At 39.4% G+C, this 72,089-nt stretch overlaps 1 protein-coding gene across 1 annotated transcript; it reads right to left on the bottom strand.

Annotated features, from left to right (window-relative positions):
- Nucleotides 1-17,577: 17,577 nt before the first annotated feature.
- TRHR (thyrotropin releasing hormone receptor) lies at nucleotides 17,578-59,571 on the bottom strand. Its single transcript, XM_030863101.2, has 3 exons — nucleotides 59,513-59,571; nucleotides 58,089-58,962; nucleotides 17,578-17,985 (listed from the first exon to the last, which is right to left on the bottom strand). Exons 2-3 carry the CDS (start codon nucleotides 58,875-58,877, stop codon nucleotides 17,578-17,580), a joined length of 1,197 nt encoding a protein of 398 aa, XP_030718961.1. The 5' UTR covers nucleotides 58,878-58,962; nucleotides 59,513-59,571.
- Nucleotides 59,572-72,089: the final 12,518 nt, after the last annotated feature.

Below are 72,089 nucleotides of genomic sequence, written 5' to 3'. Positions count from 1 at the left end.
TAGCTTGAGCCCATGAATCAAATCACCCTGCAGTTTACTGCCATACTTCGTGTTATGCGAAATAATACAGTTCCTTATTGTTTAAGCCTAGACGAGCATGGCTTCTGTTACTGCAGTTGAAACCATACCAACAGATATATTATGAAAATAGCTAATTATGAAACTGCGAACACAAAATTTTGTGTTGTACTCAAACAAAACTTAAAGTTAACCTGACTCATTTAGTGGTTTACGTAATTGTTATCACACTGCATAATAATTAGATATAAATTATAAACAATGCACACAAATGACTAATTTCCCAGGGAGACGGTGGGAGAAGGTGACATGGAGCAATGAAGAGCTTACCTTATTCAGAACTATGGATGGAAATGTTCTACCCCACTTACTTCTAAGAAAAGGAGCTCCACATACATTTGTGATCAATAATCAGCTCCCAATTGGAAAGGGACTATTGCTTATTGAGTACTTACTGGAAGACGAGCAGTCTCCTGGGTGCTTTTTATATAGTTGGAGTCATGCAGTCATTGCGAGCAGTAGATGTGGAAGAGTGGCTTAGAACTTGTTCCATTGGGGCACGTGCTAGATGCAGCCAATTTTGAATTGAAAGAGCAGATGGGGTATACATCTTCTCTACTCTGCTTCACCCAAATTCCACACTTGGATTCCCAAGATGACTGTTCTCTTGGCGAAATCAATCTTTCCCAGAGCACAGCCACTTTGCCCCAAGGGGCTGGTTCCAGAGGAACTTCCGATATCAGCCACATACAGTGTCAGAATCAGCCCTCCCACATAAAACTCTTAGGCCCTGGTGTTAAGGCTGGATCAACAGCTGAAATAGCTACCCTTTTTTGTCAAGGTAAATTTATTTCAGGTGCTGCATTGCTTGTCGATGAAACCTGACTGGCGCAATCCCAGAAAGCCCCATCGGGTCTCACCAAGTTCTGTTCTCAGGAACAGTGTTGGATCTGTGGTCCCTTATTCCCCAGAAGTCCTCTGGGCTCCTAGGTAACGCTTTTGAGATCCTGACTTGATCAAGTTTAAAAAGCACTAATCTAAGAGTGCCTGCTTTCCTACACTTGAACAACCAAGGGGGCTGCACAAGTGATTCAGCACTTTATAAAGGATTGTTAACATTTATATAAAACAACACATATTCAAATTATACACATGTATATGTATGCAAAATCAGATCATTACACAAATGTTCCATATCTTTTTAAAGGTCTCATGGAATTCCATCTATAAGAATACCATAATTTACTAAATCAATCTTCTAACGATGAACTTTTAGATTGTTTCTTTTTTTTCTCTTCTATAAATATTTCCTCACAACACCAAATGCATAAGTTTAAACGTTCCTGGTAACATTTTAAAAAAACTGTTCAAACTGACCTTGGGGAAATCCAGAATCACTGTAAATGAATATGGGGACTATTGTGGAACGTGTCACTAAGTCTACCAGAGAGATTACGAGCCAGAACCACATAGCTGCTCCTTTTCAGGGCAAACGCTACCCGCGTAATGGACCCTCATTCCTCTTCTTTGACCGTTTCCTTGCTGTGTCCTGTTGGGCCCTATTGGCCTCCCACATCTACTTCCTCAGCTTTTCGTGTTTCCTCTGCTCTCCCCCCAGGTGACTCCTGACCAAGGCCTCGCTCCGATTCCGCCAGCCAGGCACTGGGGTGCTTCAGGGAGCCCAGTCCACGGCTCTCTGCTTTCTTCCTCAGCCTTTTTTGGAACTGACAGCTTGCCCCAGCCCAGCTCTCTGTGACCACACGAGGGTTTTAAATTGTTCTGAGTAAGGCAGGAGTTATGGGAAGGCTGAAGAGCAGTGCTGAGGCCGGGAAGTTGAAAACTTAGGGAAAACCCGCCATTGGGCTGCACCCACCGGCCCTGCAAGGCCTGTACTTGCCCAGCTTTAAGACCCAAGAAGGGGCCTGGAACCAGCAACAGAGACATCAGTGGTTTAATGCGTGGGGGAAACTTACGTGTCTGAACCAAGGTCCTGGAGCGACACCCCACCGTGTGCAGCTGACCGCGGACAGGACATGGCGGCGTTCTTGGCGTTCTTCGCCGAAGATTGCTAGTTATAGGGGGAATTGACAGCAGGTGGGCTCATTAGTTACCAGGGAAACCAGCAGAGGGGTACGCCCCTTCCGGCCCCTTTGATGAGAACAATCACCAGCTGGGGCCTGGGGCAAGTACTAGGCAAGTCAGTCAAGTGCCTAGGGCTTAGGTGAAGCAGGCACTGGTCGAGAAGGGGATTACAGAGAGCGAGAGAACAGCCATGTTGAGTGGCCTGACCATACACCCACCTTCAGAGCACAGATCCCACTCTTTCCCTAGGTGCCTTTCAGCGATGATATTTGATATTCTACTTTATTTCCTTTTTGCCCCAGGCTAATGTTTCAACGACTGCACCTGAGCTGCAAGTTTCATTTATTTTTATCTTCTGTTGGTAAGCATCTGGACCCTACATTTTGAGAGGCACTGGCTTCTGACTCTATTAGTCCTTCTAGCCCTCCTTAGAGCTCCTGGAGACCCAGGTGCTTCCCCTGCCTCTGCTCTCGCGGTAATGAAGAGGCTGTGCTGCTCATTTAGTCATTCATTCATATTCATAGAAAAGCATAAAGACAGTTTGCTTAATTACACGGCTTGATGCTGCCATGTGTCTCCCAATTCTCCGTGTGTGGTTTCATCAGTGTAACAGTCACTCTCCATGAATTTAAGACCTTTAATTGCTGGGGAAATTTCTCCAGGAGAAGTAAGATGCAAAGAGGGAAATTGACTTCCAGGATTCCATGTAAAGGATGCTTATTTGACTCTGGTCTTATTGAGGCTGAGATTTGCATGTACAAACCAAAATTAAACTTCTGGTTTGCATTCTTCATTTGCTAATGAAAGTTTGTATTTACCTGCAGGTGAAGATTTAGACCTCACTCTCTCCTGAGATCACTGTGAAAGAAGGGAATGGATAATTGGATGGTCTCTAAAACATGGAGAGAAAAATGCAGGTTTTCACCATAAAATTGAATTACGGGAATCTATCAGTTAATGTTTACAGCTTGTGAGGAAGTAGAGTGTAGCTTCTGTGACTTTCCTCTGAATGCACTGAACAAATCCAGCCGTTCTAGGTTTGTTGGGTAGAATGCTTTGCGATCTCAGTGCAGAGTCTATAGGATTTCAAAACAACAGCTGGGGGGACTTCCCTGGTGGTCCAGTGACTAAGACTCCGTGCTCCCAATGCAGGGGGCCTGGGTTTGATCCCTGGTCAGGGAACTAGATCCCACATGCTACAACTAAGAGTTTGCACAGTGCAACCAAGAGTTTGCGTGCCACAACTAAAGATCTGGCAAGCCGCAACCGAAGATCCCTCTTGTGGCAATGAAGATCCCGCATGCCACAATTAAGACCCAGTGCAGCCAAATAAATAAATATTTAAAAACAAACAAACAAAACAACCGCTGGGAAGTAGAATAAATATCATCAAATACATTTGCTTTGAGCATCTTAAGAGCTAGATCTCCCTGTTTGATTTCAAAATTCCACTTTTATCAGTTGGTCAAACTAAGCAGTATTTTTTTCTTTCCAGTCATTTAGGGTCTGATGAAAGAAATATATGTTTCACTCTGGCTCTGCCCCTCACTCAAGCTGTCTGAATGCTTGAGGCTACTGCTGGCTGAGATATGATCTGAAGCCAGGACTGATCATGTCTGAAGCTGGCATTAGTATTACTTGTTTGGGTAGGATTGAACTAAGATTTGAAGTAAGCTAAGGATCCCTTGAGTTTTGGGGTTTTTTTCCCATTTGTTCTTACAAGTTACAGAAAGAAGAAATAAACCAGCACATCTACTTTGTTCCTCAAATTTAATCTGTTTTCAATACAGCCGTAATTTTTACGGACCCGAAACTGGGATTTAGTCACCACTCTGGTGGGCCAGTGCCCTTCATTATTTACATTCATGAGCTGAGTTGTATTAAAGGAGAAAAAGATGCCAGAGTTGGAAAGTTTTGTGATGAGTGTCTGAGAGGAGAGGTGGGGGAGAAGAAAAGGATATTATTATGGTGCTTTTCCCCAGCCTTTCAAGAGCTTATTTTTATAGGAATCATTGCTACACACAGAACATAAGCAGTGGTATGCAGAGCCAAGCTTATCTCAAAACATGGTATAAAATAGGGGAAAGAAGGGGATTATACATGGAGTAAGGGAAAAAATGCAGTTGGGTTTTGTGTGTGTGTGTTCTTTTGTGGGGGGTGGGGGTTTGGGCAACTCTAACACTTTACATCTTTCAAAGTCAGAAGAGATGTTTCCTTGGGCAAATCTACATTGTCGTGATGAGAACGTCAGCTAGGAGATACTATCTTGTTGTTTTGCCTCAATAAAGAGGCTGAAGTTGAAGACAAATAAGACAGGTGCTGAGCAAAGCGATATACCCCCAGGTCTGCAAGAAATAACTGAAAGGGAGACTGAGGCCTTGTTGTTAGGCAGGCGGGTTGACCAGCCAGTGAAATTATGTATAATACTAATGTTACTGTGACTTCATTTATATCCAGAGACCGGTGAATCCCAGGAAGATCCAGAATATATTTGCTTCTGTTTTAGACACAACTATCTGTTTGGGACACCGGATTTCAATTTGCTTGGAAACAGAGACACTGCACTCTTGCCTTAGGGCACTTTGAGTTAATGTCACATTATTGGCAGACAAGATCATCCTCTTTTGCTTCATTTCCATTGTTTCAGCATATTTGCATTCAACGTCTTTTTCTAAAATCTGATGAGAAAACTTTTCTGTTTGTTTTGTGCTGTATCAAAATAGGAGATTGTAGAAAGTGGTATCCTCCTAGGGGTGATAAGAACAAATGTGAAAGCTGCCTCTTGGCAAAGGGTAGTGTATGGAATGAGTCAGCTGCCTTCTTAAACAGAGGGCTGAGAATGGAGGGGGTGGGATGTAGGAAGGGCAACACATAGGAGTTTTGGTGAGTCTTCTAGATTGTGGACTTGCAATGAGAACAGTAAGAGGATGAAGGGTACCAAGAGTAACTCTTAAAAATTTTAAAGAAAGAATTTGTCACCCATTAATAGCTTAAATATTCAAATAGCTGCCTATCTGGTTGGCTCAGCTATCTCTCTATCATCTGTCATCTATCAGTCATCTATCTATCCATCCACCCATCTATCTTCCTTAAATATATGATGTCAATCCTCAGTACAATAAGAATATTTTCTTCAATTTATAGTACCAGAAAAATTATAACTTTATGTTTATGTGGTTTTGATTTTAAAAATTGTATATTTAACTTATGACTTATATTGCTTTTTTGGTGGGTAAAACAGTGGTAAATTGAATACACACTTAGGATCTTTTCTGGGAAATAGTCCCTGATCAGAGTAAAAAGAGTCTCTATCAATGAACTCTTGCACCATGCTGATGTTTTAGCATCCTGACCTTAATAATGCGCCGTGAGGGACCAGGAGGAGAATGAACGGGAAGAAAATGAGAACGGTTACGAGATATAGATGGTGGAGAAGGAGGTAGCATACTAGCTCATTTAGCACAACTAGTCACATGGTACCACTTGCCTGCAGAGGGGCTGGGATATGTAGTCTTCCTTGTGTCCATGATGGGGAATAGAGCCAGTAATCTTTATGCTTTATACGGTGCTCACAAAGATAACTTTATTGGACGTGGAAGCTCCAATTCCTCTGAAATTCTAAAAAAAATTCTCACAATGTCTATTGTTATCTATCCTTATTTCGTGACTCATGTGTGTGTCACTGTGCCAGATACATTGCACACAGTTCTTATTTAAATTTACCTAAATGTTGTTTTGGTCACTTTATAGATGCTCAGGGAAATTACACAGTCACCCTGAGATTACATAGTTAACACTTGTACTAGTGGGATTTCAACCAACATCTACTTTAAAGTCTCAAAAGTAAGCTCCCACATTGTGATTTGATATTCACCAAAGCTGGACTGATCAGTCTTTGTAGCAGCTGGTGAATGTTGAGATCATCTTCCCTTTGAGTTGACTCCTTTCTTCCACTGGCTGGAATTCTAAAAGTCTGGAGAGTCTAATTCCTGACACACTCTTCTTTTGGAGAACCATACTAGAGGCCTGGATTATTCTCCATTACCATAATGATCAAAACATTTTTTTTTCTTTTAAAAACTCTATATAAGCCTCAGCATATAAAATGTCCTAAAACAAAATAATCCTTTCAGTTATTCTGTTATAAACTCTATGGGTCACTACTTGTGATCCCAAATTAAAGTCTGTCATGTTACTTGGGATAGATTTTTTTATAATACACACACACACACACACACACACACACACACACACACAAACACATACACAAGATTTTAATAATTTTTATTGGTTTCTGGGACATTTTTCATTCCTACTTTGGTGGTTAATCAGAATTTTAAAACTCGTAACTAAGAGGTTCTTTCTCTTCCCAATAAACACTTGTATTTAAAATATTTAAAACATTGATGATCAAATTCTTCAAACATGCGCCTGCTTTGCTCTGGGAAATACACCATCGATAGTTGGGGCAGCATGTGTTTCTGCTCATCCCATTCCTGAAAAGACACTGAAATTCCCCTTCATGTGAATAGTAATCACAATGTTCAAGTGAGAACATAGGAGCTTAATGTTGGTCAGGTCTGCCTGGTCTTTGAGTCTCTTCAGTCTCCTTTGTAGGGCTGGGGTCACTTGACATCACTTTGAAAGCTCAGTCTCATTCCAGGCTCTCAAAGAAGTTGTGACTTCAGCTGGGTCTATGTAAACACTTACAGCTCGTGACTGTACTGCTCCACACAGCACCAAGTCACCCACACTTCAGCATGGCTCTGATTATTTACATTGATATTTGTCCAGTTAGATCTCTGAATATCATTAATTTCTTTCAAGTGCTCTCCTTGTCTAAGTCAATAAACAATTATGATGAACTTCCCAGTATCAAGTATATGTAGTGTAAGATGTATGCTACCAGTCATGGTGTTGGCACGTTGTAGATGCTCACTACCCATTTGTTGCCTTAAATTGAATTATGTAGATGCCATTTTTCCTAATAGACTGGACTCCCTCTCTGTTTCCACAGATGGATGGACCCTCACCTCAACTTCCTTCTCACAGTGCCTGCTAAATGCAGGAAGCAGTTTTAGTGCTGGGTTCCAATCTCTTTGGGTCTCCTAAGTGCCACTCTATTGATTATGTCATACCAGTAATAAGACATGGTCATATTAATTTTTATAAAATCCCAAACACATGTAACTGATATAAGAAATTAAAGGACAGCAATTCGTACTCATCGTATCCATTGCCATTTCCGATCAGTGAGCAGAAGTACAGTGTGAGGTATGACCTAGGAGAACAATATGAAATGTGGGTAAACTTAGCAAATGCTCAATTTGAAAGAAGCTGTAGTTCACCATTTGGCTTGAGCGGGTTACCAATATGGAAACTGGGGGCTGGTCAGGCTGAAGACCTTCTAAAGAACCTTTTGAAGATGCTCAGAAAGATGAGCATCTTCCACCAGAAGATGAGAGGCTGGCGCTTTTGTCCACTGGTTTTCATCCCTCACTGTCTTAATGTATTAAGATAGTTTTTTAAATTAGTCAAATGGCAAAATTAGGCAAACCTTCTTAACAAAACCACTAGCAAAGCTCATAACTGTCAAACCATAATTCAAGTGCAGGGATTATTTTTGCAAGGAGCTCTTTGAATGTCTCTCACTTGAATCAGTTAGCTTCGTATTTTGTTATATAGTAGTATAAACCAGAAAAGCCCCATCCTAACCCCAAATACACACAAACACACTGCCAGATTACAGAATATAGAGAAGCATAAAATAATTAAAAAACCAAACTGACCATAGACAGCCTTCTTCGTTTCATCCATATAACCATACGTTGACTAAAATATATCATGCATCTACTACATGACTTCACAGGTATTATAAAATGGACACTAGTTGACTTCAAGGAGTTTCTAATGACTCTGCCATTGCCAAGGTACCCTCAGAGAAACTCCATCATTGTTGATTAAAACAGTGTTTCAACTTTTACCTCACATTCCAGACCTTGAAAATCACGTCTTATGTCTTCAGCTATTATGGCAGGTGACATGGTTGTGGCAATTTCCAAGGTCTAAGAAAGACTAACTCTTAAACTGAAAAAAAAAAACCTGAAAAAGAGGTGACAATAGCAACAATTAAAATACTTGTTTGTTTGTTTAGCTTCTTAGTACTATTAGCTATGACTGGACAGATGTGTACAGAAACATCTTTAGACAGTATCCCAACAGTCGAAGGGAAGAAATATAATAACAACAACTAAAAGGAAATAAAACAAGGATTAATGAAAATAACTTTTCCAAGTATCATATTGTGTTGGATTTATTGAAAGAAGTTCTTTCAGAATTTAATAACTTCTAATATAGCACAAAATTTATGAATCACAGAAAAAAAAAGTTGTTTCTCTATACTACTCTATACTACCATAAAGGATCCTGTCATTTCAATGCATCTTTTTTCTTCTCAATCTCTCTTATGTAATTTATAAGTATTTAACTCAGCATATAATCATTGCATTTGTCAAATGGAGATAGAAACATCTAAGTATGACCTAGAATGTTTCCCTATGAGATCCAGAATTACCCAAGGACATTAACTCCCTTGAAGTCTATGCTCAAGCTGAGTGGCTTCCCACAGCTTTGAAGAAAGTTGTGAGGCAGAAAAGCAGTCACCTCGGTTTGCTGGAGCTGCGAGGGAAGAAATGTGCATGGAACTGTCCACCACAGCTGTGCTGAAATCACGGAAGCCAAAGAGGAGACGTGATGCAAGTCTCCACAGGTGGCTGCTACCACTGGTTGATTTGCATAGATTCACCTAATATTATCTCACCTTTTATAACAAATCTATCAGCAGAGGTCACAGTTTTGTGGAGTGGATGGAGTGATCACATTTGGTGGATTTTTATCTTATTTTATTTATTTATTTTTATTTCTTAATTTTTTGACAGCACCGCACAACTTGCAGGATCCTAGTTCCCCGACCAGGGATCGAACCAGGGTCCATGGCATTGGAGGCTCAGAGTCCTAACCACTGGACCTCCAGGGAATTCCCTGGTGGATTTTTATGTCAGAGGAAACAATATTAAATCATGAAGCTGAACATAGTTTAAGGTTAGTATAAATAAGTGGATGGTATTTGAGACTGAGGAGATCTAAGACTTTCAGTGTCCACATGCAACTTATACTCTTAGTAGTTATCTGTGGCATAAAATGCTTTCTGTCCATTAAATTTAACCATTTGCTAAACATATTCATTCACATCCATTAACAGATACTTTTGGTGGGTCCATTATGTGCCAGGTAGTGTGCTAGTTGTTGCACTTTACTGACCATGGTGCATGAAAACGTGTCTTCATTGATTTTTATAGCATTTTTAGGAGATTTGGGAAAGAGGAATATGCTATTTGGTAAAACCCCACTAAACTAATGACCTGGGATGGGGGCTGAGGAAAAGTGACATTGCTGAAGGTGCTACCCATCATGATATAAGAACAAATGTTTTGGAAGATAAATAGGCTTAGTGGTGGCAAGGTTGTTTTATTCTTGAATAAAGAGGATTCAAAGAATCCACTGTTGTTCACTCAATGCTGCAGTGCTTCAAATGTTATTTTTTATTTTTCTCATGTTCTCCAAGTATGAAAGAATAAGGTCATTCCAGCAAAGTTTGAGATTTACTTAAGCAAGCATTTTCTTTTACATGGCAAGATGAACTTTATCAAATAGAGTCTGTATACTAGAGCAGTGGCCCCAGGAATAAGCCAAATCCACTTCTACAAGAGCTGAACTTTACAGTCCACGTATTTTTGCCTTGCTTATTCCAGGTAAGTTGGAGATTACTTGGAACTACAAAGGTAATGGAGCAATCTGCTTTTCAATGATACACACAAGTATCTGGGTTTACTTTGCTATTGTTCAAAAAGGGACAGACACCTGAAACAATTACTTCAGTGCTGTCCATCCACACTTCGGCCACTTGTTTAAACCTCATGATTTTTCGTCTTACCTAATATCAACATCAAGCGAACTCATTAACATCATTGACATCGTGAATTTGATGAGCTAGTCATATTTGCTCCAATACACATTAAAATGACGATTGAAATGGAAAACGTCTATCTCTGTGTTACTTATAATCATCTCAAAAAATCACACTGGTACATGTTGGGTGCCACTGGATTAAAATGATGTTCTTCTGACCAAGTGGTTAAGAGTCAAGTTGCACCAAAATGAAATAATTTGGAAGACAAAGGAAACTAAAGAGCCAGTTCTTTCAGTTTGATGCTTTATTGCTCACAATACACATATTGGTACAGACAGTTTCCCACAGCAGAGCACATGATACTGTACTTTCTTAAAGAAGAGTCCTTGTCCCACAAGGACACAGTGATTAATTCCCAAGTGATGAAATGAGTCAGCATACAACTTTCTAAAACTGATAGAAGGAAGCCAACGCATTCAGGAGCACATCAAAAGCAACATGCAAGTCCACGGTGTCGCAAGTAATCTGAAACTAATCACTACTCGCTTTTCAATACAAAGTTAATCTTAAAGCTTAAGTTCATGAAAGGCCTAGGTCCCTGAGCTAGCTCTGATTTCTATGGTTAACATAATTGGATAAATCCAGGGTTGTTAAGGACCCCTGGATAATATACACAGGTATAAATACTTTAAAATATATGGTGATGATACGATATAGAAACAAAGATATACATGTATATGTATATATACACATATTTTCCACTTCGAAAATTAAGACTATAAGAGTACTTTTGGAATTATAATGCTTATAAGACAAATAGTGTAGTATATTTTCTATACATAATAAATGAAATATTTAGAAAGTAAATATAGCTGACCTATATGCTTTTTAACTCTATATTCCAGTGTATGGGTGAATATTTCCTCACCAAATATAAGCACAGGTAGGGTCTTGACTTCCTTTACTTTTTCTTTACTTGGAGTTTTATTGGTGGTGGCAAATATGAAAGGACTAGCTGCCTTCCTTAATCTCTCATGAAATGGACGTACTTTGGACCCGTATCCATAATGTCCAAAGCCTTGCTATAATGTTTATTTGTACCTCCCTGACCTCACTCGTCTTATTTCTCCCACGTGTATTGTCTTTTCTTTATCTAAATCAAACGTATCCTTGAAAGAAGTCCTGTGTTCTCTACAACGTTATCCTTAATGACTCCAGGCACCAAAGATGTCCCTTTTCCTCTGAAGAGTTCAATTGTTTGTAGTCTGAAATCACACAATTTGGCTTCCAATTATGCATTCTGTATTTCTTATGTTTCTGTGTTAATATGTTATCATGAGATTGTAATCTCCTTGAGGGCAGAGGCAATGCATTAGTCTTGAATTATTAAATTAGGATGTGGAAGTGCTACTGAAATTGTCAAGCACTACACATATGTAAGGAATTGTTCTGACCCTCATCTAGTACACTTAATGTAGTGCCTTTCACTGAGCTGGGAGAACTGTTTAGAAAAATAAAAACCAGATAGAACTAGTTATCTTATTGTGTAGAAAGACTTAGAGGCAAATTGGACATTAGCAGAAAATTAAAAAATATATTAGCTTGCAATTCATTGATTTATTCATACATTTACCAGATACTTAGGGACATCATCCAAGTTTAGATAATTTGTGGAATACAAAGATGAAATAGACTTACTGTCAAGGAGTTTTTCATGTAGTTTGTTTATTAAGAATTATGATATTAAAAAAAAAAAGAATTATGATATTAAAGAGCCTTGAAGGTCTACATTGGGGGCTATGACTCAGTGGTTTTCAAGGTATGGTCAGAGGACTCCAGGGATCAAAATTACCTAATAAGAATCTTGGGGCAACGTCAAATAAAGTGCATTTTAAGATAAGCTTCCAGGGCTTCCCTGGTGGCGCAGTGGTTGAGAGTTCACCTGCCGATGCAGGGGATGGGTTCGTGCCCCGGTCCGGGAGAGGCCACAACAGTGAGAGGCCCATGTACCGCAAAAAAAAAAAAAAAAAAGATAAGCTTCCAGATAATTCTTATGTATATTAAAGTGGGAGTGATTTATTATTCTTGGCTAAGGTGTAAACATTTAGCCTCCTTACTGGGGCATTTTGTGCCATTTCAGGAATACAGAAAATGTTCTTAATTGTCTTCTAAATTCAGACCTGTGGTTAAGTTCAATCTTATTCTACCGCCATGTTGTGTTTATTTTTCTGTTCTGGAAAGTCTCCATCTTTATCAATATCAGTTCATAACATTCTTGAGAAAGTTCATTCTCTCTTTCTTACAAGTCAGAGAACGACCATATGCACAAAAATTAAGTCCATTATTCTGTGAGGAATGAAATATTCACTTATGGGTGTTGCTTAGAGGCTCAATAAGTTGCAGGAACTCTAGCCAACTCCGTTGTTTTTAATCCCATCCTTTTAACTTGTATAACATTCAAAATGCTTTTATTTCCATTATTTCAGTTGAGAGCCTGTAGTACGGACTTGACCCAGATGCTCCTCCACGAGGATATACAGGTGATCATTGTGTGGATTTGCTGTTTATTGGCCATAAAACTGTCTTTTGTTCCCTTGCAGGATCCAGATTTGACAGTTCGGACAATGTGCTGTCCCAGCTGAACTATTTCATCCAGCTTAATTTTTCCAGACGTAATCTCTAAAATATAAACCAATCACCTCATGTGGGATTTGCCATAAATGTACTCGGTGTAGAATAATGTAAACAAGCCTGACAACACTGTCTACAAACATTCTTGGCAATTCTTTTCACAGAGATTACTTGAATATTAAAATCAGAACCATATAGATTTAGTTTATATCAGCATAGTCCATTTGGTTCTAACCGTCTCAGAAACAAAACTATTCCCCAGTGGGCACTCTTGTAAATGAGCTTTTCTGCTGAGTGACTTGAGATTACAGACTAAACATAAAAACAAATATTACAGAGCTGTATCTGACCTTTCTCCCCCGTGTGATCAATGAAGTTAAAAATTAATCAATATTTCTAATTATAGTTCATAAAATAGAATCATAATACATGAACGATCTTAATTGCTTCTTTAAAACATTTCTGTTTCTAATTCATGTTCTAAATATTGCCAAAATGTTATATCTTGAGATGATATTATATTGATTTAGTTTTTCCTCATTGCATTGTGAAATCCTTAAGAATGGGGAGAGCCTTTTATTTTCTTAAATTTCTGCAATAGTTCTTCACATATGGAGTATTCTTTTATTGGTTTCTCAGTGCAGCTCTGAAATGCCAGACTTCCACTTATCTGTGAGGGAAAAAACATTGAGCAGCTCAACTCTACACATGACTCCCCACCATGAAAATTGGGAGATAAACAGAAACTTTAGAAGCATCAGTTCTTCCACAATTTGAACATGATTTTATGAAACACACAAGTGTTCAGAGCAACTATATATATACATATATATATATACACACACACACATACATATCACATATATTTGAGAGTACACTTAAGATAGTTCATGTCCAGGTCTAGTCTTGAATAAAGTCACATAAAACTGGCTGCTCTAAGGAAAACCATGTTTGCGGAGGGAGAAGAGTTTGATAGGGGAGGTGGGGAAGGAGAGAAAAATATATTTATTACTACAGAGTGCTGTAAGACTTCTTCATGTGCATCACTCTAAAAACTTATATTCGTTCAGCCAAATCTTGGTTTTGATGGTTATTTGCTGTGGACAACTACAGATAAACAGAAAACACATTGCTAGAGATGTCCATACTCTGCTTTTTCCAAGGAGAACAAGTGACTCCAAATATTTTAAATAAATGTCCTTTTAGCCTGGATGGACTGGTTGTCTGTGGCTGTTCCACCATTCACATCCAGTTCCCTTACTCCATGATCAAATCGTCCAACCCCTTTGTGAGCTGCACTTGGGAGACATAAATAATGTTGCATATATTATTTATAGAATTCATAGAGCCATGGGTAAGCTATTTAAAACCTCCTTTTCCTCCCCAAAGTTAATCTTTTCTCTCTTCTCTCATGTTTATAGATTTAACGTAGTTTGGAATGATGTAACTCTTATTCTTTAAGAGTAAGTCCATAACCATGTGGACTCAGCTTTACTATGACATACTGTCATTATTACTCCAACACATTCTTCTGAAAATGAAACAATTCAAGTATCTATTTAAGACTTAGTTACACTAACCTAAGTTTTATGGCTATAGTTTTCTTTGACTTAACTAGCTGTTTAGCACAAATCAGCCATGTGTTTGGGTATATTGTCAAGGTGTACTGTTCCGTGCATTTGGCCTGTTTAAGAGTGATTACAGAGTTTTCACTTTTCTCATTTCTCTTTAGCGTTTAGAATATTTGTGTTGGAGTGAAGCTCTAGAACTAAACTCATAATACTGATGGAGAAGTCTTAAGAGGAAATTTATGTCTGCTTGTTTTATTCATGATCTGTGCCCTTTACCTAATTACCTCAGGTCCAAGATCTAACCAAAGACACTCAGCAATTAATGAAACTGGAAGTAATAAAATAGCTCAAGGAATTTTATTAAGGGAGGCCTTAATAACATCACTCTGTCAGCAATTTTTAATCTATTTTTCATTTGATGGTTTGTTAACTTTTGATTATTTATGGCAATATTTTATGATTTAGTACAGTGTGATAAAGAATACCTTAAAAAGTTATATTTCTGCTGTGTAAACCCAAATATCTATTGGATATTGCATGGGAACATTTAATTTCATAATGGCATTTGCTTTAGAGTTGAAACGCTATGAACTGTGTTCTTTTGAATTTCCCACGTGGTCTAAAACTAACAGATTATTAGCAAATAACTTTTTAAACATTAAAACAAAAACTGAGCCCATATATTAAATTTCCAAAGGTGGGAAGAGTATATTGTGTTCTGTGTATAACATATAAAACTAATCATAATTTTTTTCAACATCTGATATTACCACTCTGCAAAGAATATTTTTTAAATTATTTAAGCCATCAGGTCACAAGAATTTTAATCAGCATGCTGGCTTATAAAAAGAAAAAAGAAAGACATTTCTTCATTTTCTTTCCCTAATATCTATACAGTTTAGGGAATTAATTCCTGATCCCTGGTCTTATCATAAGAAAATCACAGCTGTAGTGAGACTGTGATGAAGATAATGTTGATTAAGTACCTACCAGCATGCCTGAGACAGAGTAGATGCTCAATGATATCAGTTCTTTTCCATAATGAAAAATATCTAATATATTCCAATCCCCATGGATAAGCAATTTACACATCCATGTGTATGTACCTGTATGCACCTGCATACGTGCATGTGTGATTTGGGGTTGGGTCACTCTAGTGCTCTATCTATATGATCCCAAAATTAATATTTAATCCAGGATGAAAAGTCAGTTAAAATAGTTTTCTTAGTGTCGTGCATATAGACCTTTAGTGTATTTCCTGTAAGTGTTTGCTTGCATTTGTTTATGGAAACAGTGACAGGATAAGAATGTTTTCATGGAGTAGATGAGGGCAATTTTCACCAAAGCATGAGGACTGAGGTTCTGGGTGGCAGAGTCTCCATGAAGCAGCATTTAAAAACTGAAGTTTGAAAAATAGAGTGATATATTCTTCGTAAAGAAGGTGTTTATGTGGGTAATTATCATTAGCAATTAGGTTTCAGGGAAAAATCCACAAGATAAGTATATACCCTGGAAAGGGAAAATGCCAGTCTATGGGGCACTTAGAAGTACACAGTCCTTTTTGACCCAGTCATTAAAAGTCAGACACAGACCTACTAGAGAACGGACTTGAAGATATGGGGAGGGGGAAGGGTGAGCTGTGACAAAGCGAGAGAGATATGGACATATATACACTACCAAACGTAAGGTAGATAGCTAGTGGGAAGCAGCCGCATAGCACAGGGAGATCAGCTCGGTGCTTTGTGACCGCCTGGAGGGGTGGGATAGGGAGGGTAGGAGGGAGATGCAAGAGGGAGGAGATATGGGAACATATGTATATGTATAACTGATTCACTTTGTTATAAAGCAGAAACTAACACACCATTGTAAAGCAATTATACCCCCAATAAAGATGTTAAAAAAAAAAAAGTCAGTTATTACTGAACCGACACCAAGGACGATTTTTACACTTGGCCAAATCTTAGTAGGTGAGTCGATTGAAAGGGATTAAAGTAGGACCTGACAGATTCACATTCACAACTCTCTAATAATCACTGGAATAGAAGAGCAGGCCTTAGTCATAACTATAAAGAGATATTAATAATGAGATGAAATTAGTTTTAGCTCTATTGGAAATAAAGCCAACAAAATTTTGCATTGCTTTGATTTAGAATCTGTAAACAAAATGTCACAAGCATTTGGAAAAAAAAAAAAAAGAGAGAGAACCTACAAATGACAAGCAGGCAGGAAGGAAAGACACTTGCAGACATGTTGAAATCCATAGGCTACCATGCTCAGTGGGGAGTCTTCAGCTGGAAGTGTAATAGTCAGCCTTTGGCTGACTTAGAATAGCAAGTAAGCTTTTGAGAATGTTTCAGACTTTTAGCTAGATTCAGCTAGAAGGATTTGCTTGGCATGGCTCAGTAGTTTATAGGATTTTCTTCTCAAATGCTCAAATAGGATTTTCTTCCTTAAAAGTCTCAGAGGAAGAAGTAAAACCTTATTTTGAATACTTGGTCTTGTCTTGGCTACTTTTCAATATTAATTATATGTTAGTATGTATCTTCACAGTTATTCAATCTTGATATTTCTCCTGTCTCACCCATCGTTTAGACGCCTTGCAGAGTACAGAGCTGGATTTATCTAAATATCAAATCTACATGTCTTCTCAGTGAGTAATTTTGGCTATTTTGGGGTTTGGCTATTTACATTAAAGTTGAATGGTGACTCACCGTCTACACTTTGTAAGATATAAAAATCAACTCAGAATTTTATAAGCATTATGACTTTTTTTTCATATGGTGAATATATTTGTCTGAAATCTCATTTTTACTCCTCAAATTTTTTTTCTATTTTCCCCTGTAGTTTCAAATATTCATGAAAATAGCACTGTACTTTATTAAAATGAAATGCTAAATGAAAACATTAAAAATTTTCGTGTTGCCAAATTACCACATGTATAAATAATTTGGGAGGGGTGAGAAAATACATTTGATAAAGTTATTTTGAATAAGGTAAACTGATGTCTAGATTTTATCTAAACTTCACAGCCCCAGAAAATAAAGTGTCAAATTAAATGGAAAATTTCCACCATTTGGGTCTTCCACAGATCTGCTCAGTTTTTCTATGATATACATTTTGCTGACATGAGAAGGAAGCTGTGAATCATTCTAACGGGTTAAAGTGTCTTGGGGCAGCAGGTTAGAGCACTGGTGAGGACTTCATCTGCTCTGTCGTCTCATACCAGTATTGGCTGTTTCCTCTCTTGGGTTGATAACTGCACAGATTCTCATTTTCTTTATCATCCATTTCCTTCTACTTCATGAATCAACTTTGGCTAATGGTTATTTCAGAAGCCAAGCAGGTGTCATCAAAAGACACTTTCGTGGCAGACAAGTAAGTGTCAGTGACAGTGATGTCATCAAGCTCTGTGCTGAAATGATCTGACTCCTTGATGACGCTGTAATTGAGGGCCACACTGTAGTTAGCCGGCTTCTCCACCGGCTTCTGCTTACAGTTGCAGAGCTTTCTGAAGGCTGCACGGAATTTCTGGGACATGAGATTGTAAATCACTGGGTTGATGGCACTGTTGAGATAAATGCAAATTCTGCAAAAGAGCAAGAACCAATTTTCTTGGAAAGGGCTGGAGAGAAATGAGTTGACAACCACAAGAGTTCTGTAGGGCATCCATAAAAGGGCAAACAGAATGACAACCACTGCCAGCATCTTGGTGACCTGTGGAGAAACAGAAATGCAGAGCAAACACAAATTAAAACAAAACAGAACCGAAACATGAAAATAAAACGACTCCGCCTCTGCCCTCCTCCAGCATTTCGTTCCCAAGATGTAGTCTGAGACAAGGACTTAAGTGTAGGCAGTTTACAGTATTTGGGAGATGAACCCAGGAAGCAGGATTAAAGGCATAGAAGAGAGTGTGAGAGAGGAGGAAAAGCCAAAATACGGTGTGTTTTTGAGACAACTCCCACTGCGGGCAACTGTGGATCAAGTAATGCGTTTCGGGATCATCTGTCCAGAGACAGGGAAGCTGAGGCATTTATCTACTGGCTGCCATCTCCCCTTTGTTGAGAGGTGCCTTAGGGGCTTTAAATGCACGGTACTTCCAAGTTTCACCTACCTGGAAACTCCTAGGGGCTTTAGACAGAACCTTGAGGCAGAGAAGAGGAGAGACAGTCAGGGGACATTGGATACCTGTAGTGCAGTGTTCTCAGCAAGCAGGAACCATCCACAATAGCCATGAAATCATGGCTGAAACCACAGTCTGTCTCAGAGGATGTGACCCAGGGCACCAAAAGTGTCTGCGGTGAACACTAGGACACCTAGGGTCTAATTCCATCTTTACTCACCTTTCCTTCGACAGCAACACTTTACATATTTTAAAATAAGTTTTTAGTATCTATAGTCTCTTACAGAGTTTGACAAATTTCAGCTTCCTCAGCCCAGACTTTCTAGATGTTCTGAACTTGAAAACTACTGCAAATAGAAGGAACTGATACTTCCTCTTTCATCCTTCCCAACCTCTCAGCTGTTTTCCTAAAGCCCTCTCCACCAGCCTCTATCTTGTTCTGGCATTGAGAGAGATCCTGTTTTTACACAGGGCTTTTAAAAGTTCTTTAGTGTAGAAATAAGGATTCCACAGCTAGATACCCACTCTGTCATTAGTATCTACTATAAATTCAGCTCCTTGTACTTAATCCTGATAATAGAATCCATCTTGCTCTCCTGTGTTAGAATACCTTCCGTTCCCCTCCTAGCACTCCTTCTGATACTGGGGCTCTGTCCTACCCTTAACCATATCTTGTCCACCCCAGGAACTCCCCATGAATCCCACATCGTGGGGGTAATGCTACCCTCTTGCTGTTATTCTATAGTAACTGCCTTCTTCCGTGGCTCATATCATTTGCTGTAAGACTTCTCACTTAGGGACACACATAGCCTTTATCGTTTTTTGAACCACTACTATCTTTTTTTGAACAACTCCTACAACTTCTTTGCGATGGCACCTATGAGCTATCTATCCACCTACTCTCAAGCTACTGTGTTTGCTCTTCTTCCAGGGCCATTTGATCACTTTCTTGAAGTCCTTCCTACCCTCTAAGGATGTACCCCACGCCCACCAGCTCTACCTCACTCACCGTTCCCTCCGTGACCACTGTTCGTTGTCCTTCTGACTCACCGCATGTAGGATAATTACATTTTATATTTGGCTTACTGGGGTAGGGAAGTTGTTCAGTGGGAAGGTATGATTTTCACATTGGTTCATATAATACCAAGTAAAACATTTCAGAGATTCTTGACTTCTTTCAGAGATAAAGAGGACCTATTCAGACAAGAGGTTAATGGAAGCCTGCTTTTTCAAAGCTGACTTTTAAGATTATGAGTAAATACTTTAATTGATCCTAGGAAACGAAAGGCTTAATTCAGTGATAAATGGTCTGAGCTTTGGAAGGAGCCATAGTAATTATCATCTTCATCGTCACCATCATCACTCACATCCCTGCCTGATTCCACTGCCTCGTACTCCAGGTTCTCTGATATCAGGTCACTGCTTCACACTTACCAACATCCTCTCACTCCTTGCCAAGGACTAAGCATCTTATATTTGAGCCCCTGGTTTGATTTACAATTGGATTGCTAGCATCACATTTGAGTCTTTATAATGGCCCATCATAAAGATATGTAAACATAATCTTATTTAATGCTTTTAATAACTCCGTGTGTAAGCTAGTATTGGTTCCTTTTTGCCTATGAAGAAATTGAGGTTTAGAGGATATATGTGATTTGTCTAAAGACACATGGCTAGTAAGTGACAGCCATGATTCGAGCTAAGTCTGCTTAAGCCAAAGCCCATGCTCTTTCCTTTATACTTTGCTCTCCCTGTGAAAGTCTTTTGCATTTTCATTAATGATATTTCTACCATGTTACTCCCACATGGTTGCCAAAAACATTTAATCTATTCTAAGTATAATTTCAACATACTTATTGCTGCTTAATTTCTGAACTTAAAGGGTGAATTTTATCTGTTTATTTTCCCCTACTATTTTCAGATGAAACACTGCATTCACATATAATATCTACCTACCTCTTTTTAATTAATGTAAGGGGGCAACTTTCATTGTCTCAAAGAAAAGCAATCTGTTTCTAGGTTAGTATCTCTGCCATGCGCTTCCACAGGCCCCCATGCATACATTGGCATCACTCCCCAAACTTTTTATTGCAATGAGTTATATTTGTCCACCTGTCCAATAGATGGTGAGCTTCTTCAGGACATGAGTAAAGTTTATTCATTTCTCTTTCCTCAGGTATTTAATACAGTATGTGACATAAGATAGCCCTCAATTAATGTTGAATAAATTCAGGCATGGAAATAATTATTTCAAAATATGTAATCATGATCCTTTTCTGTTTTTTTTTTCATTCAGTGAACATTTATTAAGCACTTGCCATATCCTAGGGACTTTTCTAGATGTTGGGGATTCGAACAGTAAGGCTCTCTCCTCTTTTCATGTTGCTTATATCAATGCATTGTGAAGTCACTGACTTTATACATTAAAAATAAGCAGACTGTGATATATGCCTTGTGATATATATGAGTCCAGGGTTCTGAGGAAGGATTAACTTACTCCACCTGCAGAGAAGGGGAGGCTTCATGAACCTGGTTCCCTTGGAGCTGATCCCTATTCACTCCATACTCCATCCTGGAGGAGACACCATTCCTCGAGTATTCCTTTTCTGGGTTTTTAATACTCCAACATATTGTTAGAGGATTTTTGCAAACACTTGATTTTTTAATATTAAAAATCCCTTTTAAATAGAGATTGGTTAATTAGTAAAATGAGTCCTTAATATACTTCAGCTTTTTGTTTGAAATATACATTTTTTAAATGTTAAGGAGGTGTTAAAATAAAACAAATGCAGTGATGTTTCTAAGACTGTCCTGGAGGAACATATGTCTCCAGTGGGATAATAGAGAATACATTCAATCTCACTCATAATTATTTTTAGTTAATTCCAAATATCTTTGATTGAGCTTAATCACTTTCTAAAATGTTCCCAAGTTTTTGGTGTAGCCATAGCTTGGATTTTAATAGTTCTTAATACAGGAGCAAATACCTAGAAAGGAAATGCCCTAGAGATTGTCTTCCATACCCAATTAATTTCACTGTTGGTTGCTGAAGTTTTATTTCTGTTGTGGTTCCAAATAAGTGACAAAAATGCAAATTTGAAAATATCGTTGGGCCATTGTTTTTAGGCATTGACATTTTTACTGGGGAAGTGCACGGGATACACAATGAGTTGAAAGATTGCTTATTTACAGACGCCTCTGCCCCAGGACCTAAAGGTCTTTGAGAAACAGCATGAAACAATCTTCAGGGGAAAATGATCTTACCATATATATATATATATATAACCATATATTTTTGATTAGGAAGGAATTAATTTACTCATTTACTCTAGGAGATTCATTGGCATTCCTACTGTGTACCAGTCAACGTCTTGGCTGTTGAGGATTCGACAGTGACCCAGAGACACATTGCCAACAGCTTCATGTATCTTATAATCTGATACAATGTGACAAATGCTAAGACAGGGGAAAGTTTTGGTTCTATGAGAGCCCCCGATCTGGACTTGAGGTTGAGGATTGGTGAGTGAGGATTCGGTCTCAGTGGTAGTTAAGCCGAAGTCTGAAGATAAGGAGAGGCAGGACAAGTGTTACTGCAGAGACCGGGTGTGTGTGACAGTCTGGAGGCATGAGATAGCGGGGCATAGCATGAAGACCAGAAGTAATTTAGTGTGCAAGTTCTGCAGACCATGGAAAGAAGTGGAGCGATCTCTTTTCTCTAGGAAGCTTGTGGAAATCATAACAAAATCCATCATTTTCTGTGGGGTGCTTGGCATTCCTTCTGCTAGGACAGAAGGGGAGATGCAGCTGCCAAAGGGGATGTAGAGTGTTGAGTCCTAAAAGGGTCAGCTCCGTGCAGCTAAAGAGTCAACGAAGAAGTAGGCAGCCATTTTTGCAGAGTATATTGAGGGCAAGGAAAAGAGGTCATAAAAATCAGCTGATTAAAACATAGTGTTCAGCTGGAGAAACTGCTTACAGGGATGGCTGAGAAGAGCAGGGTGGGAACAGGAGGGTCTAAGGTGGGCAGGCCCCGTCCTTGGCCACCATGGTGAAGGGTTATCTTTTTCGTGAGTATCAGCTGGAAACTTTAGAATCAAGCCCTACTATATATATTTTACTCTTTATGATATTTAATTATGTGGAATAAGTGCCATATAGTTCTCACAAGAGAGTTTAATTCAGTCCTCAAAACATCATTTTGTAATCTATAAAATCTCTAGATAAAGACCCTATTCAAGGATTTCTTTTCTTCCTTTAAAGTTTTCTTTAAAAAAGACATGAACTGGGTAGAAGTCTATCTGACCGTTAAGGTTGAGATTACACTTCCCCGAGTGGACACAAGCTCAGCTTTGCTTACGTGTGCTGTCGGTAAAAAACCAGAGGCGAACTAGTTTCTCTATTCTAGGCTGCTGAGGAACCTCGTTTTACTAACTACTATCTCTAGTACTAGTACTACGACTTTTACTACAAGTTCTAAAACTATTAGCTAACGTTTGTATATAACCTTTAAAAAGATAGTGTTAGATTTATAGAAAAGTTGCAAAGTTAATACAGAGAGTTTCCAAATACCCTACACCAAAGTCTCCCCATCACTAAGACCTTACGCTAGCATGGTGCATTTCTTTGTCACAATTAATGACTATTCTTACACAGAATTAGTTAACTCCATACTTTATTCAGACTTCATTAGTTTTTCTCTAGTGCCCTTTTTCTGTTCCAGGATCCTATCCAGGATACCACATTATAGTTAGTCATTACATCGTCTCAGGTTCCTCTGGGCTGTGACAGTTTCTCTAGCTTTCCTTATGTTTGATGGTCTTGATAGTTTTGAGGAGAACTGGTTAGGCATTTTATAGAATGTCTTTCAACTTGAGTTTGGGTGATGTTTTCCTCATGGTTACAATGAAGTTATGGACTTTTTGGAGGAAGGCCACAGAGGTGAACTGCCGTTTTCAACACAACATATCAGGGGCGCAGGATATCAACTTGACTTATGACTAATGATGTTAACCTTGTACATTGCTTTATTGAGATATAATTTACATATAATTAAGTTCACCCACTTAAAGTGTTCAATTCAGGTGTTTTTAGTATATCCACAGAGCTGTGCAACCATTACCACAATCTAATTTTAGGACATTTTCATCATCCTGAATAGAAACCCTATACCCATGAGCAGTCACTGTTCACCTTCCCCAGCCCTAGGCAACCACTAATGTACTTTAGGTTTCCATAGATTTGCCTATCTGAATATCTCATATAATTGGGATCATGCAGTCTTGTGTGTATGACTAGTGTCTTTCACTTAGTGTAATGTTTTTAACGTTCATCCATGTCGCGGCTTATATCAGTACTTCATTTCTTTTAATTGCTGAATAACATTCCATCCTATGTATATACCACATTTTATTTATCCACTCATTTGGGTGGTTTCCACTTTTTGCCTATAATGATTAATACTGTTATGAACATTGGTGTACAAGTTTTTGTGTGCATGTATGTTTTTATTTTTCTTGGGTCTATAAGTAAGAGTGGAATTGCCAGGTTGCATATTGCTTTTTAAGTTACAAAGTATTCAAGAATATTAAACATTTAATATTTGATGTAATTCTGAAATAATTCTGATAATCATTACAATGATGCCTAGTAAAAAGTACTAACTGATTTTACAGATCAAGACTCGAGAAAGATAAAGAGTAAAAGACAAAACTAAAATAGTTGGGACAACGCTCTTAGGCTACTCTTGTAACTTGGAGAACAACTACAAGACAGAATAGCATGAATAAGAGGAAATGAGTAGTTTTGGAGAAAAGCATTATTTATTTATACAAATAAAAACTTTAATTTATCAGGCAAGCCTGTTTAGAGTGGGTTCAAGAGAAGATGGGAAAAGTGGATAGTGATTATAAACATATCTTTTGAGTTTTTCTGGGAAAAGCAGTAGAAAAGCAGAAGGGCTGCCAGAGGGGGACGAAGAGTCTATTTTTCTAAAGATGAGAGACATCACAGCATGTTTGTTTGCTTAGGGAACAATCCCCATTGACAGGGGAAATCCTATGATCCAGGAGAAAGAGAAAGAAGACAATTGGAAGAACTATGTTCTTGAATAGGGAACAGAGTCCAGTGCCTAAGTGGTGTGGTTGGCCTCTTCTCAAGTGTAGACACAAAATTACTTTTTCAATATCTGCTTTTCTTTTCTTTTCTTTTTTTGTTCTTAGCCACACTTGATCTAAGCAATCAAGATAATCTGGGAGAAAATGCCACTTTCTTGTCAATACCCTGAATACTGAATGGAGTCCTGATAGCAGTTAATTGTTTAATTCCTTGGAATTAACAAAGTACTTTCATTGTCCTTAAACCATCTTCTGTTCATGTCCCAGTGAGATCTGTAGGACAGGTGTTATTATTCCCATCTCATTGATGAATGGAAACAGCTCAGAGAAGCAGAGAAATAAGGTCATACGGCTCACATATAAATAGCAAAGCTAGTTATTAAACTAAGGTCTGTCAACTCTAAGTCTAGTTTTCTTTCTAGATAATTACAAAAATCAACATATATGGTAAGCTGAAGCCTTCAAATTTGCTGTAACATATATGCAATGGAATATTACTCAGTCATGAGAAAGAATGAAATAATGCCATTTGCAGCCACATGGATGGACCTAGATATTGTCATACTGAGTGAAGTAAGTCAGACACAGAAAGACAAATATATGATATCACTTATATGTGGAATCTAAAAAAAATGGTACAAATGAAATTATTTATAAAACAGAAATAGAGTCATAGATGTAAAAAACAAACAAACATGGTTACTGGGGGGATGTGGGGGGGAGGGATAAATTGGGAGCTTGGGACTGACATATACACACTACTATATATAAAATAGATAATTAATAAGGACCTACTGTATAGCACAGTGAACTCAGTACTCGGTAATGACCTATATGGGAAAAGAATGTAAAAAAGAGTGGATAGGGGCTTCCCTGGTGGCGCAGTGGTTGAGAGTCCGCCTGCCAATGCAGCGGACACGGGTTCGTGCCCCGGTCCGGGAGGATCCCACATGCCGCGGAGCGGCTGGGCCCGTGAGCCATGTCCGGAGCCTGTGCTCCGCAACGGGAGAGGCCACAACGGTGAGAGGCCCGCGTACAGCAAAAAAAAAAAAAAAAAAAAAAAAAAAAGAGTGGATATATGTATATGTATAATTGATTCACTTTGCTGTACAGCAGAAACTAACACAACATTGTGAATCAACTATACTCCAATAAAAAAATGTTTTTGAAGTATTTGGGAAGGATAACATTATCGGCAGGAATCATTGGTAGCCCTGGAATCACATATGATTTTTTGCCCCAAATTGGAGTGTTACATTTAGAAAGTACTGATTAGGGAGAAGAAAATTGTCGTATCAAGGCAAATAGGAATCCTTCATACCAATTTCCTAGGGAAAAAACAAACAAAATTTAAAATGTGAAAGTAATAAAATAGAATAAAAAATAAAATGGAATAAAAAAATAAAATGGAAACTTCTTTTTTGGGTTACAGCTCAGTTAATAGTATGCCATTTATGAGGATCTGCTTACATAGAACCTGAGGACATTTTGATTAATTATCAGAGATTGGTTTGTTAGTCTGCCTAGGAGGTCATGGAGAATGGTTGATACCTCAGTACTCTGGGAAATTTAGTTGGAATTCTTGTACTGATTCAGAAAAAAAAATTGAGTTTTGATTCTATGTATGATTCAGAAAAAACCCTGTGCCTGGTCATGGGCCCTGCTATTATCTGGACATTCTCCCCTGGGAGATAAATGCTGTGGCATAGTCCTTCTGTGTGTTAGTGAGGGACAAAGTGCAGTGGGCATAGAAGGAGCTGGAATTGGTGTCCAGCATCTTGGTTTCACAATCCACCTCTGAGTTCTGAGGAGATTGGGCAGGTCACGTGACTTATGTCTGAACCTCATATTCCGAGCCAGTAAATACACAATCTGGATTCCTCTCAAAAGTCTCTCCAGCTTGAACATTCTGAGAAAATCGAACTTATATGTTATTAATAGTAACACAATATTCAGACATGTTTGTGATCTTTTTCACATAATGGGATTTTGTTATTTGGGGATTATAAGGCCAGGCAAAGGGAAATAACACTGGGAACATATGTATCCCTCAAGATGCTGATGAACTATAGGAAGAGATTGAGTTCCAATCACAGTGATTGTTGGTAATCATCTTAATTGCTGCATTCAGAGAGGTGATGAAGTTTCTTGAAGTGTTGAAGACATTACTAGAATTTATATTAATTTCCTGTGGCTATCTAAGAACACAGTGCATCTCTAGACCCAGGACCCTGGTTTCCAGACCAACTATTATTTCTTTTTTAAAGTTCATTATAGGGCTTCCCTGGTGGCACATTGGTCAAGAATCTGCCTGCCAATGCAGCGGACACGGTTCGAGCCCTGGTCTGGGAAGATCCCACATGCCGCAAAGCAACTAAGCCCGAGCGCCACAACTACTGAGCCTGTGCTTAGAGCCCACGAGCCACAATTACTGAGCCCACATGCCACAACTACTGAAGCCTGTGTGCCTAGAGCCCGTGCTCTGCAACAAGAGAAGCCACCACAATGAGAAGCCCACACACTGCAACGAAGAGTAGTCCCTGCTCGCTGCAATTAGAGAAAGCCCACGTGCAGCAATGAAGACCCAATGCAGCCAAAAATAAAATAAAACAAAATAAAGTTCATTATAACTGAAATATTGTTGAAGACATGGAGTTATAGAAAGATATAGAGGTATCACTTTGAGAAGAAAGCAAATAATTAAATCCTTTTTTAGGGGTACTGTCAATTTAAAAACTGAATTTATAGAAGATTTAAAAAGAATAGCCAGACAAAAATTACTTAATAAAATGTACCAAGGCCCATGCAAACCTTTGGCTGTCATTTAGGGGCAGAATATCTAAATTTCAGGGCAATCTGAAAAAGCTTTCTTAGAACTAAAAAGGCAAAGCCATATTACAGGAAGTGACAACCACGTCAGTAAATGTACTCAAAGAATATTTACCACTTTTTTTTGCACAGGCCCAGTGGCCACAGCTCACGGGCCCAGCCGCTCCGCGGCATGTGGGATCCTCCCGGACCGGGGCACGAACCCGTGTCCTCTGCATCGGCAGGCGGACTCTTACCACTTTTATGAGTGATCATCAAGAGCATCTTAGGCTAACTTCAGTTTGTAAAGAGGCTCTTTACCAATATTGGATCCCACATTCTATAATGCTAAAGCTCTGTTTTTGGCTTCATGAACAAAGTAAATGAACAACTAACTTTTGTAGGATTGCATAACAGGTTGGGAGAAGGCCTTTGTATGCATGCCTGTGATATAATAAGTATTCAGTTAACAGCTGAATTATTATTGAGTAAATACTTATTTTTTGCAAATGTTAAAATGTAATTGTGGAGGTCTGTGTGGGTGCAGGGCTCTTTAAATTAGCGAAGTGCTCTAGTTCTTGCACTTCTGACTGGAATGTCCCCATTTTCAGAAGTGTACATCCTTCTGGACACAGTTTGTTGGTTAATGGATATAAAAGTTAGCCTTTAATCTTCTAATGCCACTTTTTGAAGGGTGACAATACATTCTGTGGTTGGAGACTATCCACGTTCTCCTGCATTGCTGCATATTAGCAAAGTGTTCTGCTACCGGGAATATTTTGCTTTCAGATGGCCTATGATCAATGTGATCGATGTCCTCTTGTATTTTGTTACATCAGTTGAGCCAATTGAAGGAAAAACTTGACTAGACAATTATATAAATCTGAATTTAGCCAAGCTTCTACACTGATTGGGGTGCTCTGGAATTTTCCACTTTCAGCTTGTTCTGCTTTGTTCTGACTTAGTATCTGCACAGGCAGTTTAAAAAAGACAGTTATAATCAATGTGGGGTGCTTCATATCCTGGTGTGAGATCATTGACGGGATTTAAAAATTAATGATGGGGCCAGAAAAGGGCTTGGAATCAACTCAAAGTCAGTTAAAGTATAATAAAAGTGAATAAAGGCTGAGTGGTGACTCACGGTGGAGAGATTGTGGACTGTCATATCCTGTGTTGTGGATTACTTATAGATTTCTTCACAAGAAGCCACACAGGGATGCTAATGCATGGGTTCTTGACTCCACCTGTCAAGTACTATATCTAAATGTTCTATTCAGAATAGCCATGCTGGCAAGAATTCTGAAGTGTTTTCTGGGCTCTACTCTGATTAAAAAAGTCCATAAAAATGTTAGCAGAGGTTCACAGTAGAGAAACTGTGGTTGTATTTGGTGATGCTGAGGAAGGAGAAGTAGTGATTAAGTGAAAAAAATGGTGATACAAGATTTTTCAAGTATAAATTTGTAAGTGTGGTATATCCAGTGAAATTGAAAAATATTTTTTCACAATTCTAGGGGTGTTGAGGAAGGTGGACTTGTCCAGCAGAGCTGTTTCTTGAGTGAGACGATGTGGGGACAGAAACCTGGACTCTTGTGTCTCAGGGGGGCTTCATGTGCCAGTAGAGCCACAAGTGGCCACTGCTGTTGGTAAGATACAAGAGCACAGATGAGAGCTGAAGTAACAGGGTGGCATACTTCTGTGCAGAAGACGATGTGACCCTTCTGTTGTGACACGTCCAGGTCTCCAGAATAATCACTGAGCGTCACCAAAAATACCAAGTGTGGGTCACTTCTTGTGGGAAACGGGCAGAGCTCTGCACCCAACTCTGATGTGGGAGGAACCCTCAAAGCTTGTACTTTCTTTCAAGAGCAAAGACAGGCAGAGGCACAGACACATGAAGCGTTAGAAAAAGTGATGGAATGTTGAGCTGTCCCCGTTAGTAGAGCTAGGGTTCAGGGTAAAATTACACCAACACCTCTCAGGGTAAGAGAGACCCTGAGTGGCCGGCCGTAAGCCTCACTTTCTGAGAATCTCTGAGAATCTGTGTTAGATGGGGACTGTGCAGTATTTCTTAACATGTTTCAATCTAGAATGAAGAAAACTGGATGAAAATGAAAGGTATTCCAATCTAGCAATGGGAATTGGTAGATGAAGGAGAGAAAGAGAATTAAGATTTATGAAATACTTACTATGTACCAGACAATGTGCTTGGCATTTTCTTCATGATAGCCCTGCTTTATCTGCATTTTACAAAGGGTACGACTGATGCTGAGAAATGTCATACGTTAAGGAATAAAGTCACAGTTTAAAAACACGTATAAACATGTATATTTGACTCCAAAGTCTCCTTATCCTCCTTACTATAATACCTTGAATTTGGGGAAGAAATACTTTTTTCCTGAAGTTTGCAAAACCAAAAAGAAAAAAAACCCCCATAAAACGTGCTGCTTAAAGGTTGGAATTGATGAAGGCTGTATGTGCAGGGGAGCAGGGAGGATGAAAAACTAATTCTTAAGGGAAACTTCCTACACTGTATGTAGGATTGTAAATTGGTGAAGCCATTATGGAAAACAGTACGGAGCTTCCTCAAAAAAATAAAAATAGAGTTACCATATGATCCAGCAATCCCAGAAAAGACGAAAACTCTAATTCCAAAAGATACATGCACCCCACTGATCGTAGCAGCGCTATTTACAATAGCCAAGACATGGAAGCAACCTAAATGTCCAATGACAGATGATTGGATAAAGATGTGCTATATATACACAATGGAATACTAATCAGCCATAAAAAAGGATGAAATAATGCCATTTGCAGGAACATGGGTGGACCTAGAGATTATCATACTAAGTGAAGTAAGCCAGACAGAGAAAGACAAACACCATGTGTATCACTTACATGTGGAATCTAAAATATGATACAAATGAACTTATTGACAAAACAGAAATAGACTCACAGACATAAAAAGCAAATTTTATGGTTACCAAAGGGGGAAGGGGTGGGAAGGGATAAATTAGGAGTTTGGGATTAGCAGATACAAACTACTATATATAACATAGATAAACAACAAGGTTCTACTGTATAGCACAGGGAACTATATTCAATATCTTGTAATAAAACATAATGGAATAGAATATGAAAAGGAATATATATATATATATATTTATCAGAATCACTTTGCTGTACACCAGAACTAACACAACATTGTAAATTACTTCAATTTTTACTCCAATTAAAAAAAAGGGCCGAGATGATGTTAAAAAAAAAAAGAAAGCCTCATTCTTAGTTCAACACAGTGTTTATGTCTCAGCACCTAACAAAGATATTCCCATTCATACTGCAATACTAAGTCCGGACAGAACATATTTTTGGAACGTTTCTGATTTCAAGTTCTTCTGCTAAGAGTAGAAAGTGGCTGTGTGCCAGGTAACATGTGCAGCTGGACTTGAGGATTAGATGCAAAACTTGCTGCAACACTAGCAACTACTGTAGGGTGGAGGTTTCGGTACTGGTTACAGAGACTGATTATTGTGCATGATGAAAGGCTGGCTTCCTTCCTGTGGCTTGGATGTTTTCTTGTTCACAGGAGAAGAATATTTGGAAACATGCTGGGAAGGGAAAAACTCAGCTGGCATACCTGGGATTCAAATTATAATAACATCTCAATTTAGAAAATGAAATGTCAGTCTGAATTCTTTCATGAGCCACGCTGGAACAACGCTGCCGTGGGTTGAATGTCCTATTTAGTCTTTTCTGAGTGTTTGCTCTTCCAGGTAAATTATTGGAGAATGGCTAAGCATGTGGAAAAGCTTGTCTTAATAAGTCTTCCTTTGGTTTCCTTACCTTTGTACCTAGGGTATGTTTAGTTCCTTTGATCATTTTTCTCATTGGAATGAGACCTTAGAAGTTCTGAATGAGGCATCTTGGCTGGCTCTGAGGTGGGAATCCGGTTACTGGCTATCACACATCTATGAAGATACTGATCCTTTCTGAGGGAGCTATTTCCCAATCTCATCTCTCCCTTGTGCTTCTCTGGCCTCTTACGGGAGACACTGTAGACTGTAATACAGACAAGTGATCCCTCAGCTGCTCACCCACCAGGGGATGGGAAATCAATGAGAATATTTTAAGATGTAGAATATGAATGATGGAGGGGAAGGGAGGTAATCTCTAAATAGCAGTAAAGCTCTCAGGGCTGCCAAACTTTTAGTGGGCATTTAGTTGTCTTGCTTCTAAAGGTCTTGGACAAAGTCCCTTATCATGGGGCTGAGAGCACTTGGGAGGCAGCCAACTCCTTCTCTACCTGTGTCTGTCCCTGGAGAGACAGCCCGTACCATGCTTGGGTCCATCTGGAGTTACAGAGCTAATTTTCTAGCTGTCCCAAAAGAACCCACAGAGACAGCCAAAAATGGGGGAGATATGTTTCTTTCCTTCAGCAAGCCATAAATTCAGCATTTTCACTGAATTTAACTTTCTGATGTGTTAAACATGGGTCTTAGAAGATCTGGTTTGAAATTTTAGCTTCACTAGTCATTACCATTCAAAGCTTTCTGGAGCCTTGATGTCTGCATTTAATATAGGAAAATATATGTTTGAAGATTAATTGCGAGGAGGACATGAAAACAATACTCTCTAAAAATAGAGAGTGGTGGGTATAAACCCTTCTCTAAGCTCCTTTCATCTCTTCCTGTTTATTTTTTCTGTACTAATAATCACATTCTGAAGAGATCCTGTTGCTTCATTTGGTTCTTTGCTTATAGTCTCTTTTGTGTCCTTAGAATGGTGAGGCCTCCTTGAGGATCCCTGTTCTACCTTACATGCAAGGAACAACGTGAAGGTCTGGTACCGAGTAGGTGCAATAAATGTTCAGGAAAGAAATGAATGTACAAATGAAGAAACAATTCACTAATGCTATTCTAAGTTTTGCTCCCTCCATGGAATTCCACGTGGTTGTTTGATACTTCCAGCCCTAATTGCAAATGTCATTCTTATTTTGGGTCTGTTTTCTTTCCTGGTACATAAGATCTTGATGGTGGGAATAACGTGTAGTGCACATTTTTATCTCTAGCCCCTGAGGCAAGGTTTGGCATCAAAAAATGCTTGAAGTTAAAAATTAAAATCAGTGTGTAAAGATTCAGTGTCCAGAAGGGTCATGATAGATCAGACTGAAATTATGTTGAAGAAAAATTTCTGGGGAATAGTCTGTAGAAATAAAGAATTGTTGGATATATTGTTATGAAGAACTTATGAAATGTAAAGAGCTAAAGAGATGCTAACTCAATACGATTTATGCTGAGTTCATTTCCCATTATTGGATGTTGACTGTACTCTGTTAATATATACCAAAGCTTGCCTCCAAAAGATACAAATCTCACTTTACAGCCATTCTTGTTCTGTTCTTATCTGCTGCTGTCAAATTTAGTCATCTGTGGCTTCTCTGTCACTCATGAAACTGTAGAAAACTATTTTTCTAGATATCACTCTGCATCTTAAATTTGTATTTTTAGAGCCTATTGAAATCAAGGATCCTCCCATGTAACAGGCAAAGCATTTTCTTTAGGAGATACAGAGTCAAGTGAAGGCAGGGGATATACTAGCTGCTAACTTAGCCTGCCTGTGATAAGCTTGAACTTTTCTGTTTTGAGTAATTTTGTGGAATTCAAACATATTTATTTAATATGTACTTATCATTTGTTTTTGAACACTTGTCATTTACCAGTGCCTGTACTAAGTATATAATATTTTTACAAACTCTTTTTTTTTTTTTTTTTTTGTGGTACGCGGGCCTCTCACCATTGTGGCCTCTCCCATTGCGGAGCACAGGCTCTGGACACGCAGGCTCAGCGGCCATGGCTCACAGGCCCAGCCGCTCCGCGGCATGTGGGATCTTCCCGGGCCGGGGCACAAACCCGTGTCCCCTGCATCGGCAGGCGGACTCTCAACCACTGTGCCACCAGGGAAGTCCTACAAACTCTTAAATAGGAATAGTTCAGAGGTCAGCAATCTTTTACTGTAAAGGGTGAGACAGTAAATATTTTAGCTTTTTTGGGCCATATAGTCTTTGTCTCAACTACTTAACCTGGCTATTGTAATGCAAAAGCAGCCATAAACAGCACATAAATGACCAGGCATAGTTCTGTTCCATTAAAACTTTATTCAGAAAAACAAGCAGTTGAACAGGATTTGGCCCATGACTGTAGCTTGCCAACCAACTGAAGAGTTGAACACTTTAAATAAAAAAACAAATGGCATATAATGTATTTCAAACTATTGTTGTATTTTATGACTAATTTTTTTCAAGTTCTTCATTTCATTATCAACAGAGCTTATGAGAAACATAAACCAAATAATGCTGGCTTTTAGCTCCTGAACCAAAGTTTTGATTTAAAATTTGATTTCTCTTATGACAGAGGCATGGTTAGCATTACCTCTCTAAAAAACATCACCTAAAAAATGTAATGTTAACACTGTACTTTCAATAATCCTGGGAGCTACTTTTCTAGAAGATATGGTGCACTCTCACGGGTGATTAAGTCAGGAGTGTTGCAGAAACCAGTATAGGAGCCAGTTGGAGAAGGTGCATTTACATGTGGATTGGTAGTTGGTCCTCCTGTCCCTAAGCAAGCCAGGCCTTTGGTTTTTATATCAAACCCTCCTAATTTACTAATGTCAAAGGCTCTTCTTTTCCAACAGTCACTCTGTGTTGGTATCCCGGTCCCACCACTTACCAATTGTTAGACTTGGGCGCTACTGAAACTACTTCTGAGGCTCAGTTTTCTCTTCAGGGAAATGGTGAAAGAAATGTTACCTCCCTCCCAGGGTTTTTGTGTGGAAACACGAGATGATGTAGATCAAGTGCTTATGCTAGGTCTTGGGACATAGCAAATGCTAGAACGGCGAAAGGTATTTTTGAAACTAATAATAGAAAACACTCATTACTTGCTATGCATCAAGTGCTGTTCTAAGGGCTTCATTTACACATTAGCTCATTTAATCTCTACAATAGTATCGTGAGGAAGGTACTATCGTCTCCATTTTACAAATGAGGGAACCCATATACCACTTACAAGGGGTAAAACTGGGATTTGATCCAGGCAGTGTGTCCCAATCTGCTCTTTAACCACTCTGGCTGCCATCAAAAAAATGGAATTCTCTTATCCTGTCCCTAAAAAGGCAACTGTCTCTTCTTTCCCAGTTGAGAAGGGAAGATAGAGGTTGTCAGACTTTCTCTTACAAAAATGAAGAGGCCTAACGCTGTATTTGGGTAAAGGAACATTTGTCACAAACCTCTCTCAATCACTGACCCACCTAGAGGTCCCTATTCCCACCGCTGGGAAATACTTCAGTTCTGAATTAGAACGTAAAATTCATTTTCTTTTAGAATAAGTGCTATACAAGTTTATGAAATATAATTAAATAGTATCACTAATGCTATACTTCCTGTGCATAAAAGCCAAATGACTAATGTTAAGCCAGCCTGTTTTAACATTTCATCAATGGGAAAAACCCTGTTGTTTCAGGCATTGATTTATAAATGACATTTACTAATGCCTGCATATAGAATCAAAATAACACTGCACTCTGCAAATGGGCTATTTATTTGATATCTCTGACTGTCCTATTTAAAAGCATACCCCTCCTATTTCAAGTTTTCATATCCTCATTATCTGCTTAATTTTTCTCTAAAATCTGATACCCTATGTGTGTTTGTTTATATATTATGTGTATTTATTCCCTGATTCCCACCTCCCACTCCCCCTTTAGAATGTAAGGTCTACGGGACAGGGATTTTTGTCTTATTTTTTCCTCTCTGTTTCTCAAGGTCTAAACAGTGCCTGGATCATTCAAGCAGGTGTTCAACACATTTTGTGGAATGAATGAATCAATTTAACTGTCACATATACAAGAAGTTCCCCTTTTCTTAGGCAGATAGGCCCACTCTGTACCTAATCTCTGAGGTACTAGTACCGTGGACAGGTATGTGAGCAAGCAGAGTATAGCGTTGCTATTAGAGGGCTTAGATCAGATGTTAGGATTAAACTCTTTCCCCTCCTATTTTTGACTGGGGGCCCTGAGCTTAATGTTGCTAAACCTCAGACCCCTCACCTATAAAACTGAGATGAGAAAATAATGTCTATGTCAGAGGCACAAATGAGATGAGATGTGAAAATCCCTGAGAAACATGCCTGGCTCAATGTAGCAAAAGCTCAATAATATTACCTATCAAAAAGGTTAATAAACAACTGACACCTAGGCAAGTGGGACAGACTACTTGCTTGGTTACACTGGTGGGAGGAAGACAAGGCAAGTGGCCTGGGGCATGATTTTAACTGAAGAATCTAAGGTAGCATATTTAAACAGTGACTCTCCACCTGGGGTGGGGAGGCTTTGAGGAGGGTTGTAAGAATCTCTTGGAAGTTTCAGCATTTTCCGGTAAGCGGCCTGAGGTGACCGCTAAAAATGGTTCACTATTCATTTGACCGAGAAAACCCCACAAAATCATGCGAGTCAAGAGGTTCAAATCTTTGTGCTCACTTTAAGAACACTCAGGAAACTGCCCAGGCCATTAAGGGTATGCATATCCATGAACGGTTTTGTGAATTTTATCCTTGCTAATCACCATGCTTCAGGTTGTCTTCATGACAAATTATTGGTGTTTTTGAAAGAATAGTTTATATTCCTCCATGTTACTAAATAACTTGACTCCACCCTTAATATTGGGATTGTACTGAGTCAGTTTAGTTGAGGCAGGAAGATGGCCTTATTGAATAAGTAGAATTCTAGTTATAATATCTTTACTCTGTAACTCTTTAAAAGATAGCAGCAGCATCTGAAGGTGGGTCTGCATTTACATCAGTTTGCAAAAATTATTGTGCCTTCCTTAAATGCTACCAAGAGTTTCATAATGCTCATTAAAGATTATTTGAGAAAATTCATACCATCATAGTCTAGAAATTTCTGTCTTTTGGCTGAGTTTAATAGGACCACGAGTTTTCTTTTGGTGCCTCAGTTTTCATCATTTAAAAAAAAAAGTTCCAGAGTACATGGATAATTTTCTATTTTAAAGCATGTTTAGAAGGGGACAAGAAGCCTGGTATGATTTAATAACCTCTTTTGATTAATTATTCTGAGGAAATAGGTGGAGTTGGGGAGGAGCCAGCAACAGAAGCTGTTATTCATGAGCTTAAGAGCCACTGTGAATAACAGCAGTTTCCCACCTGTCTGAATTTCGGGTCTGCACTGGATTTTGAGGGGCTGGCACAGACTTCTTGAGATGGGAGAGCTCCCCTGAGGAATAAAGAAATATTCTGCGTGCTGCTGAAGTGTGAAGAGTCGCACTGATAGAAGAAAGTGTTACTACGTGGAGCCTCTCTGGCTTTTCCCTTTAGCATCTCAAGAGTCTTGGTGAGGCACGGGAAGCTGGTATGCTTTGCATTTGGACAAGAAGGGTCAAGCACCCTTGATCGTGTGGATCCCTATTTATTAAGGGTGTCTGCACCTCATGATACCCTCTTTCTCTGAGATAGAGTCAAGAGCAAAGTTAAAGTAAAGGACTGTGTGCAAAATGGAGTGTGTTGCTTTTGTCCCAAGGCTAATTGCTTTTACGTGTGTTTCCAAAATTCTCTAAAGATAAAGTGGACAAATATCATATATCACTTATATGTGGAATCTTAAAAAAAAAAAGGGTACAAATGAACTTACTTACAAAACAGAAGTAGAGTCACATATGTAGAAAACCAACTTATGGTCACCAGGGAATAAGGGGGGCGGGTGAGGGATAAATTGGGAGACTGGGATTGACATATACATACTACTATATATGAAATAGATAACTAGTAAGAACCTGCTGTATAGCACAGGGAACTCTACTCAGTACTCTGTAATGACCTATATGGGAAAAGAATCAAAAAAAGAAGAGTGGATATATGTATATGTATAACTGATTCATTTTGCTGTACACCTGAAACTAACACAACATTGTAAATCAACTATACTTCAATAAAAATTTAAAAAAATAAAGTGGAAAGAGCCAAGATGTTTGAGGGGAAGGAAAAACAGACTGAACACTAGGCATGTCAGCTGAGGATGCTGATAAAGGAGAGATCTGGCTCTAGGTGGTGAGGAGGGAGTTACTGCCCATGAGCTGGTCCTATTCACGATATTTTTTGAGTAAGGGGTTTATCCAGGCACCTGGCTCCTCTCCATTTGGAGGCAGGGCTCCCCATGGCAATTTTGGCAAATGTAGAAATCCCTGCCCTGTGGCAATGCATCACATCTGATGTGATCTGGCCCTTTGTCCTAAGATCCTTGCCTCAATGAAGGGGAATGAAGTGCTAAATGTGAAATTGTACCCATTGTGGATGTGTCACTTGCAACAGAAAAGGAAACAACCTTGAGGACAATGAAATGGCTCATCTAAATAGGGCACCACGCATAAAGACCTCTGATTGTCCGAACAAAGTGATGGATTTTCCTAATTTGCTGGAGAAGATGTTTACTGGAATAAGTCCCAGAGGAGGTCCACTGCAAGTACTCAGACGTCACTAAGAAATTAGATCGCCTGTAATTTACTACTGCTCCAGTTCATTTTTTCTAAACAGGAATGTGACTGAACACTGTTACCATTCTACCTGTCATCTACTTTTCCCATTTCCCACAACGAACTGCCATGTCCCCTCCCTCTGCCATTGCCCCTTCATTCTCAATCAATATTGTCCATCTTATCACTGAGAAAATAGAGACCAGCTTGTGAGAACTCACCACTTCCTGCCCCAGAACTTAAAACTGATCTGCAACATAGTCATCCTCATCTCTTCTCCTTGTATCTTATTCATTTCCTCTTTCATTCACTCACTTTTCCATTTATTTATTTAACAAACATTTATTGGGTACCTCTATGTGCCAGGCACTGTGCTAGGTGCTGGGTGACGTAAACGGGTCAGTGATTTAGAGACCAACCCTGCTGACAAGGAAAACAAGGAGGCACCCTTTTCTCTCCAAGGCTGACTGCTTTGCCTACACTCTTCATGGTATCCCTTGTTGCATCCTCAGGAACGGTGCTCTCTCCATCCTCAGTCTCACTTGTGTATCTACAAATAATTCCTCCCACTCTACCAGCTCTTTCCCATCAGGATTTATACAGGCTCAGGTTTCTTCATCTTAAGAAATAAAATACAAGTAAAACAAACATAAATACCCCGCCCTGTTTCTCACTGTCATTATTGTTCTCTCTCTCATCATCAAGTTTGTTAAGACAGCTGTTTACTCTTACTCTCTTTCCAGTCTTTCTCTGCTTAGAAATTCATTCACCAACTCCATGAGATCCGATTTATCCCCCCCTACACTTTATGGAAACGCTACTCACAAAGGTTACCAACGCATGTTTTAGGTGCTTTTTCAGTTCTTATCTTTTCCTCTTTATTGATCACTATTGAAAGTCCCTTCCTCTGGCTTTTGGGACTCTACTTCTCCTGTTCTTCCTTCTTCCTCTTTGGCAATTTTTTTTTTGCGGTACGCGGGCCTCTCACTGTTGTGGCCTCTCCCGTTGCGGAGCACAGGCTCCGGACGCGCAGGCTCAGCGGCCATGGCTCACGGGCCCAGCCGCTCCACGGCATGTGGGATCTTCCCGGACCGGGGCACGAACTCGCGTCCCCTGCAAAGGCAGGCGGACTCTCAACCACTGCGCCACCAGGGAAGCCCGTGGCAATTTCTTCTGTTTATTTCATAGGCTGTTCATCCCAGTCTCCCTACAATTCTAGCTACTCCAGGGTTTCCGTTCCATTCCACAAAATTTCTTCCTGTAATTATACTTAATCCGGAGTCTTGCACAAACCTGATTTGTTCTCAGATCTGTATCTCCAGGCCAGATGTTTCTTCTGGGCTCTAATTCTATATTTCTAACTGCACCCGTGTATCCTACCAACACTTCAAATACTGCGAAGGCAGAATTGAATAACATGCTCACCCCCACCCCGTGAAATATGTTCCTCCACCAATTGTCTTCATTTAGGCAAATTGCACTCTCTAATTAATAATAACGTTTATTATTTTCATGTTCCAGGTACTCATATGGGCATGAGATTCCAGAATGCAGACTCTCAACTGTCATACCACTTTTTTTCTCAATGGTGCAGGTGTTTGAGTCCTTTCTCTCCCCCTTTCTACACATCTGCATATATCAAATCTATTGATTCTATTCCAGATGTATCTACTTCTTTCTATCCTCACTGCTATTTACCTCATCATGTTAGGCCTTTGCAGAATTACTCCGATTATCTCGCCCATATGGTTGCAGCACTGTCCTAACTAATGCCCTTGACTTTGATCTAATCCTTTGCCTACTGAAAACAGTGATCGTCCTCAAGCGCAAATGTAACTATAATACACCTTGCCTTGCAGTCTTCCAGTGACTTTTCATAGCCTTTAGAATATTGTCCAAATTCTCAGTATCCTAGATTAAGACTTTATTTCCTGGTTTAGTCTCCTCTATTGTTGCCCAGCCTTAATGACCTACTTGCAGTTCTTTGGACTGATTGTGTTCTTTCTGGACTCCTGGTCTTCAACGGTAGAGTCTCCTTTGCATAAACCATCTTCCTTCCCTTCTTCACCTACAAAGCTTCTATTAATTCGCAAGGCTCAATTTAGGAGTCTTCTTTTCCAGAAGACTTTCTTGATGCCCACCTTTCCCCAAGCCATCTAGGTCAGGTAACACTAATCTGTGCTTTTTCCCATGATAACACTTATTCCTTTATGGCTTTAATGATCAGTTTACTTTCATGTTTTTTCCTGTTAGACTGTGACCTTTTTGCGAGCAGGAACTCAGACTTTTTCATTTTTATACCCTAGTGCCCAATATAGTGCCTGACATATAGTAGGTTTTCAATTGACTCATAAATGAGTAGGTACGAATTTGTCCTTACTTCCGCTATTTTCCCATTGCATATAAGAATGCACTGGAAGGGACTGTAATAACTGAACAAGGCCATCTTTAATTCCAGGATCATACCTCCACTGTGCACTACAGTTGGTTTATATAAAAGTAGTGACTCGATTGCTCTTAACTTATTCAGAGACTTGTCTAATTGATTTGTAAAGAAATTCCTGGTGGTCCATTCTAGCACTTTATAATATCTAGTCAAATATTTCTCCTGTAAATTCACCCTGAATCTGAGCTTCTTTCTATCTTTCCCAGTAGAAAAGTGCACACTTTTCTCTCACTCTTCCCACCCAGATTTTTCTATATGCATAATATTTCAAATGTTTGCCAAGTAGAATCACTCACAAAGCTGAACCCTTATCAGAGGAAACACGGCAGGGTGTCAATACTGCACTTGGGTCGCTTGACTTTAAAAATGATCTTTGAAAAGTGATGGGGTGCTCTGCATTTACTCTCTTTCCTCTTTCATTCTCATGATCATGCCACCTCGCTCACTGAGTCACTTCCTTATTTTCAAAGCTAAGAGCTGCTGCCTGAGGAAAGTATGCTGAGTTCTCCCATAGTCATAAATCCACATAAGACTCAAACAACAAAGGCACGGAATGGAGAGGCAGAGGATGCTGTACTTACTTGCAGCTACTATAAAATTATGTTCAGGCAATCTATCCAAGAGAGATAGCTTTTGGCTAAAAGTGTTGTTTACAAAAGGTTGCAATATTTTCTTTTCCAACATAATATTATCTATTTTTATTTCAACTAAATATGGATGTCAGGTGTTTTACATTATTCATCCTATCCCATGTGCACATGTATTTAGCCTTGTTTAATTTTCAGAGCTAATTTAATTTTTAGTTTATTCGAGTTCTTTTCAGGTGCCTCCCATGCAGCTCTGAAGAGCTGTGTTTGACTCTGGTGGCAAGGACACGACGCCCCAGTTTTAGATAAATCCACTTATTCATTTAACCGAACCTCCTCGCTCTCCCTGGCTCATTGTTCTTTCTTTACTTTCCCTCCTAACTGGAATCATCCACTATGGCTATGCCTTTGACACTCTGGCTGTTCGAGGACGGGGAAATTGTGTGTGGTGTTTTTTTTTTTTAATCTGTAGCAAAGAATCCAGTCATCTTCTAGCCTCCTAAATGCAGACATTCCTCCAGAACTAGGTTTTTGTCAGTCTGTCCTTCTATTTTAAAAAATTCAACTCTAGCCAGAGTCCGGATCAAGATGGTGGAGTAGGAAGACCCTGAGCTCACCTCCTCCCAGGGACACACCCAAACTACAACTATATAGAGAACAAGTGTCTCTGAGAACAACCTGAAGACTAGCAGGACAGCATTTCTACAACTAAGGATATAAAGAAAAGGCCACATCGAGATGGGTAAGAGGGGCAGAGATGTGGTCCAGTCAGAACCCACGACCCCAATTCAGTGATCCACACGTGGGAGGGATATCACAACCATGGAATTCCCCTCTGAGGAGCTAGGGGTCTGAGCCTTACACTGGGCTTCTCAGCCCAGGGGTCCTGCACCGGGAAGATGAGCCTCCATAACAGCTGGCTTTGAAATCCAGAGGGCCTTATGGCCCAGAGAGCTGGAGGGCTGTGGAAAACTGAGATTTCACTCTTAAAGGGCTTGCACATAAACTCGTTCCCTCTGAATCCCAGCACAGAGGCAGCAGCTTGAAAAGAACCTGGGTCATATACAAAGGAGAATCATTGACTAACATAAGGGCAGGCACCGGAGGCACAGGTATCTGGCGGCACTTCCTCCGGGGGCGAAAGCACTGGTAGGTGCCAATTTTCTTTTACTTCCCTTTCACCTAGCTGGCCCAGTGCCGGCGAGTGCCATTTCTGTCACACTCCATCAACCTAGCTAAAACCGCGCTCCCCACCCTGGTGTTCTCTGGGACCCACCTCACTCAACCCACCTGTCCTGGCTGGCCCCTCTGAAGTGGCTCTTGTCCTCCCCAACCTGTCAGGCTATTCTAGCTGGCAAAGTGCCCCTTCAAAGTGGCTTCAGCCACAGGAAGCCAGCCCTACAAATCGATGTACCAGCAGCAATCGAGGTTGGACCTCCCAGCCAGCTGCACTGAGGGCCAGCCCTCATATCAGCATGCCTGCAGCAGTTGCAGACAGGTTTTGTAGACATTTGGGACAGGGACCAGCCCTGTCCACCAGGGAGTCTGCAGCAGTTGTGGCTAAGCCCCACAGCTAGCTGGCCTGGGAACCAACTCTGTCCACCAAGAGGTCTGCAGCTATCATGGCTCTATCACAGTAGGAGGACATGCACATCCCACACAGGGGATACCCCTGGAGCACCTGCCTCTTTTGACTAGGTGAGATCGTACCATTGAGCCCCACAGAACACCTTCTACATAAGGCCATCCTTTCAAGACTGGGAGACATAGCTGATATATATAATATACAGAAACAAACGCAGAAAGTTAGGCAAAATGAGGAGACAAAGAAATACCTTCCAAATGAAAGAATAAGAGAAAACCTCAGAAAAAGAACTAAATGAAACAGAGATAAGGAATTTACCAGATAAAGAGTGCAAAGTAATAGTGTTGTAAAGATGATTACAACAGGAGTAGAATGGATGAACTCAGTGAGAACTTCAACAAAGAGGTAGAAACTATAAAAAAAGAACCAATCAGTATTTTTTAGTAACTAACTAGAACTAAAAAATACACTAGAGGGAATAAACAGCTATTTAGAGGATGCAGAAGAATGGATCAGTGTTCTGAAAGACAGGGTAATGGAAATTACCCAATTAGAAGAGCAAAAAGAAAAAAGAATAGTTTAAAAAATGAGGATAGTTTAGAGACCTTTGGAACAACATCAAGTGTACTAACATTCACATTATAGGGGTCCCAGAAGGAGAAAAGAGAGAGAAAAAGACAGAAACCTACTGGAAGAAATTATGGCTGAAAATTCCCTAACCTGTTAAAGGAAACAGACAATCAAATCCAGGAGGCAGAGACACCCAAATGAGATGAATTGAAAGAGACTCACACCAAGACACATTATAGTTAAATTATCAAAAGTTAAAGATAAAGAAAGAATCTTAAAATCAGCAAGAGAAAAAAACTAGATATGTACAAGAGACTCCCCATAAGTCTAGCAGCTAAATTTTCAAAAGAAATTTTATGGGCCAGAAGGGATTGGCATGATGTATTCAAAGTACTGAAAGAAAGAAAAACTTATAACCAAGAATATTCCACCTTGCAAGGTTACAATTCAGAACTGAAAGAGAGATAAATAGTTTCCCAGAGAAGCAAAAGTTAAAGGAGTTCATCACTACTAAACCAGTCTTACAAGAAATGTTAAAGTACTTCTTTAAACAGAAAAGAAAAAGCCATAACAGAAACAAAAAAATTATAAAAGGAAAAATTTTACTAGTAAAGGCAAGCATACAATAAATGTAGTGGATCGACTATCTATAAAGCTAGCATGAAGATTGAAAGACAAAAGTAGTAAAAATAATCTATACATAAAATAATTAGTTAAGCAACAAACAAAATAAAAATATGTAAAATACAATGTAAAAAACATACAATGTGGGGTAGGGGGAGTAGCAAACTGAATTCAACAGTACATTAAAAGGATCATATACCATGATTAAGAGGGATTTATTATTATAGGGATGCAAGGATGATGGTTCAGTATCCAAAAATCAATCAAAATGATATACCATATAAGCAAATTGAAGAATAAAAATCATATAATCACCTTGATAAATGCAGAAAAAGCATTTAACAAAATTCAACATTCATTCATGCTAAAAGCTCTCAACAAAGTGGAAATAGAGAGAATATTACTCAACATAATAAAGGCCATATATGACAACCCACAGTTAACATTATGGTAAAAATCTGAAAATTTTCTTCTAAGATCAAGAACAAGACAGGGATGTCCTCTATCAATAACTACTTTTATTCAACACAGTATTAGAATTCCTAGCCACAGCTATCAGACAAGAAAAGAGATAAAAGTCATCAAATTAGAAAGAAAGAATTAAAACTGCTGCTGTTTTCAGATTATATGGTACTATATATAGAAAATTCTAAGGACTTTACCCCAAAACTATTAGAACTAATAAATGAATTCAGTAAAGTTGCAGGATATAAAATCAATACAGAAATCTGTTGCATTTCTATACACTAATAACAAACTATCAGAAAGAGAAATAAAAAAACACTCCCACTTACAATTGCATCAAAAAGAATAAAATACTTAGGAATAAGTTTAACCAAGAAGATGAAAGACCTCTACTCTGAAAACTATAAGACACTGATGAAAGAAAATGAAGATGACACAAACTAATGGAAAGATATATAGTGCTCATGGATTGGAATAATTAATATTGATAAAATATACAAAGTAATCTACAGATTAAATGCAATTCCTATCAAAACATCAGTGGCATTTTTCACAGAACTAAAGCAAATAATCCTAAAATTTGTATGGAACCACAGCAGAATGCAAATAGCCAAAGCAATCTTAAGAAACAAGAAGAAAGCTAGAGGTATCACACTCCCTGATTTCAAACTATACTACAAATCTATAGTAATCAAGACTGTATAGTACTGGCAAAAAAACAGACACGTAGACCAGTGGAACAAAATAGACAGCCCAGAAATGCACCCACACTTATGTGGTCAATTAAACTACGACAAAAGAGGCAAGAACAAACAGTGGGGAAAAGAAGGCCCCTTCAATAAATGGTGTTGGGAGAACCAGACAGCTACATTCAAAAGAATGAAACTGGACCATTTTCTTACACCACATATATATGTTCTTACAGAACAACCTGATTTAAAAAAATGGACAGAGAAGCTGAATAGACATTTTTCAAGGAAGACATAAAGATGGCCAACAGGCACATGAAAAGAAGCTCAACAGCACTGATATGAGGGAAATGCAAATCAAAACCACATTGAGATATCACCTCATACCTGTCACAATGGCTATTATCAAAAAGGCAACAAATAACAAGTGTTGGTGGGCTTCCCTGGTGGCGCAGTGGTTGAGAGTCTGCCTGACAATGCAGGGGACACGGGTTCGAGCCCTGGTCTGGGAGGATCCCACATGCCGCGGGGCAACTGGGCCCGTGAGCCACAGCTACTTAGCCTGCGCGTCTGGAGCCTGTGCTCTGCAACGAGGGAGGCTGTGACAGTGAGAGGCCCGCGCACCGCGTTGAAGAGTGGCCCCTGCTCGCCGCAACGAGAGAAAGCCCTCGCACAGAAATTAAGACCCAACACAGCCAGCATAAATAAGTAAATAAATAAATTTAAAAAAATAACAAGTGTTGTCAAGGATGTGGAGAAAAAGGAACACTGGTGCACTGTTGGTGGGATTATAAATTAGTTCAGCCAGCTTAGAAGACAGTATGGTGGGTCCTCAAAAAATTAAAAATAGAATTACTGTATGATCCAGCAATTCCACTTCTGGTTCTGGGTATTTATCTGAAGAAAACAAAAACACTAATTCCAAAAGATATATGCACCCCTATGTTCATTGAGGCATTATTTACAATAGCCAAGATATGGAAACATAAATATCCATCCACAGATTAATGGATAGAGGATGTGAGATATATATATATATATATATATATATAAAGTATCTATTATATATAATAGAATATTACTCAGCCTTAAAAAAGAATGATGTCTTGCCATTTGCAACACATGGATGGACCTAGAGGGTATTATGCCATATGAAATAAGTGGGACAGAGAAAGACAAATACTATATGACTTCACTTATACAGGCATACCTCAGAGCTATTGTGGGCTTGGTTCTAGACCATGGCAATAAAGGGAATATCACAATAAAGCGAGTTACATGTATTTTTTGGTTTCCCAGGGCATATAAAATTTGTTTACACTACACTGTAGTCTATTAAGTGTGCAATAGCATTTTGTCTAAAAGAAACCAATATACATACCTTAATTAATTCTTTACTGCTAAAAAATGCTAACCATCATCCAACAACCCAGGGTTGCCACAAAACTTCAATTTGCAAATATTGCAATACCTGTGAAGTGCAAAAAATGAAGTATGCTTGTGTGTGAAATCTAAAAAAGAAAACAAACAAACAAAAGAAAACAGAAACAGACTCATAGATACAGAGAACAAACTGGTGGTTAGCAAAGGGTAGGGTGGTGGGGTGTCGGGTGAAATAAGTAAAGAGCATTAAGAGGTATAAATTTCCAGTTATAAAATAAATAAGTTACAGGGAGGTAATGTACAGCATAGGAAATATAGTCTGTAATATTGTAACAACTTTGTATGGTGACTGATGGTTACTAGACTTATAGTGGTAATCAATTAATAATGTATGTAAATGTTGAATAACTATGTTGTACATCTGAAATGAATACAACATTGTATGTCAACTGTAGTTCAATAAAAAGGATAGATAAATAAATAAATAAATAAATTCAACCCTAGTCTTACCTTCTTTCCTTGATTCTACTGGTTCACAAATGTACATATCCGATTCTGACTACTCATCAGTCTAAATTTTTCCAAATCCTAAATACTTACAATGTAAAATTTCCATATCCTCATCTTAAGCTAAAGATTTCTGACAGTGTTTTTAACATCTTTTCCCTTAACATTTCTTTCAACAATATTACCATTTTTGGTCTCCTAAAAAAATCTTTGGAGTCATACTTGACCATTCTACCTTTATATCCAGTCTTTACTAGTTTAGTCATTTATCAGTATGTCCCTAGGCGCCATGACAGACAGGCACTGTGGACACAAAAATGAATGGGATAATGTTTCTGCCCTTGTGGGATACACAATCTGGTGGGAGAGATATTTGAACAAATTACTACAGCAGTGCGGTGCGCGCAGGCCCTCATTTGACCCTCTCATAGGTCATGACGCAGAGCAGGCTTCCTTTTTCTCCATTGGCAGGGATTGGTGTTTGTCCCTCCCATTTGTAGCATTTTGTTCTTGCATCTGTATGGAATGCTCGTGGCAGGGGGCACGAGCTGGCTTGGAGGCAGGAAAGAGTGTGGCCAGATAAGGAAACTGCTTGTAGAATGGTATGTGGGGGACAGAAAGGGGATGAGCTTGAGAAAGTAAGTGGGGAGCAGAACATAAATGTCCCAGTGTGCTATGATTATGACCTTGGATTTAAACCTATAGGGAAAAAGGATATTGGAAGACTTCAGGCAGCATGATGCTGTTATCAAGTTTGCCTTTTAGATGAGTCTAGCAGCACCCCGGGGGATGAATTGGAAGAGGGCAACTAAGAGGCAGGGAAGTTGGTTAGAATGCTTATGCAACAGTTTGGCGAGGCAGAGAGACCAGCCTCCTGGTCTACAGTGCAGGGAGGACATGAGACTGGAATTAAGGAAGTAGCATTAGAGAGGAGAGGTTGGATGTTGGGGGCAGATTTCAGAGGGAAAACAATTCCAGGTGTGACAACTTCAGGAGAGTAGAAAGTTTTGAAATAGGCATGAAAAGAGGGAACCGGTGATGGTCCTGTAAATGGATCGGCAGAGGTTAACGAGGGCCCATTGGAAGGGAAACTCCAAGGCTGGGATAGCTGCGCCCTATAGAATGTGATTTCCCTGGTGTTGGTCACCAGCCTGATGACGGGCTTGGGGAGGCAGGTGGTGGTCCTGTGCTTGGTTTTCTGGTCTCATTGTTCCAGCCCCAGTCTGCATGTCCTCCAAATTTATTTCCCATAAACTTTTGGCCCACATCTGACTAATCTCATTACTATTCCTCAGACAGAAAATGCTTTTTAAAATTCTGGGCTTTTTTCTCCTGTTGACAATACTGTCATATCCTTCCCATCTCCCTCCTTTATCTGGAACGACCTCTTTCCTCTCAGTCTCTTTAACCCGGCCCAAACATCCACCTCCAGGAAACTTACTTTAGCCCTCACCAGTTTCACCTTTATTTGATTTTCTCTTGCCCTGTGGTTGAAATGGAGCAGGTGTGCTGGGTCAAAATCCTGGCTTTGCTACAACCAGCAGGTCACTTTGCATTCATTTGCCTCCAAATTCTCTTCTACAGTTAGTTCCTACTTCTCAGGATTGTTGTGAAGATATATTGAGTTCGTTCATATAAACTTAATGTGCTTAATGTATTTCTCTCTGGGCACATAGCAGAGCTCAAGAAATATTAATTTGATCTTATGAATATGCTGTTAGATCAGCCTGGAAGATCAATCTCTATTATAACCTCTAAACTTTGTCGTTTTGGGGAATTACCAGTCTGTATTTTTTGCTATTTCATGAATAAGGCGGAGTAAATAATATTTTAACTATAGCATATAATTTAAATGTAGTAAATAAGCATTTTTAAATGCTTACTATGTACTAAGCATTTCCTCACAGCAACCCTATGAGTGGGTATCATTAGTATCCCATGTTACATTTGAGCAAACAAGTATCAAGAAGTAAAATAACGTATTCAAAGTTACAGAGATAGGAAGTAGAATTGAACTTACATTTTTCTGACTCTAGAGCTCATGCTAGACTCTGCCTTCAGGTAGATGTCCAATGTACGGGACCCCTGGCTCTCACTGCAGCCTGAGCTGGGAACTTGAGCTTTTCAGAGAGGTGGGAGGTATGAAGAGTGGGGAGGGCTTTACAGGTGGGAAAAATTACATGAGCAAGGCTGCAAAATCAAATGAGCTTATTATACATGGGAGAATCTGGTGAGACACGCCCGCATCTACGCGGAAGGAGTAAATATAGTTAAGACTGTTCTTCCTCTTGTATTCTGTGCCATGCTTGCTAACACCACTGCCTGCCCAGTCACTCCAGGTGAGAATCTGGGACTCACTTTAGGAACTTCTTTTTCATTTGCCAGATTAGTAGTTAAATTCCACTGATTCAACTCTTGTATGTCCTTCCTAGACTTCTCTACTCTTACGCCCTAATTCAAGTCTTTGCTTTTTGCTCTGATTGCAAAAGCCTCATTTCTGTTTCCCTGGTTATGAGCTGGCTTCATTGTAAAATTTTATGAGTGAAGTTCCCGAAAGTCAAATCCAGTTTGCCACTGTCCTTATTAGAGTTCTTCAGTGGTTCCCTGGTGCCTTAGAACCAGATTTAGTTGCTTTCAGTGGAACATAGGTACTTCCAAGGTCTTACCCTGGGCTCTGCTTGGCTACGTAAATTCTGCTGGTTTCATGTTGGCCTGGAGAACACCTACTCGTTTTTCTAAAGTGAAGTGGCTCTTCTCTGTTGAGGGCCTGCTCTCCAGCCTTATGTATGGTGTTCACTCATTCCTTGTTGCCTCTTCCACGCACTGTGCAACCTAACTTTGTATTTTCCAAGTGTTTTTTTTAAGTTAAAAAAAAATTATAGTTGATGTACAATATTATATAAGTTACAGGTGTACCATATAGTGATTCACAATTTTTAAAGGTTATACTCTATTTATAGTTATTATAAAATATTGTCTCTATTCCCTGTGCTGTAAAATATATCTTTGTAGATTATTTTATACCTAATAGTTCTAACTCTTAATCTCCTAACCCTAACTTTCCCCACTCCCTTTTCCTCTCCCCACTGGTAACCACTAGATTGTTCTCTATATCTGTGAGTCTATGTCTTTTTTGTTATATTCACTGATTTGTTTTACTTTTTAGATTCCACATATAACTGATATCATACAGTATTTATCTTTCTCTGTCTGACATATCACTTAGCATAATACCCTCCAAGTCCATCCATGTTGCTGCAAATTGCAAGATTTCATTCTTTTTTATGGCTGAGTAATATTCCATTGTATATATGAACCACATCTTCTTTATCCATTCAACTGTTGATGGATGCTTAGGTTGCTTCCATATCTTGGCAATTGTAACTAATGCTGCTATGAACATTGAGGTGCATGTATCTTTTCAAATTAGTGTTTTTGTTTTTTCACACCTGTCAGAACGGCTATCATCAAAAAGACCACAAATAACAAATGTTGGTGAGGATGTAGAGAAAAGGAGACCCTTGTGCACTGCTGGTGGGAATGTAAGTTGCTGCAGCCACAGTGGAAAACAGTATGGAGGTTTCTCAAAAAACTAAAAATAGAGCTACCATATGACCTAGCAATTCCACTCCTGGGTATATATCTGAAAAAAACAAAAATACTACCCCAATACTATCACCATTTTTGAATGGTGATCTTTTGTATTTTACAAAAAGTTCCCATAAGACAGTGATTATTATTGGTTTTCTGGAGTAATGCCTGACATGAAATTGGTGCTCAATAATTGTCTATTAAATTAAAGAAACAATGGATGAAAAAAGCCAGAAAAATGATGAAAAGGTCAGATTTTAGAGGGCTTTGAAAGCCAGTCAGAGGAGATTGGGGATGTTTCTTTTTGAAAGAAGATGATGTGTGCAAATTGTTTTAGGAAAATTAGCCACATAGGAGTCCTCGGATAGATTTATTCTCATCTTAATACTTCTGCTCACACTGTTTCCTTCCTTAAGTTGCCATCCTTCTGCATCTCTGTGCATTCAGTCCAATGTAGCTGTCTCATTGGGGAGGATATCTGAAAGGCTCTTTGGAAAGCCAACAGGATTCTGTACAAAAAGTAAATTATGATTTGAGTCCGCCATGTTTCTAAGTCAGTCTGTTCTGTCTGGAAGAGGGAAATCTTGCTCAAAAGTCTTATCTAGTAACAAACTCACTATCACACTAGCTGGTTGCTAGTTTTTCTGTTTTGGAATTCAAAAGACATTCAATAAAAGACAATAAATTTTAATTAAAATCAGTGAAGGATATGGAATAAATAAACAATAATTTTTCAGGGAGCAAAATAGAGTGTTGGAATTGACTTAGCTCCAAAGTATTTGTGTATGTACTCTTTTACACTTTCATTTATTATGTATGATACACACACAGAGAGAAGTGTACTGATCAGTATTTAACAACTGGCTCTCCACAAAAAAAGGGAGGGGCCCTGAAATGTCATATTTGCTGATTTCTGCAGTGTTAGTACTCCAACCATGACCAATTTTAAGCAACTAGTGTGATGTCACTGAACATAGATTTGGGAAGAAATGCTAGCCACCTGCTGTATTGCAAAGCCTGTACTCTTTGGCTGCAACACACGACTATCTATAAACTCTTCTGGGAGCCTGTGACATGCCAAATTCAGTGCTGAGGGCACTAGGGATACAGGCCCTATTCTTACAGTTGTTAGTGGCAATGGGAAGACCAACAGGTAACAATTATGATACATAAGAATTACTAAACCAGAAGTATATGCAATGTACTGTGGACACATAGGTAGAATACCTAACACACATGGTTATAGCTAGGCATCCAGTTACATAGATCTGCCTGAGACATTCAGGGAAGGCTTGATGGGATGCATGGGGGGCACCGTTTGATCTGAGACTTGGATGATAACTGAGAGTTTGCCAGATGAAAGGTATTCTGGCTGAGAGAACATAGCAAGTTCAGAGAACTACAAATAATTCAGTATCACCGGAGCATAAAGTCTGAGTTAGGAAAGCCATAAGTGATGAAGCTAAAAACATATAAAGGAGCCAGGATCTTACTTGTTATGCTAAGATGTTTAAACTCTAGGCCTCCGGGAACTTTAAAGCATTTTAATAACATATCTGTTTGTTAGAGAAACCCCCTAGTGAGAAATGTGCAGAATGATGTGGGGGGACAGAGGAATGGGAGTCAGAGAGGCTTGGTGAGGTGTGTCCTGAAATAGAGCAGGTGAGAAATAGTGAACTAGGACAATGGTAGTGTGACGGAGTAGGTCAAATAATGAGTTATCAGCTAGAGTCACTAGCACTTGACTATTACTTGGATTTGGGGTGAGTCTATAGGACAGAAAAGAACTTAGAAGGACTCCTAGATTTGTGGCTTGGGAATCTAAAATAGGAAAGAAAAAAAGAGGTAGGGGTTTACAAAGGAAAAAAGAATGGATTTAGTTTTAGACATATTGGATTTGATGTAATTACACGATGTCCAAAACTCAATTAGGCGTAGGGGTCAGGAAGATGTCTTTGCTAGAGCTGTGTACTAGACTTTCATAGTTGGGAGCTGTAATCATGGGTGTGGGTCTAAGTAGGTAGAGTGACAAAGGTCAGGCATGGGGAGGAGAGATGGGAGTTAGATATAGCAGGACCACAATCTGGTTCAGGCTTCCCTCAGTAGACAGTTCACTTTCATTGCCCCACTTCAATGATACTAGACTACTCTCTCCTTGAACGTGTCCAGTCCCTCCCCTATCTATTCCTCTCTTTCTGTTGAACTTTCTTCCTTTTCTCTCTGTCTCCTTATTGCTGCTTTTAGACATTCTGCCCATCTTTACAGGCCCAGATCAATGCCATGTTCTCCACAGAGCTTTCCTCCATTCTCCGCCATTTTGCTTTTCCCCTCATGGAGGCTTCGTTCTCTATTGTAGAACATAATGGTCTGCTCAGGATTATTTGTGTACATGGCCAATAGTGAGCCCCTTGAAGATGAAGAGTGTGTCTTTCTATATCCCAGTAGCGCCCCCACCTAGGACAGCACTTGGTGCTTTTAGGGTTGTGAGTGAATGTTTCATTAAGTTGAGGAGGACAGTGAATATAAAGTGACCTACTGCAAAATTCTGCTTGATGTTGACCTAGCTCTAGCTTTTTACCTTTCACCCTTCCCCCAACTCATAAAAAAAGTAAAGGAGACTAAGAACATGGTAACAGCCCAGACTTAATCTGTCTGGAACTTGGAATATCTGCAATTTGAAGAATTCACAAGAGGCTACGTAAAGAAATATACTTTGTCATTTTCAAGGTTAGCTGATTTTAAGGTGTTTTTTGGTGTGTGGTAAAATCAAGAATTCTGTACGAGTGCAGGTTTTTCCTTTTTGTAGGCATACAGGAAAATTTATATTCCTTTACTGGTGAAATTATGTCTCAAAGCTGCAGGCGTAAAATTGGGAATACACAATGTGCGCTCATCTAACCACAGGACACAAAACATGTAACTGCAGGGCACTTTCACTGAGGCAATTTATGACATACGTAGTTTTTCCTTATATAGGATGTGAATTGGAAAATGGAAAACTTTTCTTTAATAATAAAATAAGATTGCACACTTAGATAACTCTGTGCTAAGTTACAAAAATTGCACTTTTTTCCCATCTAAGAGATCTTTATACTATTAAGGATATAGTTGAACCCAGAAAAATGGAACAAATAAAACAATTAAAAATGAAAGGTGGACCTGTGAAAACAGTACAAAAACAGTCCCAGTAAACTTGAGGAACCTCTGATTTAGGCCTAATGCTGGAGAGTTTAGTATCATTAATACACTCTTTTTTGTTGTTTTTTGCCGCACCTGCGGCAGAATTCTTAATTTTCCATGAGCACATCCTACTCGGTTTACTCAGAGTCAGAGTCAGGAGGCTGCCTAGGGGAATGGAAGTCACTGAGAAGTAAAGGACTGATGGAAGGGTGGCTGATGGTACAGGAGGGAGGAGAGACAAAAAAAAAACCCCACAAATTTTGTCTGATGCATCTCATCTGATTTGAGTAACTCCATGAGGAATTGTATCATTTTATTAATGAGAAAACTGCGGCTGAGAAAAACTGACTCACAATCTTATCCATTTTCTTTTACTCTGTGCTATCCTTGAGAAGATTAATTTCACATTTTGTGTAAAAACAGCATATAAAATTATATATCTGTATATTGACTATAATGATATAAAAAAGATCAAGTGAAAATATGAAAATAAATATGACTAAATGCTAATAAATTGTGGGTTTTGCGAGATGGGGGTAAAGGATGCCTTTTTTCTTATTCCTAGTTTTCTGTGTTTTCCATAATACATGACTGCTTTTCTATCATCAGCAGCAATAACAGCAACAAAAGGCATATATTGCTTTAAAAGGAAAGCTGCCTTTGTCTCTTGGGCTACCAACATTCCTCTAGGAAGGTAGAAGTCTTTTAAGAAATTTATGTAAACAAAGACTGTTTGGCATTTCAAAGGTTTTTTAAGCCAAACAAAATCCATAATGAAAATTTTGCCATAAACTTTTGGAGTTGCTACTTGGACTATGTTGCACAGTTTCCCACCAGATATACTATAAAAAACAAACAAAAAAGTGTGTTAGTGTGACTCAACTGAAAATGAAACTGATAGCCTGATCTGTAAAATATTCTGCATACCCCGTATCCTATGGAAATAATATATTTGAATTGAATGTGTTTATCCATAGTGTAGTCCTTTACCAAGATATTTCTGTGTCTCCAAAATACTGAAAGATCCAATCAATTCCTTTGATACATGCAGTCAATGATAAAGATATTTTATCTACACAATGCTGAACACCTAAACTGACTGAACAGAGAGAGATCTTTTGGAAGTGTAGAGCTGAAATGGGAAAAATGTGACCATTTAAACCATGTCTCCATTATCATCACAGCCAATTGTAAAGCAAAAATTTCGTCAATCAGATAATTCTTTTGTCTACACAATTCCAAGCCATTATTCTGAGTAATTTGTTTCATTGAATTTACCAAATATTTAGTTGGTTTCCTAAAACATAATTGAATCTGAATAATAGGAAGAAAAAAGATTCTGGTCTGAATTTTCTGCAGAGGGGATATAAGTTAAAAGCAAACAAATGAACGAACAAAAACCCCACACTTGTCCCTTACATATAAATACTCTCTTATTTCTTCTTAAAAAGTAGTTCTTTTAGGCTATGCACATTTGACTTTCATTACTTGGTTAGAAAGACCTGGTCCAGACAGAATATTTATTAAAATGTACATTAAAATTGCCTGAAAGAAAAAACATGCAGAGAAAATATTAGAATAATAGTCCTTGGGTTATAGGAGGTGGAATTAGAACCTTTGGAAGGTTTAAGAAAAGAACCGTTTCAGAAGAGAAGAGCCAGATCAAAGGGTCACTGATTCTGGACAAAACTGACTCCCCTTCATGGCTCTCATTCCATTCATTGGAGGCACTACTGTTCTTCCAGACTCGGAACCCTGAAGCCACATTGAATTGTTCCCTCTTCATCCTTTGTATCTGATATGTTCACATCTCACCCTCTCTTTCTTTGAAAGCTCTCTCTGGTTCACACCTTACTTTACATTCTCCTGATAGAGAGTCGTACTACTTCATGCCTGAATTACTACCAACAACTTCCAAAGTGGTCCCTCTGCCACAAGTCTCTCAGCCTCCAATCCTGCCTGGTCCACAGCTGTCAGATTTATTGTCCCCAAACATCACTTTCCTCATTGCTGCCGCCTGCTCATCACTCACTTTCTTCATTGTCCCTGCACTAAGTTCAAACTCCTTGCTCTGCCTGATAGCAGGGACTCTCTACAGCCCTTTCCCCTCATTCTCCTTCTCTCTCTCTCTCTCTCTCTCACACACACACCCACACACACACATCAATCCAATCTTACTTTTTGCTGTTCCCCAAAGACTTCATTTTAGTCAACCAAATCACTACATACTATAAAAATCCCCTTCCTGACCCCTTCTCCAAATCCATACCATTCTCATCCCAGCCATGTCCTCTCTGTGTAAAGTGCTGTCCCTCTTGACTTTTACTTTCCAAATTATCCTCATCCTTCCAGAGCCTTCTAAAATGCCACCTCTTCCATGAAGGCTTCTCTGATCCCTCTAGACCCACAATTTCCTTTCTTTTCTCTGAACCCTCCTCCTATCTATAATCAAGACTGAATTACATGACATATTACTTCAATACACTTCTTTTGATTTATATGGCATCCCTTGTTACTCAAGGAGGGTGTTATTGACATTTGTAACAGGGAACTTCATTGTGCAGGGCTGTCTAGCACATTTCAGGTCATTTGGCATCCCAGGCTCCTGATGCTAAGTGACAGGGACGTTATTGTGACAACCCCAAATGCTCTGAATACAATTCCAAATGCCCTAATTATTAAAAAGTTCCTTGGAGAAGTTGCTATATCATATACACACCTGCTCAACAAACGATCTTTGTTTAAATGGTGAATGCATATTTTAAAGAATAAATATTTCCCTTACAGTTGCCAACATATTAAAAAAACTCAGAATGACACTAATTAAACATTCAGATGAACCAACACTCTATTTTAGGTGTTTTTCATAAGGTATTTCATTAAACCCTCACACCAGCCCTGGTTGTTATTTATCCTTATCTTTAAAGATGAGGAAACTGAGGCTCAGAGAGTTCTGCTTACCCAAGGTCACACATCCAAGCTTGATTAGAGCCCTGGCCTTTTAAAGCCCAGGGTGTTTGGACTCAAATCTTTGGCTTTTTCTCTTACCACTCAGCCTCTATAAGGGCAGCCTATTTGTAACAGCTTTGAAATAAGAGTGTGAACGTGTAACACAATTAGCAATTTGAAGCACATTATTAATGCTGATAGGTGCTAATGACTATAATTGAAAGGGAAGATATTAGACCAGACAAACAATTTTTTAGAATTTAAAACAAGGATCTAAATTAGAGTCTAATGAATGAATCTAGTCCTTGACCTTCTTTGCTACAGACATTACCCCATGTTTAGTCTCTAACTGAGAGGTACGTATTCTTTACTCTCTTATTGTATTCTTTACTCTCTTAATGTTTGTCTTGGCAGATGGCCAACAGATCTCTCTAAGTTTCCCTTAATCAAGTTTTGGGTAATAGATGCCCAATACAAGGCCCAGTAAATATGCCTTGCATTAGGTAGTACTGCTAGACTCGAACAACAGAAATCTAAGAGCTGGCAATAGTTGCTCAACTCTTCCCTAGTTGCTCAAGTCTTTTCTATCACCTGGGCATCTTTAATACTAAATGTTATATAAATCAAGTATCATGGTATCATTTAAAATGTTGTATATATTTCTTTCTAGTGACAGTTCCTTATTCACTTCATGCATGTCTAACACACCTACATTTATTAGTAACTTATTTCACTATGTGCCCAATGTCCAATTACAGTTCTTCATATTTCAGCTGATCTAGAGTTTAGGAAGTGATAGTGTGGATGATTCATGTGCTTACTTTAAAAAGTACACTCATGGGCTTCCCTGGTGGCGCAGTGGTTAAGAATCTGCCTGCCGATGCAGGGGACACGGGTTCGTGCACCGGTCCGGGAGGATCCCACATGCCGCGGAGCGGCCAGGCCCATGAGCCAGGGCCACTGAGCCTGCGCGTCCGAAGCCTGTGCTCCGCAACGGGAGAGGCCACAACAGTGAGAGGCAAAGGCTAAGACCAAGCTCAATTTGTTGCAAATAATATTGAATTTTTTTTAAATGGAAGTCCTGGTGTTAGCCTTTTATTAGAACATTTCCTGAGCAAAGTGCATTTTGAACTGCTACATGCTGGGACACTTTGTAGGGAGGTGGAAGAGAAGGTAATAGAATCTTTCTCCACTAAGACTAAAAAAAAGGAAAAAGTCAGTAACCCCTCTCAGTTTCATTACTGTTTTGACTCATCTTTTCTCAAACTATCTTGTCAAATATTTGTCAGACAATAGAATTCTTAAAAATATCCAGCTGCTCCCTATAGAAGCCAGAAATGGTCTAAATATTTTGATAACATTTCCCAGAGAGGCGCAAACATTTTAAAGGTGGAATTCTAGGGTTTTTGTTATATCTCCTTATATCCTAATAGCACGTGAACTGGTATCTGCTGATGTGCTATCAACATTTTCCCATCTATTTTTAGATTTTCAGTTGTTTTAGAGGTGGATTTAATATGTAAAGCAGAAGCTTACACTGTGACACATTTGCATGATTGTGTTTTAGTTTTACCATTAGCTAAGTAGGGCAAAGTTGATCCCATCTCACAGGGAACTCTCTCCCACATTTCCTCTGTGGACTTGGAGGTTCAGATTTGCTTACCTGCTTCCTTGAAGATACTGTGCTGTTGAAATATCTACTAGAGGTCTTTGAATTCAAATTCTTGGTCTGATGGGTTGAGTCATTTTTCCATGTCTTAGAGTTTTCTTTAGGATCTGAAGGAATGGGATTTAAGAAGAGGATCCTAGCTATGAATCCATAGAGGACAGTGGCCAGGATCATTGGAACAACATAAAAGACACCAAAGTCCATTAGGTAAATAGGTGAGTAGTAATTCCTGGAGATCTTGTAGCCACAGGACACCACAATAGCATCTTTATAGGTGCTAATATTGAGATCCAGCAAGAAGAACCACAGCATACAGTAAATGGATGTGAAAGCCCAGACAAAGATGATGATCTTTTTGGCTCTGGAAAATGTGCAGAGAAACTGGGCTTTGATGGGGTGACAGATTGCTATGTACCTCTCAATGGTAAATGCTGTGATTGAACAAGAGGATGCATTAATGCCCAAGTACTGGAGGTAAGTGATGCAGAGGCATCCAACGTAGCCATAAACCCAGGAACCATAGATACTGTCCGTTATGTTGGGGAGGCCTGCGGCCACCAGGACCATGAGATCAGCTACTGCTAGACTCACCAGGTAGCAGTTTGTGGGCGTCCTCATGTGCTTGGTTCTCATGACCACCAGGACTACCATGATGTTGCCCACGATGCCCAGACCACAAATAATGAGCACAAGTAAGATGGTGACCACTTGGTATTCTAGGGCCACCATGGCTCGAGGCTGAAGCTGGGTTTGGTTCAGTTCACTTACTGTCTCGTTTTCCATCTTTAGTGGCTTGAGGTTTCTCTGAAACACTTCTCAACACATCTTCTTGCCAGTGCCCTGCCTTTATCACAGTGGTTCTCTCCCCCTGTGAAGAATTACAATTCATATTCATTCACAGCATCACCAATTCTGATCAAGTCACAGTCACTTACAGGTAATTCTCCTCTCCTTTCACCTCCCATTTTTCCGCAGTAATAGGGCTCATATGTACTCCCTGAAACTCCTTTTATTGCAACTCTAGTGTAGGATGGAATAACTGTTTTGACTACCTTACCATAAGAGGGACCGGTTTTTTTCTTAATGGAGAAAAATGCTCAAGAAAAGAGACACAGAAAATGCTCCTTGTTTTGAAAGAGTGCTCAATGGAAAAAAAAAAAAGAAACAATATCTGCTACCTGAAAAATAAATACAAAGGCATCTCTCAGATGCTTGGGAAAAGTACAATGGAGAAGAAAAAGATACGAGGGGGGAAAAAGCCAAGAGGCTCAATGATCAAGCTTGACAGAAAATGAGCATCTGCCTCCTCTGCTCTCAAAGGGTGAGATCCCTTTGCTACAAAATAGCAAGCCTTTGAACCTACCTCTCCCCATGCCCTCTGCCCTGCAGACCCAACAGAGAACAATTTCTTCTCTTACCTTTTCCTCTGTAGCGTTGCCTGCTTTTTCCAGGTAGATGAGGCAGTATTAAGCGTGAGTTTCCAACGCTGCAGAAAACCTCGTCTACTTTGTTTGACAGGGAGACTACTTAGCAGTGCTCTGTCTTCAGAACTGCGGTTCTTCTAAACCCTTGCAGCCTTTCCAACTGATGACAGACCATACAGCCGCAGCAGAAGCAGCAGCAGAAGCAGCAGCAGAGAGCCTGTCAAATCGTAGATCGTCCCCTAATGAGAACATGCTCGCTCTCTGTCTCCCCCCGCCCCCCTCCCACACACGCGCAAACACACACACTCACAATGGCAAATGCCAGTCAGTCCTCACTGATTCATAATCTTCTCCCCTTGAAGGATTTACTTTTAAATGTGCTAGTGATACAGTTCTAATCTGGAAGGCTGAAATCACCAGCAAGGGGTCCAGAGGCAGCTGGTCTTATAGTTGTTTAGAGTCTAGGTTCTACAGCAACTCCAGTACCTGAGGCAGCCCTGAAATATATTTACACTCCCTGTTTGATAGGACTTGGGGGCGGCAAATCCTTCTCAGTCCAAACACAGCCCTTGAAGCTTGAGATATGTGACTGAGCTGAAATCAACTTCTTTCCCTGCTAGGGAAACCCTTAGACTATTTCTCCAGTGAACCAGTGAAACTGACTCCCTCCTCTCATATTATATGAATGGAAAATGAGTTGAAATGGATTTTAAACCATTTCAGCTGCAATCTTCTGAGGCTTATGAAGATTATTTTTTAAAAACCTGTTGGAGCTAAGAACATCAATTTAAACCCACATATGATCTGTGGACTTTGTTTTTCACCTCTGGCTCTGCGTCACTTACTAGGATCTCTCTAACTGCTCTGGACGCCTCTCCCCTCTTCACCCACCCTGTGGACTGCCAACCAACATGTAGCCCCCAGCAATGTTTTGTGTCAATTTATCTCTAGGTGGAAATCTAAACCAGGGCCACTCTGGTAACCGCCTCTGAAACAAAACTTTATAAACAATCTTTTTTAGGAAAGTGTACTTCGGCTTGATTTTTATTTCTCTGAAGTAGCCCATGGGCAAACCTTTATACTTTTTAATGGGATCTCAGAAAATATGTCTTTCTTCTCCAGGCACCAACTGAATACACCAAATGTTAATGTTTGTCTGCTTTTATTTCAGACTGACAACGAATAACAGCCCTTAACTTAATGCCCTATAGAGTGAATAGGTTGATTCTCTACTCTAAGAAGTTTAGATGTTCTTTTTTCTAGAAGATGTCAATGGAAGAATAGATTCGGTGTAGACAGGACCATGAAGGAATCAGAGTCACATTCAAGGCTAGGTAACAATGGGATGAAGGCGAAGCTTGGATCGTATTGAGTGAATTCCACCCTCTGAACCATCGAGGGCTCCTTGAGTATCTACTTCTCCTTCTAAATCAACCAGAGTTACAAATTAATGACCCATGACTCAGATTCAGGCTTCAGAAATGTACTGTTTGGCCTGCACAATGTAGGCTCAAAGGTAGACTATCGTCTGTCTACCTTTCAATATTGAGAGATTGTATAGTAAATCTGGATTTCTGCCTCTCATAAACATGGAAAGATCTGGCAACCAAGAGTCCATATTCCTGCTAGAAATAATCATCTGAAGCTGAGTAGTGGTTGTGAGTAGCAGTCTGTGGGGGGACAGGATGTGTCCTCTCCTCTTTTCCTCCCTCTTTTCTGTCACACAGGCCAGCTTCACTCAGTAATCCTGCACACCTGGCCTCTGTGAGTCTTGACTCTTGTATCACATGCAGTTCCTGAGAGAGACAGTGGAGGGTACCAGCCAAATACAAACTCTTTTACCCTGAATAGGATTTCTGCCCACCTTCTAGTTTGTTCCCTCAACTGGTTTAGCAGATTGGGTGTCAGCTTTACTCCTCTCCCTGCCCTAGAGGACAGAGATTACTCTGAACACCTTGTTTCTGGTCGAGTCCTCTGCATTTTGGAATGAAAAGTGCTTTCTAAGGTGAAAGCATTGCCTTCCTACCCCATCCCAACCCCACCACCTCCAATCTGAAAGGCATCTTCAAAAGTCACACTTCATAAAGCACATCTTCCCCTCTCATTATCCCCAGGATTTTCGTCAGCTTTCAGGCCTTCTGAAGAGACCTTATTTTAAGTCTTGGGTAGTAAACATGAGGGGAGAGAACATCTACAGTGCTACCTGCCCTGGCAATTCCACCTCCCCCCAAATCTTAGCACATTCTTCATCATTTCTATGTAAGGACACCATTCTGAGTCTTCAGTTTCGTTGCCTTGGGGCTGGGAAACCATTTCTCCAGGCTTCTTCTCCCCTCCCCTGCCCCCCTTAGGAACAGGATTGGCCTCAGCTTCTGGGCCTATCTGCTGCCTTCCTTCTACTTCCTATTAGCTCTTCTGCTTTCCTTTGAGCTCTGTTGGGCTTAGGGAATCTTAGTTTTTATTTCCCAGCTCTTCAGTTTTTTCTTGTGATTTTTTTTTTTTTGCTTCTGAGAGAGCATTTGCCTTTTTTCCCCTTTCTTCCTCTCCCAACATAACAATTGTGGTAACAGAATGCGACTGCTGATTTACTGCTGCAGACTGCTGCAGTCTTCATTCTTTTAGCACTTAATTGTTAAGCTCTCCCTATGTACCAGGCATCTAGTATATAACATTTTGTTTTTACCTTCAGATAGGTCATGGTGTATTGGGAGAAGCAGACTTATGAACAGTTACAAATATGCATAGATATGTTGAGAGGGCTTAGGTTGTGAAGGGGAAAGCATTTGTGGGCAGTAGGCACAACAGACGGAGGGGCCAGTGAGGGCTTCCGCGGCAAGGTCACATCTGAGAACAGTCTTGAAGAAAAGTATCGTTTCTTTTTGAAGGGTGGGATGAGTGAAGATATTCTGACTGGAGGAGATAGAATATATAAGGCCCAGCTGTGTAAAGTGGCAAGGATTGTGGGGGTAATTTTCTGGTTCTGCTTTGGCTGTGAGGCGTATGAGCTGGTGACCGCGAGGCAGCTTTCAGAGTAATGAGCGCTCCTTTCTGCTCTGGCTCCTCCTTCCCTCCCCTTTAGCTAGTTCTTTCCTCTCTAGAGAGTACAAACTTCTGCTTTCACCATCCCAGACTTGCCTGTCCCTTATGGTCCTGTCTGTTTTCAAGCTAATTTATGCTCTTTGCAAAATTATATTTTCAAAGTAACTGTGATTTCATAAGGTAGGTTTTTTATTTGTAAAACTCAATCAGATAATATCTAATAAATGCTCCCTAAGTGTAAAGAGCTGCACAGAAATGGACCTAGAGTCTGTCATACAGAGTGAAGTAGGTCAGAAAGAGAAAAACAAATACCGTATGCTAACACATATATATGGAATCTAAGAAAAAAAAAATGTCATGAAGAACCTAGGGGTAAGACGGGAATAAAGACACAGACCTACTAGAGAATAGACTTGAGGATATGGGGAGGGGGCAGGGTAAGCAGTGACAAAGCGAGAGAGAGGCATGGACTTATATACACTACCAAACGTAAGGTAGCTAGCTAGTGGGAAGCAGCCGCATAGCACAGGGAGATCAGCTTGGTGCTTTGTGACCACCTAGAGGGGTGGGATAGGGAGGGTGGGAGGGAGACGCAAGAGGGAGGGGAAATGGGGTTATATGTGTATGTGTAGCTGATTCACTTTGTTATAAAGCAGAAACTAACACACCATTGTAAAGCAATTATATCCCAATAAAGATGTTAAAAAAAAAACAAATAGTGTACAACTAGATTACACTTTACATTTTGGGTTGAGATTTTTTTTTCTCACCATAATATCTTGAATTCTAACCAACTGTGACTTCTATATCTTTTGAGTAATTCCGACTAGAGAGAAATGCATCCTTTGAAAATAGTTCAGTGGCGTCTGTTTTGAAAAAAGGTTGCTAAGTCATGGTTATAGCATGTAGATGGTGCACGAACTTCTCACTGCCCACTTTCAGTTTTGCTCCATTTCCTCTGCCCTTTAGCCAGGCCTTCTCAGTCGTGTGCCACTTGGCTAGCATCAATAAGAATGAGCATCACACTTACAGGCTCCTTTGTAAGAACGCCCTTGGACTCCAAGCTGGGACTCTTTTTTTTTTTTTTTGGCGGGGCCTCAGACTTGACCCTCAAGCTTCGGGAAAGATTTAGCACTTCTGCTTCCCACTCTTGGCATTCCCACCCAGAGAGCTTGCTCTTGGTATCTGGCTTTCCCTTTCTTAGTTACCCCAGGAAATCATCTGCTTGGCCAAGTCTCTGTCCCTGAGACACCGTGGCTGACATGATTTTACACAAGAGGAATTCTACAAGAATTCTACATAAGAGGAATTCAGGAAAGCCCTACCCTGGTCTCTGAAGGTGATCTTAGCTGTCTAGGTAGTAGCTGGCTATCAGCTGGTTGTCATGAACCCTTTAGTAGAAAGATGATTATTTATGCTATCAGCATTTCTCAAACGTTAGCGTGCATCTGGATCTCCAGGAGAGCTTGTTAAAACCGTCCCCAAATTGCTGTTTCAGTAGCCCTAGGGTGGGACCTGAGTATACGCATTTCTCATAAACTCCAGGTGATGCTGACGCTGCTTGTCTGTGGACCACACTTCGAACAACCTTGTACTATATGATCTAGCTCAGCGGTTCTGGTGTGGGAGGTGGGAGCAATGATGAATCAGAATCACCTAGAGAAAGTTTTAAAAATTTACCTATCAGTTTAGCCCTCCTAAGTATTTTGGGTTTTGGTATATGTCCTCAGATTGGACTAGGACCTGAGAAAGAGAGTGGGGCTCTGGACAAAAGCAATTGACTTGCTCTCCTCGGTATCTATCACTCTTTTTCATCTCTACTATCATACCTGGAGCTTGGCTTGGCAGGTGGGGGATTGCTGCGAAAGAGAATATCTATGGTACTGTGGTCAAGTGGCACTGGGGTCAGAGATACTGTAGAGCATCCAGCTAGGTCAGCGGTTTGCAGGACCCAGACCATGGTCAGGAGAGGGCAAAATTTAAGGGGGTGCCCAAAACCTCAGTAATTTATACCATCAATATTTTAATGCAATATTTTTTAAATTAAAGTTTATGCAAAAAAGTCTATGATGAATACAATATCAACTTTTTAAATAAAGACAGCATCAATATTATGAATTTTCCCTTTCCGTCCCTTGTTGAATTTCAGAATCGTCTGGGGAGTTTTAAAAAATATAGATAGTTAGGTCCCTTTCCCAGATATTCTTATTTAATTAGTCAGGAAGTGAAGCCTAACCTTTGGTATGTACAGTGATGATTAAGAACCACTGAGCTACACCAACCAATGTTGGTCTCTGGAGGTGAGGGAGTGGTGGTATGTGGGCATCCAGGCTGCGGGAGGGCCAGGGAGGTGAGTAAACTAGGTGCGGGTAACCCACCCAGATTTGGAAAGGTGACAACAGAAAATGTTGGCAACAGAACACTAGCACAGACTCTGGTTCCTGAGAAAAATTATATAACTATACAGGTTTCTAGATTTAGAAGAGCAGAGTGAGGTACAGCCTATCGAGTTGAGATTCTGACACAGAAACCACAGAAGACTGGGTCACTGGAACTGGGATAGAAGGTTTGGGTTCTGGAAGTAGTAAACAAAGTCAACTCAGGATTTGATGCTAAGTCACCTAGATACTGAACTAAGTATCCTTCAAAATTTCCCTGTTCAGATGTAAGCTTGGTCACAGAGCTTTGAGTAAAAGAAAGCATTTGGCAAACATTATAGAAAAGGTGTCAAAATTCATTTTCGCTGAAATTTAAATGTTAGCTAGAGAAAACTGTTGGCTGTTGATCAACAAAGAAAAATACTTTATGAAATGGGATTATGAAGTTGTGTTTGGGCTTATTGGAAAAGGTACAGAACCTGAAAGGTAAATAAGTTGTACAGTAATATTGTATATTTTGGGCAAAAAGTGCCCTTCCTTTCTATTTCTCAACCATATATACTCTTATTTTTCCATTCCCTAGTGTCCACATTTCTGGAGAAAATAAGATCTTAGATTTAAAAATGAAGTACAGTAGAAGTCAACCTAAAAATATTTTAAAATGAAAAAGTAGAAACATATATACATAGCTTCTTACCCTCTGCAGTCTGTAGCATTTGTTATCTGGTTGGGTGAAGCATGTTCAGGAAGTGTTAACACCAGTTACAGAAGTTTCCCCAAAGTGTCATGACCTACACAAAAGATTGAAGAATAAGAATTTTAATCAAAACTTCTGAGCTCATAAATCAACTATACTTCAATTAAAAATAAATAAATAAATAAATAAAAAGAAAAAACTTCTGAGCTTCTGATTATTTTGATTTATTGCATGTTTTATGGAACACTAAATTTATTTTTAAAAATTCATATAATATTAAAAAGTTACTGTAATTTAGTTATTATAAAATTCCATTTTGTAAGCTGAACATGGCTGACTCTGGCTGCTAGGAATTTCAAGTCCGAATTTGTATCCTTACATAAATGGTTGTGTAAGACTTTATCAATAAAATTTTTTTTTGCTTACTAAGTCTATCAACTTTGTATTTGACCTTCAGTTCCTCCTCTGCTCTTATTTATTATGTCAGACACACAGATGCAGACACATAACACTGCTTCCCAGATATGTATATATCATTTAAAAAATCAATTTTATCGAGGTACAATTTACATAAAATAAATTCACTTTAAATCTAGAGTTTTGTGAGTTATAGCAAATACATGTAACTTTGTAGCCATGACCACAATTAAGATACAGAAAACTTCCATCGTCCTAAAATGTTTCCTGTGTTCCTTCCCATGCAATTCTGTATTCCCCGAACAATTCTATGTTCAGGTAAATGTTGCTCAGCTTTCTACCTCTAGACTATATTTATCTTTTGAAGAGTTTCAAATAAGTGGAATTATATAGTACGTACTCTTATGCACACATAAATCAGCATAATGTTTTTTATATTGACCCATTTTGTTGCCTGAATCAGTAGTTTGTTCCCTTTTATTGCTGCACAACATTCCATCGTATGGCTATACGGATATATCATATTTTATCCAATCGCCTGTTGGTGGATATCTCACTTGTTTTCAGGTTTTGGTTAATATGAGTGAAACTTCTATAAATATGCATGCAAATACAATGTCTGTAAAAACATTCTGCCATTTTTCTTGGATAAGAATTACCAAATTCCAAGCGTGAAAACTGTTGGGACATAAATTTAGTGTATGCTTACATTTTTAAGAAATCACCAAAATGTTTTCCAAAATGATTGCACCATTTTCATACAAATTTACATAATGTTTTGCTTTCATAGAAACCTACATAATGGCTACATATAAAAAATTCAAAGCAGAAAGTAACTGTACACATTTAGGGTGAAGTCTGCTTTATGTATTTGTTTGTCCCCCAGCATGCAGCAGACAGAATGCATAGAGTATACAGAAAAGGCAGTTCGTGAACAACATGAATTTGTTGTATGAATGACTGAATTAATTTTCCCAAATGATTGCCTTAAACTTAATTCATAGAACAGATACGCTGAGTAAATGACATAATATATATCAAGCACTCAGTCCAGTACTTGGCACATAATAAAAGTTTAGTATATTTATTATTCTATAAACACAATGTGTTCATGGAAAATAAAACTGGTATTATTAAATTTGCTAAACCACCACATACCACCTTTAAAATTTCTAAGTTATAAAATATGTCTTGCTGAATCCAATGGGGTTTTTTAGTGGTTTGGCTAAGATATATCTCTGTGGAGATCCTAGTGCCGTATCTCTCTTATTCTTCTAAAACCCAGTAAATGTGAATTATAACATTAAATGTTTTCATGCCTCCATAATTGTTTATTAATTAATTAACAAAATACAAGCATTTGTTCATTCACCATAATTATGTTCATAATGAATGAGGGAATTTGTAGAATTGAAATTCTTACTGATGCCTTCGAAATTACAATTGTGATATGAAACGTTGAAAAAAATGGCTTGTTTTAGTTGTCAGGAATTGTTGGCTTACATAGTATGCTAAGACAGAAAGGAGAGCACAGAATACTGAAACTGTACATATTTAAAAAAAAAAGAAAAAGGAAAATGAAGACAGTAAGTAGTTAAGAATAAAATCTGGTCACTTAATTATTAGATTGTAGCGGCAGCTGACTATTTGGTGTTACTGATGAAATCATCCAAGCACTGATGTGCAGAAGGGATGCATCTCCCTGAGGAAATGTTTTCGGATCCCCGCACAGGTGGGCCAAACCCTTGGAGAAGGTGGGTGCGGCTTGTTGGGAGTGACGGTGATAGGAAACAGGGGTTTGTTTGAAGGAGATGAGTAAGATCTGCCAAAATCAAAAGTATAGCATCTTAGAGAATCAAAGGCCACCTCAATACCGAAAATTATTTTTTTAAAAATAAAAAGAGGCATTAATGTGGAACAAATTTTCAGTTTGTGACATTGTCATAGTAATCTCCTCTAAGGTGAGATACTTCCGTAGTATTTTGTTACAATGTTTCTTAAACTTTCAGTCTTCTGGGAAATACTTTTCCAGGAAGAATGGCAAGAAAGAAGTGTGGTGAATGAATTAAGGGACAACATTGCAGAGTGATTTCTCACCTACAGTGTGGAGGTTCATTTGTCAGTCCACCTGCCCATACATCCACACTTGTTAAATGCTGCCTTATTGAGTGCCAGTTATTTGACAGGCTCTCTGCCAGACTCTACAGATAGAAATGTGAATATGAAAAGCACAGAGGAGTTCCCAGCCTGGCAGGGGTGACTTATACAAACTGCCAATTATAATGCAGTGTGTTAGCTGCTATAATTGAGGTATGTACATATTTTTAAAGCTGTAAGGTGTTAGGAGTGACTAATTCTATGTGAAATGGTATGGAGTAAATTCACAAGACCAAGCAGAAGGACTCCTTGGTCCAGGAGAGAAAAAAAGCAATAAAGAGTTGGACAAATGGCCCCTGACCAATCAGCTGGGGTGTAGGGAAGCTACTATGCATAGAAAATTCTCAGTGGACAGCAGTAGGTGCCACGTTCTCCCTGAGGATGTCCCATGGTGAATGCTACTCTATCACACGTGCAGTGCCTGACTCCTCCACCCTTGGAAAAACATAGAGCCCAATGCAAAGGCATATACAAAGCCCATGGTTCTTGACAGACTGACTGGGTCTTTCATCCCGGTTCACTTACTGTCTGTGGGACTTTGGTGAGTCATTTAACTTTACTGCACATTAATATCTTCATTTGTAAAGTAAGGATAATAATAGTAGCTATCTCATAGGGTTGTGTGTGGGGTTTTTTTAGGATTAAATGAAGTAACACGAGTTAAAATTATTAGAACTATGCCCACACAAGAGTGTACTGAGTAAATGTTAATGGCTACTATATTTAGAGGAGAAGAAAAAGACTGTTTTCTAAATCTGCTGATTTTAAAAAAAATAAATGTATTTATTTATTTTGGCTGCGTTGGGTCTTTGTTGCTGTGCGCAGGCTTTCTCTAGTCGAGGTGAGCGGGGGCTACTCTTTGTTGCGGTGCGCGGGCTTCTCACTTCGGAGGCTTCTCTTGTTGCAGAGCACAGGCTCTAGGCACGTGGGCTTCAGTAGTTGCGGCACATGGGCTCAGTAGTTGTGGCTTGCGGGATCTAGAGCGCAGGCTCAGTAGTTGTGGCTCATGGGCTTAGTTGCTCCACAGCATGTGGGATCTTCCCAGGTCAGGGCTCGAACCCGGGACCCCTGCATTGGCAGGCGGATTCTTAACCACTGCACCACCAGGGAAGCCCAAATCTGCTGATTTTTGAGGCATGGTCCTCTGAAGTTGTAACCAGCTAAATTCTTGTTGATTTCAAGAAGTGGCAGGGCTGTCTACAGAAGCTGGATGCTCATCTGTATTACAAAGAAATGACAAAGCAAAGACAGGATTCGAATCTATTTAATGATGAAAGGAGTGGAGAGCGTAGCTCCTTTTTTGCTGAACAAATTCTTTTTTGTTTTCTTCAAGAGGCAGTGATATTTTATTTTATTTATTTTTTGCATCTCACTCTATTTATTTATTTATTTATATTTAACATCTTTATTGGAGTGTAATTGCTTTACAATGGTGTGTTAGTTTCTGCTTTATAACAAAGTGAATCAGCTACACATATACATATATCTCCATATCCCCTCCCTCTTGCATATCCCTCCCACCCTCCCTATCCCACCCCTCTAGGTGGTCACAAAGCACCAAGCTGATCTCCCTCTGCTATGTGGCTGCTTCCCACTAGCTATCTATTTTCCATTTGGTAGTGTATATATGTCCATGCCACTCTCTCACTTCGTCCCAGCTTACCCTTCCCCCTCCCCGTGTCCTGAAGTCCATTCTCTACGTCTGCATCTTTATTCTTGCTCTGCCCCTGGGTTCTTCAGAACCATTTTTTTTTAGATTCTATATATATGCATTAGCATACGGTATTTGCTTTTCTCTTTCTGACTTACTTCACTCTGTATGACAGACTCTAGGTCCATCCATCTCCCTACAAATAACTCAATTTCATTTCTTTTTATTGCTGAGTAACATCCCGTTGTATATATGTGCCACATCTTCTTTATCCATTCATCTGTCAATGGACACTTAGGTTGCTTCCATGTCCTGGTTATTGTAAACAGAGCTGCAATGAACATTGTGGTACATGACTCTTTCTGAATTATGGTTTTCTCAGGGTATATGCCCAGTAGTGGCATTGCTGGGTCATATGGTAGTTCTATTTGTAGTTTTTTAAGGAATCTCCATACTGTTCTCCATAGTGGCTGTATCAATTTACATTCCCACCAACACTGCAAGAGGGTTCCCTTTTCTCCACACCCTCTCCAGCATTTATTGTTTGTAGGTATTTTGATGATGGCCATTCTGACTGGTGTGAGGTGATACCTCATTGTGGTTTTGATTTGCATTCCTCTAATGATTAGTGATGTTGAGCATCCTTTCATGTGTTTGTTGGCAATCTGTATATCTTCTTTTTTTTTTTTTTTTTGGCGGGCCTCTCACTGTTGTGGCCTCTCCCACTGCGGAGCACACGCTCCGGACCTGCAGGCTCAGCAGCCATGGCTCACGGGCCCAGCTGCTCCGCGGCATGTGGGATCTTCCCGGACCGGGGCACGAACCTGTGTCCCCTGCTTCGGCAGGCGGACTCTCAACCACTGCGCCACCAGGGAAGCCCTGTATATCTTCTTTGGAGAAATGTCTATTTAGGTCTTTTGCCCATTTTGGGATTGGGTTGTGTGTTTTTTTGATGTTGAGCTGCATGAGCTGCTTGTAAATTTTGGAGATTAATCCTTTGTCAGTTGCTTCATTTGCAAATATTTTCTTCCACTCTGAGGGTGTCTTTTGGTCTTGTTTATGGTTTCCTTTGCTGTGCAAAAGCTTTGAAGTTTCATTAGGTCCCATTTGTTTATTTTTGTTTTTATTTCCATTTACTCTAGGAGGTGGGTCAAAAAGGATCTTGCTGTGATTTATGTCATAGAGTGTTCTGCCTATGTTTTCCTCTAAGAGTTTTATAGTTTCTGGCCTTACATTTAGGTCTTTAATCCATTTTGAGTTTATTTTTGTGTATGGTGTTAGGGAGTGTTCTAATTTCATTCTTTTACATGTACCTGTCCAGTTTCCCCAGCACCACTTACTAAAGAGGCTGTCTTTTTTCCATTGTATATTCTTGCCTCCTTTATCAAAAATAAGGTGACTGTATGTGTGTGGGTTTATCTCTGGGCTTTCTATCCTGCTGAAAAAATTCTCGAAGTAAGTCAGAGAGACTAGGATGCCCATTCTTATGACTCCATCTGACTGAGGCTTTATAGTCCCTCTGCCTGTTCTAAAGGGATTCTCCCAAATGACTGATGTTTACTAAGCTCTATCAAATGAGTATTTAAAAAGAGTATGAAATTGCTAAGCATTGTTATCCTCAAACTGCAAGTTGAGATGCAATACTGAGTTGTGAAATCAATTTAAAATTTCAGGACAAATTTATTTTAGATTGCAAATAATATGGGTATTATTTCATAAACTTCTAGTTTCACTTAATTTATATAAGCAATAATATGATGGCAGACGCTGTTCTAAGAACTTTAATGTATAGTAACTCAGTTAATTCTCATAACAATCCTAGGAGATAAAGCTCATTTCCAACTCCATTTTGCAGGTGAGAAAACCAAGGGGTTAAACAACTTCACAAGGACAGAGAGTTGATATATTCCAGAGCCAGGGTGCAGACCTGGAAGTCCGGCTCTAGATGGTATGAGGTACATGGTGATAATATATAATATACATCTTACCGTGGGTATGGGTCAAATGGGTTTGAAAGCCACTCTGATGCAGAGAAGATAGGCAGCCCGCACCATACCAGCATCCCTGGGCGAATGCACTAGCTCTGTAGAATTTCCAACCTCTTGGCAATCACAGCCAGTGTTAATATTCAGGTTACTTCTGAATCTTAGCCAAATGATTTAATCAATTTAAGACTGAAAGAGGAAGGTAAGTGTATGCAAAAGAGTAAGATGTCCAAGTCGTCAAGGGCAT

This window comes from Globicephala melas, chromosome 17, assembly GCF_963455315.2.
Source record: "Globicephala melas chromosome 17, mGloMel1.2, whole genome shotgun sequence".
Taxonomy (NCBI): domain Eukaryota; kingdom Metazoa; phylum Chordata; class Mammalia; order Artiodactyla; family Delphinidae; genus Globicephala; species Globicephala melas.
Note: the sequence above shows the minus strand (reverse complement) of the source record. Positions and strands in the feature narration are given on the sequence as shown.

Excerpts from the sequence above, each read along its gene's own strand:
- TRHR (XM_030863101.2), bottom strand. The coding sequence starts at position 58,877 with ATGGAAAACGAGACAGTAAGTGAACTGAACCAAACCCAGCTTCAGCCT. Across the intron at positions 17,986-58,088 it reads CAGTATCTTCAAGGAAGCAG|GTCACCAAGATGCTGGCAGT; the intron begins GTAAGCAAATCT and ends GTTTCTCCACAG.